The following is a 72,089-nucleotide window of genomic DNA, read 5'->3' on the forward strand; positions in this document are numbered from 1 at the left end:
TTAGTGGTTCAGGTGCTTGCCTGCAAAGCCTAAGGACCCAGGTTCGATTCTCCAGATTCCACATAAAACAGATGCACATGGTGGCACATGTGTCTGGAGTTCATTTGCAGTAGATAGAGGCCCTGATGTGTCCCTTCTCACACACTCTCTTTCCCTTTCTTTGTCTCAAATAAATCAATAAAAACAAATCTTTAAAAAAATAAATAAAGGGTAGCCAAATGTGGTGGCACATGCCTTTGATCCCAGTACTTGGGAGGTAGAGATGGAATGATCACGGTGAGTTCAAGACCACCCTGAGAATACAGAGTGAATTCCAGGCCAGACTGAGCTAGAGTGAGACCCTACCTTGAAAAAAACCAACTACATAAGTAAATAAATGGACCTGAATGCTGAAGGAATGCCCTGTTCTTTTAAGTATGCTTTATTCCCTGGATTAACAAATTGGCACCCCACCTGGTATTATGGTTATAAGAGATGCAGGAAAGAGGATCACTGAGTTTGCAACATGGTCTTTTGTTTTGGAAATGGCCATAGCAGTGTGGAGTAGGATTGCCTGCATGGAGACCCGATGGAGCCATGAAGAAGGACCAGAGGTTGCAGTGGAGACCCAGTGGAGATGCTGAGACCATGAAACAGCTGATAAGGAGAGCAGCTGGGACTGATGAAGTTTTCTAGGACTGTGAGTGGCCTAGCTGGAGGGGTGGAATTGGAACTAGAGAGACTTGTGGTTGGTTAGAATTATCACACTTGTTACTGGATAGAGTTGTTGGACTTGGAGCTAGAATTTGATGTGTGCTCTGTTTAAGTCTTATATTGGTTGAATATTTCTTTGTTGTGCCCAATGCCACCTTTTGCAGCCTGGATGTGTATTCTGTGCCATTATGGGTTTTTTTTTGGGGGGGGGGATTATTTTTGGTATTATGGCTCAGTTAAAAGACTTTGGACTATGGGGATGTTTGAACATCATTGGGATTGATAAAAACTATGGAGACTTTTTAAAGTTGGATGAATGCATTGCATTTTATATCATGTATGGTTATCAGTTTATGGGGGCCAGGGGCAGAAGGTGGTGGTTTGATTCAGGTGTCCCCCATCAACTTAGGTGTTTTGAATGATAGCTCCTCAGCTGATGGTGATTTGGGAATTAACGCCTCCTGGAGGGAGTGTATTGTTGGGGGCCGGCTTATGAGTATTATAGCCAGTTTCCCCTTGCCAGTGTTTGGCACACTCTCCTGTTGTTATTGTCTACCTTATGTTGGCCAGAGGGTGATGTCCACCCTCTGCTCATGCCATCATTTTTCCACCTTTAATCATGGAGCTTCCCCTCAATCCTGTAAGCCAAAGTAAACTTTTTTCCTACAAGCTGCTCTTGGTTGGGTGAATTTTGCCAACAATGTGAACCTGACTGCAACACATGGCCACTGAATATGGCCAGAAGAGCTTCCCCCAGTTTTCAACTTGTGGTGCACAGGGACACTGACCCAGTAACCAAATGACAAAAGCAGAGGGTCATGAAGGCCTTGAGGCTGTCTTGGGTTGTGAGTTGTGTGCCTACAGGGCAGGGATAGGCTATACCTTGCACTGGCCCAGGTTCTCATGCAGAAGACACTGATCACTAGGGAAGACATGTTACTTGACACACTATCCCTCTACAAACATGCTGTGGCCAGGTCTCCTTTAGTGGTCCCAAGCTTCCATGGAACACCTGCCTACCACCTTTACCATGTTTTTATTTTGTGGCTTCTGAGGAAAAATCTTTTCCCTCACCCCTCCCTCTGAGGTAGGGTCTCACTCTAGCCCAAGCTGACCTCGAACTCACTATGTAGTCTCAGGGTGGCCTCAAACTCACAGCAATCCTCCTACCTCTGCCTCCCAAGAGCTGGAATTAAAGGCGTGCACCACCATGCCTGGCCAACAAGAATCACTTTTTTTAAAAGAATTTTTATTTACTTACTTGCAAGAAAAGAGTGGGGTGTGGAATGGGCATACATGTGCCACTTTGTGCATCAGGCTTTACATGGGTACTGGGGAATTGAATGCAGGCCATCAGGCTTTGCAAGCAAGTACCTTTAACTGCTAAGACACCTCTCCAGCCCAAGAATCACTTTTTTGGGGGGTCAGGGTTCAAAGTAGTGTCTCACTCTAACTCAGGCTGACCTGAACTCATTCTGTAATCCCAAAGTGGCCTCGAACTCATAACAATCCTACTTCCCAAGTGCTGAGACTGAAGGCGTGTGCCTCCATGCCTGGTAAGAATCCCGATCACTTTTTTTTTTCAATTTTCACACATGCCCCAAGCAGTTGCGCCACAGTCCCCTTCCAGTTACCTTCTCTTGCTCACCCATCCCACTTCTGTCCTATTAGCTCCTCTTCTTTGATGCCCTTTTCCTTTTTTGCAGAGGGTGGAGGGCCCTCCTCCACTGTCCATGAGGCAACGCTGACGGTCCCAATGGTCATGTGCAGACAGAGACAGTATACCAGTTCTTTTGTGGGTACTGGGAAGAGAACTTCATGTTTGGGTGGCAAGTGCTTTACTGACTGTGCCATTTCCTCGGCCCCCAAACTTACTTATTTTCTTCTAACAAAGAAAAGGGAAAGCCACAGAGAAATCCTGTTAGAAGAAAACACACCAAGAAACAAGAGAGAAAGGTGTGAGGACAGGAAAGGCTGGGTCTGGATGCTGTCACAGGTGGGCACTGGGTCAGCATCTCAGCTAGATGTCCTCCTCTCCACCCCCAAATGCCCACCTCCTCATCCCAGATGCTCTCGCCGGCAGTCAAGAGAAGGAAGGGGTTGGGGTAACCCACTGAGCAGAATGAAGTGCTGGAGAACCTTACAGAATGACAGGCTCTGAGACCTTCTATCTGCCTTCTGGGGTCTCACTCACCACCAAGGAGGGACAAATGTTATATGGTGACCCCAACAAAAAGAACTCTACTGGAGGAATTCAGAGATGGCTTAGTGGTTAAGGCACATGCCTGGAAAGCCTAAGGACCCAGGTTCGATTCTCCAGGTCCCACGTAAACCAGGTAAACATGGTGATGCATGCGTCTGGAGTTCATTTGCAATGGCTGGAGGTCCTAGCATGCCCATCCTCTCCCTCTCTCCCTCCCTCCTCCTTTCTCTAATAAATAAATAAATCTAAAAATAATAATAACTGAACTGGGTCCTGCCACAGCCTCACAAGTACTTTATGCTAAACTGCCTTTCTTCTGAACCTCCTGCCACAAGTAATCAAAGTCTTTGACCCATTTGAAATTTATCAGCTGTAAAGAAAAATAACTATATTTTGGGGTTTAAAAGAATGTTTCTACCACATAGCAAAAGTTCAGGCCTGTAGGGAATCTACGTAAGAACTGCACGCAGAGGCCTTGTCTGACTCATGGCTCTGTCATTTTCCCCAGGTTCCATCCACATTCCAGTCAACAGAACAAGTGTGAGCACTACTCCTTGCCCGGAGCATTCTCTGGAGTCAAACTCTACCTCCTTCCCACTGGCCTTAGTTTTCTACCTACCAGACCCCAGCTGCAAGGGGAAGAGAATAGAGGGAGAGTAACCAGTGGATCTCTAGCACACCCAACAAAGGGCTTCCCATTCGAGGTAAAATCCTGAGGCCATGTGGGACATGGTGGCACACACCTTTAATCCCAGGACTCGGGAGGCAGAAGTAGGAGGATATCACTGTGAGTTCGAGGCCACCCTGAGATTATTTAGTGAATTCCAGGTCAACCTTGGCTAGTAAGATACTACCTTGAGGGGGGGGGGGGGGGAAACTGAGGCCAGGTGATGTCAGTATAGGAGGCCATATTGATTCATTTAATTGATTTGTAAGGGGTTGCTTTACAAAAAGAAAAAAGCGGCCAGGCATAGTGGTGCACGCCTTTAATCCCAGCACTCAGGAGGCAGAGGTGGGTGTATCTCCATGAGTTTGAGGCCACCCTGAGACTACATAGTCAATCCCAGGTCCACATGGACCAGACAGACCCTACCTCGAAAAACCAAACTAAAGAAGAAAGTGAGGTTTTCCATTATGTCATTCATGCTTTTACATTTTAGTGTTATCAAGTAGAAATGTGTGAGTTTCATATATGCTAAGCTTAAACATCTAGGTTTATAGTAAAAACAATGGGGTTTCACTATGGCATTTACATACATGGATGGCAATTCATTTTTATAATTTTCATAATTAAAGTAGTTAAATGCTGTCCGGAAGCATGATCCCATTTTTACAGAATGGAGGATGAGTGTGAAGGAGGTAAGAGGAAAGAGGTTAATATCATTTAGGGGAAGTGCTAGATTCAAGACAGTTTGACATTTTTCTATATTGTTAGTCAAGCCAGAGCCTTGGCACCAGAACTCAGGCTAAGGATGTAAGTGGGCAGTGGGGCCCTCTGGGACACAGGATGTCCTCAATTTTGCCAACTACCCACTCTGGGCTGAGGCCATGGTCTGAGGGGTGTACCAGTGCAAGGCCAGGTAGTGGGAACTAAGCCTTTCACACTTACATTGCACAAGGCCAAAGGTGTCCACCCCTCCTGTCCCTAGGGCTGAGTGAAGGCTAGTGGGGTCCGGAGTGACTGCTAGTTAACCTGGGACCTACTTCAGTGCTAATGCCAAGGAAGTCTTGGACAGATGAGGGTAAGGAACCTCATACCACACTGGGCACAGAATGGGATGCTGACAGAGAGCTGGAAAAGGGAGCTGAGGCAGGGAAGATGGGGAGAAGGTGGTGACAGGCATCAACAATGGGCATTGCCAAGACAACAGGCTCTAACTTGGGTCAGCTGCCCACACTCTTACAGTACCAGTAGCCATGCCCCTAAGGCAGTTCATGTCCATTGCCCACTTCTGTGCCAGCTCCTCTATAGGCTTCCCCAGGACATGCACAGGGGGTAAATCAGCTACAGCTCAAGCCAGAAACAAGCCAGGTACCTGTCACTTCTGCCCAGACCCTACAGACTCCCCTCAACAGCAAGAAGCCAGGTGGAAGCAGCAGGGAGTGAATGCCCACACCACATGAACCTGGCCCACCCCAGCCTTCCTCATGGAGGTGGAGAGGGATGGCCAGCACGCAGGCATCTGCCAAACATGGGACAAAAACTACCAAAGGAAGACTTTATTTTCAAGTTTCTATGGAGATATTACAAACAATGTAGACTTAAAGGAACATGTAAACTTTTTAGTAACTTTTTAGCTTTAAAATAAAAATATGATGAGGCAAAATAATAAATAATTCCATCCTAAGTCAATTTTTTTAAGATCAAGGTGTGATGTCTACCTGGCCACACCCCCTCATAGTTCCAATGCACCTCACCACCCTTGAAATTGTAGCTCACCCAGCCTCATAGTAATGCAGGAATTAGAGGGCCACACTGTCCAAATCTTCACTTTATTTTTAATATAAAAAAATGCAAATTTGGAAACCCACCCTTGCCTTTCCCCCCTAACATAATGCTTTACCTCTTAAAAATAAAAATAAAGTACTAATTCTATATACATCACATGTACCATACAAAAATGTATCCAAAGTTCTATTGCTACCAAAGTGTTCTAAATGAAAACAAGTTACAGAAAGCCTCTCATTGTAAACAGAAGATTACAAGTTACAAAATCAAAGTACACACAGGCCGGTCATGTATATAACCACACAACACATTCTGCTCCCACACCAAGTTGAATTTATGTGCCTGTATAAAAATGCTTATCAATATACCTTCGCAAACTTATTTTTCATTATAAAGCAAATGAGTACACTTTCTGCAATAAATAACCCGCTGGGAGGCACGCCTGTAGGAGTCAGTGGAGCAGGAGACTCAGGGCGGACAGGACGATGAGAAGGCCCCCACTAGGCTCGGCAGCAGTTGGCAGAGCGTTTTTGGTGATTTGCAAGTGATGCATACAGCATAAATTTATTCTCCTCTTTGCACAAAGTACCATTCAAAATAATGTCTTTTTCTTTCTTAAAATACACATTTGTCATTGTAAATGTACATCCCATCTTATTAAATAAGCAGTACTTTGTGCAAAGAGCATGATCTACAAAATTATTAAACATTCAAAGTCTTAAAAAAAAATAACTGTAAAGAAAGTGAGGCTGCGGCACCACCAGTGAGACACCCATACCATGCTGCTCAGAACTTGCCTGCCCCTCGCAAAGCGCCAAGACAAGATGGTTTCATTGAAAACTTGGAAGTGAAACCTCTCTCTCCCGGGGGAAAAAAGAATTAAAGAACTACACCTACGAAATCAGAATAAGTTAAGCTCTGAACAATATACAAACATGTACAACTTATCAACACTATAGACAGGGCTCCCAGCTGGCAGTGGTCTGGCCTGCCTTTTGCCAAGAGCCACCTCAGTCAATGTCACTGAGGTCACTGGCTGGCTCCCCGTGGACTCGGCTGAGGTGGTTCATAGCTCGGTCAAAAGCAATCCGCACAGCTTTTCGGATGCCAGAGTTCCTCCCTTCCATCATCTTTAGCTTGTCAATGGTCTCGTCAACACCAAGGGGAACCATCTTAGATTTGGGAAGCCACTGCCTTTTAGAGAGAAAACGGAAAGTAAGAGAATGCCAGTTCATGTTCCATGCAGCCCACTTACCATCAGTCCCTGTGCACACAGGAGGGAACCTAGGAGCACACAGACCAGGCCACCCATTTGGGCAGGAACACAGTGGCTAGAGCACACAAGACGCCTCCCCATCCTCTTCTTGGCTCGGGTAAGACCTGAGGCCCCATCTCAAGCCCCACCTCGTCACCTGTACGTGGCCATGCAGACAAGCCTGGGCGCACATGCAGGGTGAGCTCAGGGACACGCAGGTGCACGAGCAGGGCAAGGCTGGGAACACACACTTGCATAGACAGAATTACGGCCTAGAGCAGGACAAAGGGGCTCCCTAGAATAGGTGGGAAGACACTACAAATCAAGGCCCTCAGGTGAGCCAGGTCAGCATGAGCCGCTAAAGGGACTGATAACCAGCAGCTGCCAAACCAAGAGAGGTAGGCCAGGGAGGACAGCCAACCACAAGGGGAACTTGCTAGGGTCCCCAAGAGCAGTAGCTCCACAAAGCAATATATAAAGCACTTTCTGTCCCAAGTGCAACCAGTTATTCCAGCTTTTCTTGGTGACAGAGATGTCAAGGCAGTCACAGTAGGTCCCATTCTGAAGGGTCTTGGGGTCTGAGCCATGACATTTCAGGGGGTTCAGGGCTCTGGGTAGAGTCAGGATAGGATAAGTAAGAAGGGTGCACCCCAGGCAGAGAGGGAACCTGTGGCCTGGCAGAGCCAAGAACCCATACACAAGGGCCCCTGGAAGCAGAGATAAGGGCAGACAGCACAAGCCAGCCAGGACTCAGGTGGACAAGAGGCGGGTGCCAGATGGAAGCTGACTACTGTTCGACACTGTTGCCACAGTGTCATTGCAGTACCTTTCCTGGTCCCCACCCTGGATAGTGGCTGCTTAAGGATCCACAGAAAGAGTGCTGAGGCACTCTCAACCCCACCCAGGGCTAAGCCCACCACTGAGCCTGGAGGGATTCCAACCAGGTGGCTCACAGAGCCATAGGTGCCACACTTACCAGCTTCTCTTATTGTCAAAAAACAGAACAAGGAATAGCTTCTCCTCAGACTTGGTCTGCATGTGCTCGCCGATCTTCAGCACATCCAGGGGCGGGGCAGGGATGGTGACACCATTGTGGTGACCAGGCACTCTTGGCATCTTGGGATCAATAATCTACCAAAAGGGACAGGCTCTAAGCACTGAGCACTTTCCAACCCAAAGTCACATGCCCCTACACAACCACCACACTCGGCAGACAGGAGCAGGACTGTGAGGGCAGAGCACACACGGGGCCTCTTCAGGATGCAGACTCACCAGTGCCGGGTAGGAGGGATAGCCACTGCACTTGGCCCACACCACTTTCAGGGGCTCCAAGACGGAGGTGGCAGCATCAGTGGAAATCCACATGCTGTTCTGCCCCACTTCTGGGAAAGGAGGAACCCCAGCAATGAAATGTCATTGGAAAACCCAGAAAATACAACCCTAACCCACACCCTCCTTGGCTCCAAAGCCAACTGCACCAGAACCCCAACACCTGACCACACCTGGCACCCTCCCTCCAAAGATAGGGCCCTTAGTGTCCCTGATGAAAGCAAAAAAACTGACAAATTAAGAATTCCAGTCCTGGCTCCCTCTAACCCACTACCATCTGCTCTGTCCACCCCCTTCAGTACATACACATCTGGCAGCCTGGAACATACCCCCACAGCCCACCTCCTCCAGGTCCAGATGGGTTGTTGTAGACCAGAGGCCCTTCCTTCCTTCCTCGCAGCAATAATCTATCCTCCCAGCCCGACATTGAGAATCTCCTACTGCTCTTAGCACACCTCGTTGCAGCCCGGGTGACCACATCAGCTTTCTTGCAGTCTCTGGTCCTCCCCACTTTCAGGTCTCTGCTCTGACACCTGCACAGCAAAACCACCCCACACTAATAGCTGTGCCTACCAGAGCCCCAAACTTCAGGCAATAGCAAGTGCTTTCATTCCTGGGATGAGCCCACCCTGACAGGGATGGCTCACTACCCCACATGGCAACCTGAAGCCAGAAACAAGCACCCCTCCCTGTGACATGTTCAACTGTAAAAGGCAGGTAGCATAAACAAATTTCTGCCTGAACAGTGTCTGACTATCAGGAATTTCACAGAGCCAAGTCCCCTAACAAGACAAAGTCAATCCCTCTCTAAGGGATGCAAACAAGACCACAATCTTTCATCAAATGTGGGGTATGGCACAGGGCCACATGCTACCAGGACCAGATTTTGTTGTGGGAGCCCCACTCATTCCACTTAGTGTCTGCATTCAAAAATGCCCATAAGAAGCTATCCACCTGACTCACCAGCTGCAATCCTGGCTGCTTTGGCATAATTTCCATTTTCAATACAAGAAATCAGCTCGCTGCGGTCCTCTAGAGTGTGTCTTCGCACAAGGGCAGGCTTCCCTCGACCACACTTGGGCGTGCTAAAACTTCAGGAGGAGAAGCAGAGATCCATCAGAGACTCAGGCTATGAAGTGAAGAAGCCCTCTGTCTGTGGCTTCGCCCTACTCCAGGCCAAACCACCCTGGGGCAGTCCTACAGGTGGGATCCCCAGAGGCATGAGCCTGTCCCAGTTGAGTGCTCAAAGGCCAACCTGCCCCAGTTGCCAAAGTGGCCTAACACGGACCAACAGGCAGGGTTACATTGGCTACCATCTTCTTAAATGCAGAGTTTGAGAGTAGAAAGGACAAAATGACATTTAAACTATATACTTAGGCTCACTGTTTACAATGTTTTACCGCCTACTTCCAATTAAGTTCTACGAAGCAAATCAATACAGCCCATGAAGAACTCCATCCAAGGCAGTCATTCTCCAGGGCTCTTCAAATGAAAACCAAAGTCCCTGGCTCCAAGAAGCTAAGCCAAGGCCTACCTTGAGTCACAGAGTGGGCTGTTGCTGGAAGAGATGCTGGACTCAGATGCACAGCGCCGCCGGGGCGCAGCTTTTCTCCCTGGGCTGTTACCTGACTCCTGCTCACTTCTTGCACCCCCAAAGCCATTTGTAAGACCTGGAACACAAGGACAGGAAGACAGGTCAGATATGGCAGAACCGCAGCTCAAATCCAACTTATTCCTATGCCTGATGCTTGACAGTCTTCATTAAACTTGTTTTTCTCTTCAGCTACAAAGACTTCAGGGGACACAGAAGCACTTGTTGAGTGAAATAAAGACAAAAATCTTGGTAAATGCAAGTCAAGGCAGTTCTGCACTCACTAGTACAGAGTAGGCGTTCTCAACACAGTAAAAATTTTTCGACAGGTTCAACGAAGACAAAGCAAAGAGCATCTTGAACCCTGTGAGCAGACAACAAAGGCCAGCCTGGCTACATGACAGGGAATGATTGCTTCAGTACCACAGGGGTGGGGTGGTGCAGGCTACCACCACTGACAAAAATATTCACAACTGTGGAGCTTCAGGGAATAAAAAATGAAATTGAAAAAGTAAATAAGCATAGGACAAAAGATGTAGCTCAGGGATAGGACAGTTGCCTACTATGTGCAAGGCTCTGGGTTCCATCACCAGTATCAGAAAAAAACTGTTTCAAAAAACAGATGTTGGGCTGGAGAGATGGCTCAGTGGTTAAGCGCCTGCCTGTGAAGCCTAAGAACCCCAGTTCAAGGCTTGAATCCCCAGGACCCACGTTAACCAGATGCACAAGGGGGCTCACACACACATCTGGAGTTCATTTGCAGTGGCTGAAGGCACTGGCACATCGTTCTCTCTCTCTCACTCGCTCTCGCTCTCAAATATTAAAAAAAAAAAGGTGTTAACAAGAACTTGGAATGTAAAAACGAGGCCTCATATCTAGCAATCCTCAAATCCCTAACACAACACATGCAGCCACAGTGCCATGGACATAAAGTGGCTGGACAAACAAGCATGATCTCAATATCTCAACAACACTTCAGTTGAGGAAAATCTGAATCAGTGCAACCACCGTGCTCCTCCTGAGGAAGCCTGACTCTTTCCATCAGGAAGCAGGAAAAAGCGCATCCCTTCAAGAAGCCACACAGCCATCCCGAGTCAGGAGGTCATATTCTCAGGCTAGTGCTAGCGTGCCAGTGGGGGAGAAAGCATGTTTTTAAAACAATAGTCCATTTTCTCACATATCGCATCCTTGTTTTAATTATTTTTTATTTATCAAGGTAGGGTCTAGCTACAGCCCAGGCTGACCTGGAATTCACTATGTAGTCTCAGGGTGGCCTTGAATTCATGGTGATCCTGCTACCTCTGCCTCTCAAGTGCTGTGATTAAAGGCATATGCCACCACACCCAGCTTATTTATTTCTTATTTATCACTCCAGCCTAGGCTGACTGGGGAATTCACTATGTTGTCTCCTACCTCTGCCTCCCGAGTGCTGGGATTAAAGTTGTGCGCCACCACGCCCTGCAGAATCCGTAAATTTTTAATTTAAAAGTCCACAGTCCACTTTCAATGTAAAAGTATAAATTTGTAAACAAAATATTTTCTTAGTATTTGTGGTGAGTGGTCAGATCACAGGGCTTCCATTTGCTGATGTATTTTTCCACATTCCATCTATGAAAAGGACCCTCCTGCAGACAGGGGCCTCTGAGATGCAGTACTGCCTTGTCACCCTCCAGTGTTTGCGGACTGCCAAAGCAGAAGACACAAGATGGGAAAGAGGTCAGACCTCCACCCTTGACCTCATAGTGTCCTCAAAGGCCCAACAGTTCTCAGGAAGCAGTATTTCCTGTGGAGATGGTACCTCACACATATACACAAACCCCTATCCAGCCAAGCTCCATGCAGTCCCAGATAGCCCTCCCAACCTGGACAGACTAACCGATGAGTGCAGTTCTTCTCCAAGACCCAGGATCTGAAAGAGACCTGCAAGTCCCGAAACTCTTCCTGCTAAGCTGTGCAGGCCCTACAGCAGTAGGTCTGCCGATGCATGTGAGATTTTGGAACAGCAGGCCCCCATCACAAGGTCCAGTCCCAAGCTTCCAGACAGGACCCCAAACAACAGCTACTGGAGACGAGTGCTCCCAGCAAAGATGTAACAGTTCCACCCACACCATGGTGCCTTGTCAAGGCATAAGCAGCCCCTGGAAGAGGTACTAAGGAAAAGTCCACCATTCTGAGAAGGAAAAGAAAATTCAAATAGCTCCCTCTAGTTTTCTCCAGAGTTTAATGACAAGACACATTGCATCCAAGCTCACAAGTTTACATAGGATATTTCTCACACATTACATGAAAGCACACTAAACATCTTGGAAAGGAACTCGCACTGCCACTATGAGACCTGAGAGGGCAGACACTCCAAGAAAGACCGTGCAGAGCTGCTGGACAACCATCTTTCCAGGAGGGTGCCATGACCAAAACAGGACTGGGATGCTACAGGCCTAAGCTTGAAAAGGTCCTGTAGCCACTGCCTAGAAGCCACAGAGCTTTGATACGCAGCAAGGTTTGAGCCCCACCTGTCTTTACCTTCATTATGACCTGTGGACTCACTTTCTTGTGCTGAGCCTCCCAACAGCTGCAGGACTAGCAATAAAGTATCCTCCCAGTTGGCCAAGTTCCATACAGGACACCACCCCCCCCCCAATCTTTGGTAACCTGCCAGGACTTGAAAGGACACTGGATTTCGAAGGTTCTGGGATTCTAGGATAGCTTCTGCTCACAGTTCAAGACCCATAGGACAATGTAAACACCAAGCACTCAAAAAGCACCCAGGCCTTGTATGGTGTAAATGACAGGGGAAATCAAACAAATGGAAAAGCTAATGTGTGAAGAAAACTAAGTGAAACAATAAGGAGACAGCTCCTGGATAGAGCCAGTATCCTCAGGCACACAGTACAGAGCACCCTGCAGGCTGCAAAGGGCCCAAACACCTTGTTCTCACCCCAGGAGACAACAGCCCTAGATCTAGGCTAACTAAGCCTCCCAAATATTAATACCACAGCATTCCTGGAAGCCCTGATCTGTCCAGGCTCTTGCATGGCACACCTGGGAAGGCAGAGAGCCCCTGAGATGTTCAGGGCTCTACTCCCTAAATAGCTCTGGAAGCTCTAGGTGGTACACTTGTAAAACAAGCCTAAAAAGGGGACATGCTCATCTTGGCCTCAGCCTCCCAAACTGCATGGATAAAAAAAACTCTAGCCTACAACTGAATGATAACATCTGGGACTTGTAAGCTGGATGTGCCAGGCTCTCCACCTTCCACAAGCCCCACATGGGTTCCATATGTGCCTGACGGTGGGGACCCTGAGCAAATTCACCCTGCAAAGTGGAGGGACACAACCCCATCCCTGCTGCCACTGCCCTGAACTACCTCACTTGCTCCTCCAGCTTGTCTGAAACAGGACAGGTTAGGATCATGCTGTGCAAGAGTTCCAACATGCTCACACCTACCACACACCAATCAGCCTGTGCCCATGCCCCACTCCAGGATAGGGGATGAGAGCATCTCAGACACTGACAAGTGGGAAGTATCCATTTATTATCTGCTACTGACGTGTTTTTACTTTGCTATTGGCAAAAGAATCACACTTCAGGTGCTTCTTTCAACCTTTCAATAAAAGCACAGCAAACAAGCCCACCCAAACACCACCTGCTTCTCCTGAGGAAGTTCTGTGAAGACACTACCACAGATGGCAAGACTACTATAGACAGCCAGGCCAAAATGGCCATTTGAGGGTCCTTCAGGCAGGACTTGGTTCGGCAGGCATTCAGCATGACCACCATCAAGATACTAGTTAGCAGCTCAATGATCCAGGGGGAAAAAGGGAAGAAGGGAAATCAAACAGAAACCAAGAAACAAAAGATGTGAACAACTAAGTAGGAAGCTCTTCTTAGACCCCACTTCAGCTAGTGCTGTGTGCCCAGGCCCAGCTGCCCTAAGCAGAACCCATGGTCCTCACAGGCCAGTTCTGGGCATGCTCAGGATGAAGCTCAGACTGTCAGATCGCGTGTGTTGTCCATGCTACCGTAGGTTCTGCAATGCTCGGCACCAGGCTTTGCTTGCCTCCTTCATAACTATCCAGTGGGAAGGCCCAAGGTGACGACACATCCCACCAGCGCAAGGAAGGTGCCAAGCCCCTGCTTGAGTGCCAGAGCTCTTCCCATTGCTGGGCTCTGGCTCAAAGAGGAGTGAGCTGGCCAAGGGCCAAAGTCTCCTCCAAGGGCAGGTGTTTCTGAGTGTTGGACGAGTCCAGTGCGTTCCATAAGAACTAGGTTCAAGGCAGGAAGCAGTGCCCACTCTGCATTCCAAAGGCTGCTGAGCAGAACTCCAGTCCAAGTCGAAGTTAAGAGAAAAGTATTAGGATCCAAAGAGTGGGCTACACAAGCATGTTAGTAGTTAAGTGAAATTCTGGAAAACAGCCACAACAAAAAAAAATAATAAAAATAAAAATAATAATAATAATAATAATAATAGAAGCCATTTAGTCTGATTGAAAGGGCAGAAAGAGATCATTTTCTTCCCTGAACAGTCTGGGGCCAGGAAAATGCCTTCCTCACCTCACCAGTCATGTACATGAGAATCTCCACCAGGATTATCAAAATAAGAGGCAAATGGTTCTGGCCTGATGGTTCATTGTTGGAAATAAATGAGCTGTCATGGAGAAAGGACACAACAAGACAGAGCCAGTTCCAAAGGACATAACACCCGTAAGAGCAGTCACATATGCTCGGAGCCTCCTCCAGGCCTAACCCACTATCTGCCTGTCCCACGCGGCCCACAGACCCAAGCAAGGGAGGTCTGTGGATGAGTAGTCGCAGAACAAGTCCGTATTTAATCTAATTTGGAGTCTTGTAGTGCACTTGGAGAGCACCGGAGAACTCCCCTAAAAGTCCACAGCACCCAGATGAATCTGGAAAAGATCAGAAGGTTCTGAATACTCCAAGTCCTCAGACTGTGAAGAACTGCAACTCGGAGCAAGAGATCCGGGTGCGCAGAGAGCACCAGAAGGTTCAGGTGGAGGCACAGTCAGCACCAACAGCAGGACTGGCTCATTCAGCCCAATGCCTGGCCCACCATGGGCGGGGCAGATGCAGCGGCGGACACCTCCTGATGCTGAGGGTCAGATCTTAGCGCTACTAAGGCTCCCAGGCTGCTCAGGAATGGGCTTAGGAATTCACCATGCATCCACTGAAATCTACTGCCACTCTGGAATAAGAAAGCAAAAATCTCCATTTCAGTCAGAATCAAAGGCACTGAGGATCACATGTACAAGACTGCTTAGGACTCACTGTTACCAATGCACACCGCCAAAGTACCCACCCAGACGTGGAAATGAGAATATAGGGGAGACACATTATTCTTCACAAGGGACATCTGATGAACTTCATTAGTGGCCTATAGATGACAAATGGCCCAGCAGAGCCCACATGGTCAGCTGGGCTGCCTAAGAAGCTGCCATGTGTATATTCAAGGGTTTGGGGGGAGGGGGCAATAAGAGCCACTGACTCTGACATCAGCTACTTGGTGGGTTCTTTATGCACAATGCCTGGCAGGAGCAGTGGAGTCTGTGTTGCTAACAGATATGAACCCTGAAGAGATGGAACATCTGATATTGACATTCACGAACCATGACCCACAGCTCACCAACACTGGACTAAGCTCAAAGAACAAGGCACAGGACTGGAGAGATGGCTTAGCGGTTAAGTTGCTTGAGTGCAAAGCCAAAGGACCGAGGTTCAATTCCTCAGTACCCACATAAGCCAGATGTACAAGGTAGTTCATATGTCTGGAGTTTGTTTGCAGCAACTGGAGGCCCTGGCACACCCACTTTCTTTCTCTCTTCCTCCTCTCCCACCCCCCATTCTCAAATAGAAAGCAAGCAAGCAAGCAAGAAAGCAAGCACACACACACATAAGAGCCTCACAAGGAGGGAAACAATTTCAATTTCAATCTTCATCTACTTTCTACGGAATATTTAAACTGATTCACGGTAACCAAAAGTTTTCTCGGATTTTAAAATACATTATCAATATATCAAAATTAAAGGACATGGGAAGAAAAGTTCTATGAAATTAACAATATGTACACAATAAAAATGAAATGAGCCAGCCACATTGCCACAAGCCTATAAACCTACCTAGCCTGGTGTGGTGGCACACGTTGCTAATCCCAGCACTAGGAAGGCAAAGGTAGGAGAATTGCCAGCCTGGGACTACAGAGTGAATTCCTAGCCAGCCTGGGATAGAGCAAAATCCTACCTGGGGTAGGGGCTGGGGGGAGCTATAAAGGCTAAGGCTAAGAAGAGCAAATGCAAGCCTAGCCTGGGAAAGAAATGAAGCCTTGTCTCAAAATAAAAAATAAAACACAGGGCTGGGATGGGCTGGAAAGATGGTTTAGCGGTTAAGGCATTTGCCTGAAAAGCCAAAGGATCCCAGTTCAATTCTCCAGGACCCATGTAAGCCAGATGCACATAGGGCACATGCGTCTAGAATTCGTTCGCAGTGACTGAAGGCCCTGATGTGCCCAGTCTCTCTCCCTCTCCCTCCCTACCTCTCTCTCTCTCTCAAATAAATAATAAATAAAATACATACTTTTTAAAAAAGGTCTAGCCGGGCGTGGTGGCACACGTCTTTAATCCCAGCACTTGGGAGGCAGAGGTGGGAGGATCATCAAAAGTTCGAGGCTACCCTGAGACTACATAGTTAATTCCAGGTCAGCCTGGACCAGAGTGAGACCTTACCTCTCAAACCCCCCCCCCCAAAAAAAGGGTTGGGCAGTATAACTCTGCAATAAGAGCATTTGCCTAGTATGTATGTTTGCACACAGCCCAGGGGGTTCAATTTCCAGGACAAAAAAAGAAACACCAAAATAAATAATTTTGTTGACAAAAATTTAGATCTATTTATTGTTCACGACAGGAAATGCACTTCTCAGTGAAAAATCTATGTGTGGTGCTTCAGGCCAGGAGACTGACAGATGGACAAAGAAAGGGAAGAAAAGTTGCCAGCAGCCCACTGAGGATGCCAAGTCAGCCTTGCCCACCCCCAATCCATCTGACCACCTGGCCATCCTCCAGGACACGAAGTCCCTCATTAGCACTCTAAGCAGTAAAGTAAAAACCTAACACCAGCCATGAGTCCTCACTACTGACATGCAGGAGAGAAAGCCCCCACAACTTATCACAAACACATCTAGAAAGCACATGTTGGAGATCTGATCTAGAAACATAAAGGATGACGGCCATCTTTAATGTTGTTGTTTTACTTTTGTTGTTTAGCCCAAGCTGATCTGGACTCTGCAGCCTAGTCTAGCCTTGAATTCACAAGAATCCGCCTACCTCAGCCTCCCAAGTGCTAGGATTAGAGCTATGAGCTAGTAGGCCAAGTCTATGACAGCTATTATTAAAGAACGTAAGGGCTGGAGAAATGACTTCGAGGTTAACACGCTTTCCTGCAAAGCCAAAAGACCCAGGTTTGATTCCCCAGAACCCACATAAGCTAGATATACTAGGTGGCACATTCACCTGGAGTTCATGTGCAGCAGAAGGGCCTGGCACACCCATTCTCTATCTGGACCCCACAAATAAAAGATTTTAAAAATATTTATTACAGAACATAAGCTGGGAGCCAGGTGTGGTGTGTGGTAGCGCACGCCTTGAATCACAGCACTAGAGAGGCAGAGGTAGGAGGATCTTGATGAGTTCGAGGCCCCCCTGAGACTGCACAGTGAATTCCAGACCAACCTGAGCTAGAGTGAGACCCTCCCTGGGGGGGGGGGGGGGGGACTTGCGACCTTGAGGTTCATCTGAGAGTTAGGACAGGAAGCTGCAAGACAGCCAAGAAAGTTTTGTCAGGATGCCATGGATGTAGAAAATTAAGCCCATCTAAGTAAGGAAAAGCCTAGCAGTAAATCAGAAATACTTCTAAGCATCCTTGTAGCAGGTCACCATAATGCAATGCATACAAGCCACAAAGAAAATCAAAAAACATCAAAATGTTCTTTAAACTGACCCTGACAATACAAAGTGCTGCAAAGAGGAGCATGACAGAATCTGTTCAAAGGCCCCAGGAGCAAAGCTATGTTCAGGAAGAAGACTCATGTTCAAATCTGGGGTCTTGAACTGGTGGGAACCTATGGGCTGGGAAGTACCAAGCATAACCACTCACAGGTTTGCACAGGCACACACACCATATTCAAGGTGCTAAATCAAGCCACATCTAAAGTTTCTCTTGATGGAGAGATGGTTTAGGGGGTAAGACTTGACTACAAAGCCTAAGGACCCAGGTTCAATTCTCTAGTACCAACAAAAGCCAGATGCATAATATGGCACATGGTCTGGGGTTTGTTTGTAGAGGCCCTGGCATGTACATTCTCTCTCTCTCTCTGCCCCGCCTTAAATAAATAAATAATTTTATTTTTAAATTAAAAAGTGGGCTGGAAAGATAGCTTAGCGGTTAAAGCACTTGCCTGTAAAACCAAAGGACCTCAGTTCGATTACCCAGGACCCACGTAAGCCAGATGCACAAGGTGGCACATGCATCTGGAGTTCGTTTGCAGTGCCAGAAGCCCTGGCGTGCCCATATCCCCCCCCTTCCCTCTCTCAGATAAATAAATATAAATTAAAATATTAAAATTAAAATAAATTTTAAATATTAAAAAAGAAAGAGGGAATAGAGAAAGGAGATGAGGACAGGCAGAGGACCTCCCCGCATACTGCTGTTGCCCTACTGGCAAAAAGCTAAATGGACACCTGCCCACAAGGGTACCAACCGCAGACCTACTGCTCAGCTTTTGGAAGAAAGCCCGTACTATCTGTTGTCACTACTGGCAAAGAAGAGAATGCTATAAGGCAAAGGCTCAACAGCACAGCTTTATAGAGAGGCAGTCACCCCAACAATTACCTGTGTCCAGGCGCTTTCCCGGGGACTCCTCCTCCACCTCGGAGTCTCCACAAGTGCTCCGCGACCTTTTCCTCGGCTGCAGTAGAGTCTCCAACCTCGGAAGGACTACAGACAAAAAGGTTTTGGTCCCTAGCTGAGGAGAAGTTGGCTGGGTTTCAGTGTTCTTGGCAGACTTTGGGGGGCTTACACTTTTCGATTTGCAGAAGAGAACAGAAGTGCGTCTGTTTACATCGCTTGATGGCTCCGCCACTGCGGAGGCCGCCGCCGCCGCCGGCACATCGCCACTACTGGCGAGGGTGGGCTCTGGAGGGTGTCCGCTTACCAGTGCGCTCTGAGTGCAAGTGCTATGTGATTCATTATCAAATGTGACTCTTTTGAAAAGTTTACTCTGCTCGGGGTTGAGTTCTACTGGTTTGAGGGTTGGTGGTTCTGAATTAGTCTCCGAGTTTGAAGGAAGAGGTAATGCATCTGATGGTTCAAGTTTAGGGGGAGATTTATCTCCTGAAAAAATTATAAATAAAGTGATTTTTGAAAACTGAAGGTTATAAAATCTGTCATAAAACTTACTATAAATGTGAAGTCCACCAAAACACTAATTCAATTAAGGAAACAAAACATCACACACAACTGTCTGCTGAGCTGTGAGCAGCCCCAGAGGCCCGTCGGGTCACACTGTGTGCGTTTCCCTAACCAAAGTCTGGGGGCCTGCTGTCCTAGGCCCAGGTGCACAAGTTATCTTCTGGAAAAAAAAACTGTGAAAGAGAATTTCACACACAGCCGTATTTTATATTTATATATATATATATATATATACATATACATGTATATATGTATGTGTGTGTGTATGTGTGTGTGAAGATATACATTCACACACACACACACACACACACACACACACACACCTGTGCTCATGACAATTTTTGTAATCGGCATTCACTTACCTTGAGGAAGACAAGATAGAACACTAAGGGAGCCTTAAATGACTCCCACAGCACTCTACACCTCACCAAGGTGTGAGGAGAAAGAAACCAATGCTGCATCATCAGGCCAGAACTTTCTTAGTCAAAGCTCAAACAGAGGACAGGGTGTAGAGGACTCTCATGGGGACAGGTCAGTTTTCTGTTCCCTATAAATACATTATCTAAAGGGTGCTCCTAAATGCCATCTGAGAGCTTTTTCATATATACATATCTGATTCAAAAAAAAGCAGTTGTCTGAGACTGCATAGTGAATTCCAGGTTGGCCTGGGCCAGAGTGAGACCCTACCTTGAAAAAAAAAAAATCAGAAAAAGTTGTAAAACTTATTTCAACCTCTTTAAAGAGGTGTTTAAAAATTAGGTTCAGGAGGCGGGTGTGGTGGTGCACGCCTTTAATCTCAGCACTCGGGAGGCAGAGGTAGGAGGATCGCCATGAGTTCAAGGGAACCCTGAGATGACAGAGTTAATTCCAGGTTGGCCTGGACCAGAGTGAGACCCTACCTCAAAAAAAAAAAAAAAAAAATTTAGGTTCAGGCACCAGGTGTGGTGGTGTACGCCTTTAATCCCAGCACTTGGGAGGCAGAGGTAGGAGGATCGCTGTGAGTTCGAGGCCACCCTGAGACTACATAGTGATTCCAGGAGTGAATTCCAGGTCAGCCTGGACTGGAGTGAGACCCTACCTTGAAAAGCCAAAAAAAAAAAAAAGGTTCAGGGCTAGAGAGATGGCTTAGTGGTTAAAGCGCCTGCCTGCAAAGCTTAAGGACACAGGTTTAATTCCCCAGGACCCATGTTAGCCAGATGCACAAGGTGGTGCGTGCATGTGGAATTTGTTTGCAGTCACTGGAGTCCCTTAGAGTGCCCATTCTATCTATCTTCCTTTTTTTCTCTCTCTCAAGTAAATAAATAAATAAAATTTTTTAATTAGGCTCAGGGGCTGGAAAAATGGCTTAGCGCTTAAAGTGTTTGCCTGCAAAGCCAAAGGATCCCTGTTCATTTCTCCAGGTTCAATTCTCCAAGTCCCACATAAGCCAGATGCACAAGGGGGTGCATGCGCCTGGAGTTTGCAGTGGCTAGAGGCCCTGGCATGCCCATTCTCTCTCTTTTTCTCTCCCTCCCTCCCTCTATGTCTCTAATAAATAAATTAAATTAAAATCCTTTTTTAAAAAATTAGGTCCAGCCCTGGGGAAGTGCATCAGCCTGGCTTCACATGTAAAAAGCTCAAGAAGTCTCCAGCATGAAATTACACTCTGATAAATGTTTAGGGTTCCTTTGGTGCAAGACTGCTTCTGACATTCTGACTACAAGACATATTTTTTAAAAACATGATTATCGATTTAAATGATCCAAGGTAGTATATATTATCACTAGGCATGTTTTTTATTTCATTAAACCTGCAAATTTCCACAAAACACTTGCAACATGTCAGGTCAGTATTTTAAACCCAGAAGTCACTTTGAAAAGCTATACAACTCATAATGTTTACTTATGTCTCTGGACCTTTCACTCAACAACTCAGAGCAAAGGTTCAGAGTATGGTATCAAAAATGTTCTCATACGGCTGAAGAGATGGTTTAGCGGTTAAGGTGCTTGCCTGCAAAGCCTAACCATTAGGATTCAATTCTCCAGTAACAATCGAAAGCTGAATGCACAAAGTAACACATGCATCTGGAATTTGTTTGCAGTAGCTATGAGCCCTGGTGTGGTCATCTCTTTCTCTCCCTCCTTGCAAATAATTTTTTTTTTTTTTTTTTGGTTTGGTTTTTTGAGGTAGGGTCTCACTCTAGCCCAGGCTGACCTGGAATTCACTATGGAGTCTCAGGGTAGCCTCAAACTCACGGTGATCCTCCTATCTCTGCCTCCCGAGTGCTGGGATTAAAGACATGTGCCACCATGCCCAGCTAATAAAAATATTTTAAAAAATAAGAAATAAAGAGCCAGGTGTGGTGGTGCTTGCCTTTAATCCCAGCACTCGGGAGGCAGAGGTAGGAGGATCACTGTGAATTCGAGGCCACCCTGAGACTATATAGTGAGTCAGCCTGGGCTAAAGTGAGGCCCTAACTTGGGGGGGGGGGGTTCTTCTAAGTACTCAAATCAGCAAAGTAAGTCTGAGAGTAGACACTAAACCTGAAATGATTTTTCTCACTGTAAAAAACATTTGCAGTGATTTGGGGCTGCAGCATGTGGTCTGTGGGAGCCTGTTACAGATAACCTTACCATCAAGGGTAAGGCAAAGCCTCAACAAAAAGCCTGTTGTTTAAAGGTCAAGAGACCTACCACAGGGTCCAAGTTCTCTCTCTGTATCTGAAGATTAATGTCAATGAACTGGAAATGCCAATCCTGAATTGCACAGGCATGCTGGGGGGCCAAAGGTCACTAACAGCTTTGGAGGACAGCACTTGCAACCTCACAGGAACACTAAGAAGATAGAGTTAATACAGTGCTGTTCCACTTAGCATCCTTGGTATATATACACAGGATAGACAAGTCTCAGGGTGACTGACAGGTATCACAGGCCAGTGCTGCCAGGAGCACAAAGAAACTTCCAGCTCATGTCTGCTGTATACTTCAGCTTGCCACCTGCCTCCTCTTCCTCCCCTAGTCTCTAACCCATATACCAGGCTCTCATCCTGACTGTGACCCTCACAAGACTGTAATCTCTATCTATGGACCTCTTCAGGGCTAAGACCAATGGTCAGCCCCAGGCAGCAGGGGCTCAGGAGAGATGGTGCCAGGGGAGGCCCCTGATCCCAGCTTCAAGCACTGCACTAAGCTCCCACCCATCCTCTCCACAGATGAGATGCACTAGAGACCCACTGCCCACCTCCACTTAAAACTCTAAAGGGAGTCCCAGCCTGGGCAGCAAGGGGACATGCTCCTGCCCCTGCACACAAGACTTCCAACACTGTCCACCCCTCCCAATTCACATCTACCATAAAGCTGCCCACCCTCAAGGCACTGCACGACTCATGCTCACCCATGTCCCTCTACCCTCAGCCATATACCTTCCCCCACTATACTCTGTGGCTAACCCCGAGTGAAGAACACAGGTTCCCAACCACTACCACCACCTCATGGTTCACTGGACACACTCCTGGGATGCTTACAAAAAGGTTTGCACTGAAGACACGAGCCTATATATGTGACTCAGGTGAAAAGCCACTTCTGGCAGCCATGGAGTCCACATGGGCCACTGATCTCTGTAAGCCTCAGTATCCTTACCATGAGGTAAGAGCTAGCAGCACCTGGACCTGTTGGGTCCCACAGGGAATGAAACCCCACACCAGTCCCAACAGGTACCTCTAGCCCCCAAGTCTAACACCTCATCAGGTCTCTCTTACAGAAATCTTACTGGTAGTTAATACACAAGTGCAAAAATTCTTCAAAAGGCTCACAGGCTACACATCAACTACACATTACTTAACTGCACGTAAGAAATAACTTCTGAATAAATTCCACAGAACTGGAATGTGAGTCTCAGATGTGAGTTAATATCAACACAAATACCCCCTGATCATGACACCCAACACACACAACAAACAATTATCATGCTGTCTCACACACAGGATGTCTACTTAGGACCAGCTACTCCCTGAATATTAAAATACTCCCGCTGTACCTTGATACATTGATACATGGCCATTTTGCCAGCCACCAAACCAATTAAATGCTTCACCAAAGTCACAAGCAACTCTGGAAACCACAGCACAGGCTGTGGGGAATTCCAACTCATGGTTGGCAACTACACTGTCCCCACCAGCATGTGCGCACCCTACTCCCTTCCTCTGTGAGCCAGAAGGAGCAGTGCCCACAATGTGCATTCTATGCTGAGTTCTATAAACACACCTGTCCCCTATTACCACAATATGAGGAGCATACAGCAGGAAGGAGCACATGACTGCTTTGTGAACAGCGGTAACCCATGATTGTACCAATCCAACCCCAGGGCCTTCAGCAAGAGAGAGGTGTACACCTCATGACTAGGACAAGGTGCCAGCCCCATTCACCAGCATGCACTGTGGACTCTGAGCTTCCCAAAGACCCCATCAGTCAACCTGAGTATAAAAACAGCTCGGGCTGGAGAGGTGCCTTAGCAGTTAAGGCTCTTGCCTGTGAAGCCTAAAGATCCAGATTTGATTCTCCAGGTCCCACCCTCTGGGTGGTGCATGTATCTGGAGTTCATTTGCAGTGGCTAGCGACCCTAGGCACCCATTCTCTCTCCCTCTCCCCCTGCCCCACCATCTCTAACAAATAAGTAAAAATAAATCTTAAAAAAATCTAACAGGTCAAGTTTATCCCACAGATTTATGACCAAATTCCACATGTCCCTCAGTCTATCACAATACAGTTATCATGACAACCAACCTGTCCTTTGCACCAGCATACCAAGTCACAGCTACCACCCCAGCCAGCCAGGATGCATTTCCTTCCTCAGATGCTGTCTCCTGAGCCTGGCTCCCAGCGGCTACCCTGCTCATGTTTCTTTAAATGCAAACCTGTATTGTTTAAGTTTAAGTAAGACTGTATCTTATATTAAGTAATTAACATGTAGAAATGCTGTGGTCATCTTCAAGAAAATGACAGACAGTTTATCTTTTGGAAGAACATGCTGTGTTAATTGTCTGACTTCAGGACATGTAGGCAATTTCACAGGCATGTTTCTGATGTCTACACCAACATTTTACATCCTCAGTATCTGGCTCCGCATGGGAAATCCTATCTCTCTAAGGGGGCCCTACCCTCTACCCTGATGGCTCTGCTTTAGACTGAAGTACTGACCTATTTGTTTCTTCATCTCCGTTTCCTCTCAGCATGAGGAAAACAGCCCTTTCCTGAATTTTGTCATTTTAAACAGGCCTAGCAGTAGCTCCAGGGATCTGTCTCCTGTGTGCTCTCCTTACAATGACCCCACAGTGCAAAAAGCCACAGATGTGATCTTTCAATGGCACCAGCTGGCTCCTGCTCAAAGTCAGGGGACTTGAGGAGCCACACACATAGTAGAGGATACCCTTTTCAGCACTGGTGAAGGCAAAACTAAAAGGTAGTGCGCAACTATACAGGAGAGGCTGAGTCTTCTTCAAGATCAAGATATTCCAACGTAGTGAGCTGCTCTGCTAATTAAACCTCCTCCCCAACTGACTGTTCAGGACAGTGTGACTGGACCCACATATCCTCGCTAGTGGACCAGGTCTAGCAGTAGAAAGGAGCCTGCTAAGGGCTATCATAGGAATCAGGAGATGGTGACCTCTGAGACTCAACAGGCCACAAAAGGGCAACAATGTGAAAAGCCCTGTGAGCAAAGGCTCCTGGAAGAAAAGCACAGCAGAAGAGCACCACATGCTGGTGAGCAAGCTTCCAGAGAGCAGAGAGAAGTGTGTCACACACTGAAGAGACTTTACTGTGTGAACCAATTACACCTTCTGTCACCCAGCAGTAAGACAACAGGTGTGTGAGCAATTTGCAGCTGGACGTACTGGAGCTAAGTTTTATGGCCAGAACTGAGAGGCACCAGCCCTGGTTTCCACTGCTTGCTTACCACAAAAGAGTAAAAGTAGTCACAAGAGGGAAAAGGAGGGTTAGAAGTTTGTCACAACTGTCAATCTGTGGACTGGATGAAGCACGACCTGAGTACACACTGACACCATGTCTTAAAAGGAGCAGAGCACAGCTGCACCTATTGACACAGCCAAATAGATCAAAAAGCAAATTACTACAGTTGTGCCTTTGTGTGTTTTAATGTTTTCCTTTTCTTATTTGAAGAGGCCAGGAAAAACACACAGGGGGATCAGAAGTCAAATTGCTAACAGTGGGAGGAGCAGGTCTTCCTTTACTTTCCACTTCATGGAAATGCAATGTGGTGACTGTAAGGCAAAGCATGGGGGGAGCTGCAAATTTCCTCACAATCAAGGATAATCCCAAGTTTCACCTCCAACCTCCTGTAGTTCAAGGCTTCCCCTAGGCAGACAGGTCTCTTCTCCTGCATTTCCCTCCTACCCATCCTAACGTCCCTGCTATCCAGCTCTTTCCTGAGACCAATGCTGTGAGGACAAGTGGATACCCACTGATGATGGTCACTCACAGGAAGGGCTACAGGGTACTGAGGAGACCAGAGTTGGCAGCAAGCACTTTAGTCTCCTTCACATGATGTGGGGAACACTTCAGCAGGAGTGATATTTTTAAAGCCTTTTCATAGAAGTTGTCTGATCATTTAGTGCATAATTAAACGGTTACAAAACACAACAAAAATATTTCTTATTTTTACCATACAAGTCAACTTTTATTCAACACAGTGCCAGATCTAAACTATTCTTTTAAAAGTTTTTCAGGCTCAAATTAAGGGGGAGGGGGTGAATCTCATTGCATGCATGTAGCACAGGCAGCATAAACTGTAAAGGCCTTTACAAAGGAAATAGGAACGTAAAGGGAATATCCAGTGGCAAAAGCTTGATGAATGTCAGGACTTACAAACTGTGGTGATTACAGAGTATCATTTAAGACTGATGAGAGACACCCATAGGTGAAGCTCTCCCACCCCACCATGCTTACCTTCCTCTCCCGTGTCCGGCCCCAGTGGAGCAGCATCTTCTTCAAAGCCTCCTGTACCAGGCCCTGCAGGTGGGGATGGACTGTGCTGCTGGCTCAGCTTGTTTCGGAGGAGTGCAATCTCTTTTTTGAGCAGCTTTGCCCGTTTACTTCGTGAGCCGCTGGACTTCATGGAGCAGGTGAGGTCCAGCTTATCCAGTAGCTCTCTCAGCTGCTCCTCCAGGTTCATGTGGGCCCTGTTGGCCGGGTCCAGCAACCTGTCCACTGAACCAAAGACATGTATCATGAGCCATCACACCCTTGGGCACCTCTAAGACAATGCACTGTCCCAACTGTCCTTTACTCTGCCAGTGACCAAAGCCCCAAAGTGGCCAATTAAAGCAATGCACAGTTCCTAAACCTGAGAGGGCTGCTGCTACAAGACAGAGAACACTCCTGAAGGAGACGCGATGGTCACAGGAGAGGTATGACCTCTCCTGATACTGGACCCAACCCGGTTCTCCTGTGCAGACAGCCTATTCAAGTGAGTGGAAAGACTACCAGAGACACACATGCTCCACCAACACTAGATGGACTGCCTACTAAAGAGATAGTGTACTAACATGTTAGCACAGGTTTGTTTGCACATCACAAATGCAGTAATAGCTGAAGCCATTCCACATAAATCACTACATGCTTTATTAAACACTATTTCAATTTTACCAAAACTTACAAAGCACAAGTTAGCTTAAACGAGTGAAACAACCAAGAAAATAAGATATTCTTTAGTCATCTGAAAACAAAACCAGAGGGGAGCAAGAGTAACAGGAAGGATGAAATAAAGCAGATCCGTCCAGACTCTGTGACACAGTGCCCTCCAGAAACTAAAATCCTGCAAAAGCACCTTGTTTATAGAGGAACCACCAGCACTGGGAACTCAGTGTAAACACCTACAACCTGTCACAGCCCAAGACTCATATTCACACCACTTCAAACAAAATCTTACAAATATTCCTGTTCCTCACTGACCAGGTAAACGAAAACCTTATCATGTGAAGCCCCCAAACAGCAAGATTTATTTCTTTTAGTTGGTTAAGTGGGCAGACAGATGATGGATTTTGGAGTCAGGGGTCTCACTATGTAGCCCAAACTGACATCAAATGTGTAGTCCTCCTGCCTCAGCCTCCTGAATGCTGTAATTACAGGCATAAGCCACCATGCCTGGCTTGTCTGCTTCTTTGTAAACAGAGGGCTAAGTGCATCCTCCATTAGAGAGCGCTGAAGATGGTGGTGAGATTTGATTCCCCAATACCCATGTGAGCCAGATGCACAAGGTGACATATGAGTCTGGTGTTTGTTTGCCGTGGCTAGACGCCCTGGCGCACATTCTATCTGCTGCTTTCTCGAGCTGTCATATAAATAAATATTTTCCTTAAAAAGTTCCACCTGGGTCGGTGCACACCTTTAATCCCAGCTTGGGAGGCAGAGGCAGGAGGACTGCCGTGAATTCAAAGCCACCCTGAGACTACATAGTGAAATCCAGGTTAGCCTGGGTTAGAGGGAGACTCTACCTCAAGAAATTAAAAAAAAAAATAAAAATAAAAAGTTCCACCTATCCCACATGCCCTGTAGATATCCAACTGTGAAAGAAACAGCCACCCTCAGCCAGACACAGGAGGCCAGCAGCCAGGCCTGCAAGCACTCTGCCTCTCCACCAAGCTACAACTATAGCCCCATGCTATAGCAGAGGGAAACATGACACAATGAAATGCTGCCACGAAAGAGAGGGAGAAATCCAGGTCAATGCCAATGGTGGTCAGTGAGGAACAGGAGAAAGGGTAGGCTGAACCAGAACACAGGTTCTTCTTGGGTTTTAGCAAGAAGTTTGAATACAGGAAAACCATGCTTCATGGTGGCCCACCAACCCACATGAAAAAATGCTTACTTGGCTTCTCAAGCAAAGGGCAAGGAGATTTCCATGAATTGCTTGGAGAAAGAGGCTGATGAGTAACAGCACCATCTGTATGTGTCTAGTGTGTCCAGAGAAGTAGAGGCTCACAGTATTTGTCCTGGGGAGCTAGGGCCTTGCCACACCCAGGCCCTCTCTGAACATGTACAAGCCATCAAGAGGTAGGCCAGCAACAAATCTAACAGCTCCTGCTTCTAGTTGAAATACAACTACTGACAGCTACCTTCTCACTGCAAGATCTGGTAGCCAGGCCAGGTGCCTATAGATAAATACCCAACTGCACTATATTCTTGGCCTCTACCATCTATCCCTGGACTCCACTAGCTGTCTCTGTCTCTGTCTCTGCCTCTGGAGTGGGTATTTGCAATGTGGCTGGGACCCAGTAAAATGCGCAGAGTATGCAACACACAATAGGTGGCAGAGGATAAAAGTGAACAGAAGTACCCTTGGTAAAGTCTACACTGATAACATGTTAGAATCCTAATACTTTGCACAATCTGCTGGAAAGAACATCCTCCAATCTTCCTGGATGTGGCGTCTGGTTCTTACCATCTTCCCAGGAGAAAGGCCTCCGAGGGGCCGCGACAGGCCGCTCAGGCAGGTGCATTCCCGAGGCCTCTTCTAGACCGATGCTGTCCACCTCACGCCGGGCCTGCCTCAGAACAACACCTCCCTGATCTCGCAGCCTCACTGCGGCTCTATAAAACACGGTGTCCTTGGCATTGTACTTCATGCAGTTATCTACAATGAGATTAAAATCCTCCTCAAACGCATGGAGGTTTTTATACCCTTGAGCTTCTAGCCGTTTCCTCATTGTGGCAAAGTCCATGGGATGTTTAATATGATCCAGATAATCTGGTACCTAATTTTAGGGGAAAAAATAATCATTTATAAACCAAAACAGAATTGCCAACTTATTCTATGTTGTCTATAAAACCAATCACACCTGAGACACACAACCTCTCCCAGACTGTTTGCATGTAGCTAACAGGTTAACACTAAGCAATACTGATATAAGCCTAATTCTTGCAGAGACCTTCCCAATCCAAGTTCTCTGAGCTAAAAATACATCTATCAGTGGGGCAACCAGCAGGGCCAACACTGCCAACAACTCAGTTCTGAATAGATGCTCATATGGCCACTTTCAATAAATCATAGTGTTTTATAATTAAAATACATAATTGCATAATAATTAAGGATACAGCTGGGTGTAGTGGCGCACATGTTTAAGGCAGAGGTAGAAGGATCATTTTGAGTTCAAAGCCATCCTGAGATTACACAGTGAATTCCAGGTCAGCCTGGGCTACGGTAAAACCCGACCTCAAAAAAAAAAAAAAAAAGTTGGGACTGGAGAAATGGCTTAGCAGTAAGGTGCTTGTCTATGAAGCCAAAGGACCCAGGTTCAATCCCCAAGACCCATATAAGTCAGATGCACAAAGTGGTGCACGCATCTGGAGTTCATTTGCAGTGGCTGGAGGCCCCTGGCACACCCATTCTTTCTCTCTCTCTCAAATAAACGAATAAAATTTTATAAATAATAATAATACAAGTAACCTGCTCTCCTGAGCTACCTGTTTACTAATAAAATAGCAGTGCAGATCCACAGTTACACATGAGCCAGAAAAATGAACCACGGTGACACGCACCTCCTTTAGACTCACGGGCTGGGCGAAGATCTTCGCAGGGTCCTTCTCCTGCAGCTGTTCCAGGACCGATCGAAGAAGCACGGTCAGTGGGGTCAGTCGCAGCTCCATAGCCATCTGCTCCACTTTCACCTGGCAACAACAGCACATGTTGTCTCTACAAGACTGTGGGCATGCCTCTCTTTGGGGAACATGGCACCTCACATAGTGCCCAACCACATAAGCAACACTCCAACCACCACCAGAGCAAACCACATGTAGGCCACCACCCTTACCCTGCTATGCCCTCTTTGCACAAGGACCATACACTTCTCCAAGGCAGAAGTCAGCACTGCCCCCCAAGGCCCCCTTAATTGGAACTGCCAACCAATCTGGCAATAAGGAAGAGCTACCATGAGCTACAGGGTGGGGACATGGTGGGAGGTGGGAACAAGCAACACAGGACCAACAGATGTACAAGGGGTGCTGTTGCAGAGCATTTCCACCCACATCCCACAAAGCCAACAGGAGGTGCTAGTGTCCCCAGGATACTCTAGGACAGCCCTGGGGCAGAGCCCCCAGCCTCACCTGCTCACGCTTGAGTTTCTCCCGCTTGCGCAATAGCTCAATCAGCAGGCGTGCACGTTCCAGGTCATGGCGCAGCCGCTGCCAGTACTTTAGCTTCTCTTTGGCAGCTTTCATCTCTTCATCATTTTCTCTCTGAAAAAATACAATGAAACTTCCCACTAGTCAAATCTATAACCTTTTCCTGCCAAGGGCTTCAGGTGCCTACACAAAGGAGACTCCAGAGATCCCCCAGACTTGCCCAAGATCTGGGACCCACCCTTCCTAGATAATCCCTATGAATGTGCTATGGTGAAAGGACAGGAGATGCGAATATAAGCCGAGGGTACCATGGGGCCCTGGCTGGATGTCCAGGAGCTGGGAATGGGAATGGTGGGAACACAGGGAAGCAAAATATACACAGGGCTGAACCACCCTGACCTGCAATGGAGTGTGACACAGGTTCACATTCTGGTAGGTAAGATTCTTAGCAGGTAAGATGTGAGGAATACTTTTAGCCTCTTATAGACTGGAGTGGACACTACCGTCCCCAATCATCAACTGTTTTCTCAGGGGACAGAAGTGTGCACCAGACAGTACATATCCTGACCACACGTGCAGCCTACATCAGCCATCAACCCTTTTCCACCCCAGCTATCAAAATTAAACTGTAGCACTGGAAGGCCAGGACCAATGGTGGCAGGAAATCAGGGGCCTCTGCCTGGCCATCCTTTGAGCTGCTCAGAGCTTCAAGCAGGGTAAGGTGCCACAGCTCTCCCAAATGGCCCCAGGGCCTTTGCATAGCCTCTCAAGAACAGAGGGCAGCCTAACCACCTCACAGAGGTGTCAGACTGGAGCTGCTGCCAAAAGTAAAACACACATCCCTCCAGCCACCATCAAAGAACATAACAGAACAACCAGAAAGGACCATCCAAGACACTGGGTCCTCATGCAGCCCCACAGCAGTTAACAACCAAGGCCAACACCTATCCTCTGCCATATGGCGGAGAGGCAGGGCAGGGATCCTATTCCCAACATGTAGAACCACAAGGGACACAGCTAATGTCTGGGGCCACCTGCCCTGACCCTATCATGGAGGAAGAGGTCATGGCCCACTTCAAATGTCTGTCCTTCTATACTGCTGCAGGACAGTTCCCCCTGCCAACCATGAGCCATGAAACCCCTCCTCCCTCGGATGTCTCTGGCCCTCGCCTGCCCACCCAGAGGCCACAGAACTGAGATTCCACAATCCAAAACCAGCCAGCACACTGGTTAAGAATATAGAATCTGAGGGCAAAGAGTTAGTGACTAAGCTAAATAGACTGCCACTCTTCCCAGCATGAAAATAATGTGCAAACACAGAACTGGAACACTGGGGGCACAAGCTGTCTCCACCTGCGCAACATCAGCACCTAGGCAGCGCAGACTGCAAGTATATTTTAGTGTTACTGAAAATTCTCAAGCATTTAATCACGGTTAATAATGATGTCATCCACATGAACAAAGCCAGTAAGTACATTAAAAGGTGAATTTGGGGCCCAAGAGCATCTGAAAAACATCCTGCTTATAGTTCTCAGAAGAGCAACCAAAGGACACTTGACCTGGTAACCCCTGTGAAGTAAAAGAAATCTGATTACCAGCAGGCTTATGCTTATACATGTAGAGGCAAGCAAAATGTACTTTGTAGTGGCTTGCTTATAACCCGTTTTTTTGTTTGTTTGTTTGTTTTAGAATGTACATGCATGACATGTTTATATGTGTGCTTGAGTGTTGAGGTGATCGCAGGCACACACATGCCATGGTGCATGTGAAGGTCACAGGGCAACCTCAGGTATAGGTCCTCACCGCCCACCTTATTTGGGCAGCCTTATTCACCACTGTGTTCACTAACATAGCTGGTCCTCAAGCTTGTGGGAGACTCTCCTGTGTCCACCTCCTTTCCTGCAGTACATGTGCTGAGATTAAGCAGCTGCTATAGCATCCAGGTTTACATGTTCAGGGAATCCAAACTCAGGTCCTCACACTTACACAAGTTCTCTATACAATAAGCCATCTTACTAGCACATTAATTTTAAAAAGATTAACATGGTAGTCAAGCATAGTGGCCCACACTCCTAGATACCACAGGTTCATGAAGATGATAAAAGCAGAAGGGCCCTGTATAAAGACAGCCTCATCTGAAAATCCCAATTCTCCTTGCGCTGCTCTGAAGCAGTATACCTTCTGACACAGAAGTCAGTTCCTGAAGCCTCCACAGTAGGACTGACATGAGGTGATTTCTGAGAAGGGAAAACTCACTGCCAGGAAGATAAGCAAGCACCCCAGCTTATCATGAGGGAAGACGACCAGAACCCACCTCACAAGGAGCAGCTCAGCAATCAGGCAAGGCCTCTTCACATGCTGGGGGACAGTCAGTGCAGCTGTGATGCAAAGGCCATCTCTGCAGCAAGGGCTCTCATCTGACACAACTATAACCCCAAGGACAACCAGACCCAGGTCTCAGGCTTTCACAGTACCACAAGCAAGAGGCAGGAGGGGCAGAGGACCCCAGGAAGTTACGGGAAAACAAGGATCAGAAAACAGGATGGAGGCTGGCCTTAATGCACACAACAGACAAACTACTGGACTAAAGCAACCACCCTGCTCCTTCTTCTAACAACAACACTGCCTCAACAAGTGGTCTAAGGCCTCTTAGTCCCTGCTTTTCCACCAGAGCAGGGCCTATTGGTGGGGGGGGGGAGGCCTCAGCACACTGCCAGGGAGAAATCTTCCTGACCCTGATGCTAGCTGGCCCAGGTGCAGCACACTAGTGACCTCAGTGACCTCCCATCTCAGATCAGCTCATCCCATTCCATCTACCATTTCCCCCAGGAAGGTCAGCCACAGCAGAGGACCTTGACTGTCCTCTCCCAAGGTTAGACAACCAAAACAAATCAAAATTTAAGCCAGGCATGGTGGCACATGCCTTTAAACCCAGCACTTGGGATAGGCAAAGGTACAAGGATCCCTTTGAGTTCAGGGTCAGACCAAGACTACATAGTGAATTCCAGGTCAGCCTGAGCTAGAATGAAACCCTAACTCAGGAGAAAAAAAAAAAAAAAAATAGAATCTGGGCTAGAGAGAAGCCTTAGCCATTAAGATGCTTGCCTGAGAAGCCTAAGGAACCATGTCCAACTCTCCAGGTCTCACATAAGTCAGACACCCAGTGACAAAAGCGCACAAGAGGGCACATGCATCTGGAGGGAAACCTATTCTCTCTCTCAAATAAAAAAATGTAATATATTTTTAAAAAATTAGCATCTATTTCTAGTTTCAGGGCTGGGGAGATGGCTCAATAGCTAAAGTGCTTGCTTGCAAAGTCTTTCAGCCCCAAGTTCAATTCACCAGTACCCACATAAAGCCAGAAGCATAAGATGGAACATGCACTTGATGGAGTTTGGCTGCAATGGCAAGAGGCCCTGATGCACACCTACTGTCTGTCTTTCCGTCTCTCCTCCCTCTTTCTCCTTCCCCTTTCCCTCTCTCCCCCACCGCCCCACCGCTTTACCTACCTTTAATACAAGGCCTTTAAATAAATCACTACTTGTGTAATGCTTTGAAGGCTCAGCACACAGACCCATCAGATTCAGACTCTCATCAGGCCTTCTTCCTGCTATCCCTATCCTAAATATCCAGGTGGCCACATGGTAGCAGCTTCCCTGGGCAATCCCTTCTATACCCAGGACTGGCAGAGTGATAGACACAGAGCAAGCATTCCAGTGTGTGCAAAGCGAGAGAAGGAAAAGCAATTCAATATGACATCACACCAAGCCACTAGGATACATGAGTCACCTTCAGAATGCACAGCTTAGCAGCTAAGGGACTAAGGATCAGCACCATGTCCAGCCTGAACCAGGTGCCACCTCCTAGAGAACTGGTCTGATCAGTGTGTTAGAGACCAGAGACACTGAAAGGCACACAAGGATGAGTACACATACCTGCTGCGTGTTTCTCTGGGACTGCAGGCTGGACTGGAGCCGCCGCAGCAGGGGAGCACCATTCCTAGACAGCCTTTTGAGTAACCAGTAGCTGTGGGCTCGCTCCACAAACTGCTTCTTCCGCTGAATGGCCACCTGATTCGCAATCCTATTTAATCTAAAATATGGAAAAACTCAGAGTTTAGCTTTGAAGAAGCACATTAAAATGTTTGCATCAATGAAGCCAGAAATGACAATGTTACTTTCAATAACACTTCAGTTCTCCCTGAGCCATGACACACGTAACTTCTATCATCCCTGGTGGCACAAAATAGTCCACAACCTGCAGCTGCCCGAAGAGTTTATCCACCAAAAGATTAAACATCTAAAAAGAAACAAAGCTGGAGCTGTTAACTCTGTATGCTGTCTGTCCTATCTCCACAGAAACTAGATGCTGGTGGCTAAACCCCAAGATCACAGATGGTACCATAGACCCTAGTCTCATTCAAATCTTTGAAGAGATATAACAAGCACACAGGGTGGGGGAGGGAGCAGACTAACCAGGGCTCTTCTCCAAAAATGACCACAGAACCTCCAGGTCTTCTGAGAAATCACCTCTTTCTAATCAACTATAAATGCAAGTAGCAAAGTTGAGCATGGGGATGCACACTTTTAATCCTGGCACTCGGGAGGCAGAGGTAGGAGGATTGCAGTGAGTTCGAGGCCACCCTGAGACTACATAGTGAATTCCAAGTCAGCCTGGGTTAAGCAAGACCCTACCTCAAAAAAAGACAAAAACAAAAAGATCCAAGTAGCAAACATCTGAGCAGGAGGGCAACAAAAACCCCTTACAGACTTTCAAAGCCTGGCCAGAGAACTTTCCTGCCCCTTATCATTTTTGATGCTAAAATAAAAACTCACCCATGTACATCACAAGGACACAGAAAAACAGCAAATTCTTTCACAAACCAAACCACCAACAGAACAAGACAACATATTTCCTCAACTGTATACCACATACCAGAATTTCAAGACAGACATGAAAGAATTTTGTGTTTTTTAAAGAACGCAACTCATAAGTGTGGCACTTTTATGCTGAAGCACACAATTCCAAATTCTACAGATGGAAGAAAGAACAGGCTTCAAGAGAAGGCAAGTGCTGGCACCTAAGCTCAGGCCATAGTTCTCCATGAAACTCTCATGAACTCTGTTTGGTAACAGTTTGTTTTTATCAAGTTTGACAGAGGCATAACCTATATGTATTAGTAAAGGTTAGAAGACGGCTGGAAAGATGGCTCACCAGTTAAGGCACTTGCCTGCAAAGCCTAACAACTATAGTTCAATTCCCCAGTACCCATGTAAAGACATACAGGGTGGAAATTTGCTATATTTATAAATAAAGGTGCTGAAGATATGGATCAGTGGTTAAAGGTGCTCAGTTGCAAAGTCTGATGGCCCAAGTTCAAATCCCTAGTACCCACATAAAGAGCCAGACGAACAAAGTGGTACATGCATCTGGAATTCATTTGCAGCAGGGCCAGAGGCCCTGGCATGACCATACTTGCTCTCTCCCTCCCTATTTCCCTCCACCTCCTGCACTCCCTACACACTCACTCACTGCTTGCAAATAAAGAAGAAAATTATATATATATGTATATATGTATGTATATATGTATGTATGTGTGTGTGTGTGTGTGTGTGTGTGTGTGTGTGTATATATATATATATATATATATATTTTTTTTTTTTTTAACAAAGGCTAGAGAGATTGCTCAGCAGTTAAGGTGCTTACTGGTAAAACCTAACAACACAAGTCTAACTCCCCAGTACTCATGTAAAGCCAGATGGACAAAGCGGCACACACCTTTAATCCCAGCATTCAGGAGGCCGAAGTAGGAGGATGGCCACAAGTTCAAGGCAACCCTGAGACTACATAGTGAATTCCAGGTCAGCCTGAGCTAGAGTGAGACCCTACCTCAAAAAAAACAAAAAAGCCTGATGGCCCAGGTTCAATTCCCCAGCTCCTATGTAAAGGCAGATGCACAAAGAGGTGCATATATCTGGAGTCCATTTTGCAGAGGCAGGATGCCCTGATGTGTCCATTCTCTTCCTCCCTCTCTGCTTGCAAGTAAATACAAGTATTTTTTTTTAATATTTTTTTAAATATTTAAACCACCGAGCATGGTGGCTCACACTTTTAATCCCAGCACTTGGGAGGCTGAGGTAGGAGGATTGCTGTTGCGTTCAAGGCCACCCTGAAAGTACATAGTGAGATCCAGGTCACCCAGGGCTAGAGTGAGACCCTACCTTGAAAAGAAAAAAAAGAAGAACTGAATTAGATGTGGTAGTGCACACCTTTAATCCCAGCACTAAGGAGGTGGCTGAGGTAGGAGGATCTCCGTGAGTTCAAAGTTAGCCTGAGCTAGAGTGAGACTCTGCTTCAAAATAATAACAAAGGGGCTGGACAGATGACTCAGGTTAAGGCACTTGCTCATAAAGCCTATGGACCCAGGTTCAATTCCCCAGTACCCACACAAAGCCAGATGCACAAGGTGACACATGCATCAAGTTCATTTGTAGCAGCTAGGGGCACTGGTGTGCCCATTCTCTGTCTCTTCTCTCTCTCTTCTTACAAATAAATAAAAAGAAATATACTTTTAAAATATAAAAAATAAGTAAATAATCTTTTTTTAAAAAATAACAGGGCTGGAGAGATGGCTTAGTGGCTGGAGGTCCTAGCATGCCCATTCTCTATCTGTCTCTTTCTCTCTTACTCTCTCTCGCAAGAAAATATTTTTTTTTTATTTTAAAGAAAAAAATAGTAGCCTAGAAATAAGCCTAGTACATTTTTAAATACAAGATTCCAGATTTTCACTATGATGTTAAAGTAGCCCTATGTGAGAGGCGAGGTAAGCCACATACACCTGTTGGGAGATGTTAAGTGCTACTACACACTGCACACAGAAGAGTGGAAGGGACATGGCCAGGACAACAGCAAGGAAAGTAGCTTACCCAACCTCAGGCCCAAGCCCACAAGAGGCAGCTGTAGGGCCTGCAGCAACAATGGGCCCTGCACACCAAGTGGACCCATCAGAATGGCTCATAGCAAGAACTACAAGGGCATGAGAGAGAAATAAAACCAAATTCTCTCATACCATCTTGCACAATCAATCCCAGGACCCCAAAGGAGTCCTGGAGAAACTGGAGAGCTTTCTGATCTCAGGGGAGTGGCATCCTTTTTAAGCCAGACCCAAAAAGCACACACTATAAGGAAAAGGACTGACATGTGACTAAACTTGCTTTATCCAATACCATAAATCTACAGCTATGGGATGAACAATCTTCACACACTGGCAAGGACATGAACAGAATTATGTGACTGGGACTTGCTTCTAACTAATGCAAAGGGAGACATAAGTGACGGAAGACTGGACAGTTACAAGAGCTTTTGAAGTTAAGCTGCAGAACAGGCAGTTCATTTCTACTTTAAAGCTTCCCAAATTAAGACAGATGCAAATGAACAGCTATATTACCACAGACAGAAAGAATATAGGGGAGAATGGAGAGATGGCTTAGCTTAGCTGCTAAAGGTACTTGCTTGCAAAGCCTGACAGCCCAGGTTCAAGTCCCCAGTGCCCAGGTAAGCCATGCACAAAGTGACACATGTGTCTGGAGTTCATTTGCAGTGGCAGAAAGCCAGATGCACAAGGGGACGCATGCATCTGGAGTTCGTTAGCAGTGGCTAGAGGCCCTGGCACACCCATTCTCTCTCTCTAACTGCCTCTTTCTCCCCTGCCCTCCCTCCCTCCATCCCTCCCTCCCTCTCTCTCTCTAATTAATAAATAAAAATATTGTTTTAAAGGGAGATGGGAAATGAGAGGAAGAGGCAGAGACAGAGGGTCCTTCCAACCTGTTAGGATCCTACCCCACATTTTGACACAACCTCATTGTGCCTAGAAACGAACACTAAACAAGATCAAAACCAAAACCATTCTTGGGGCTGGAGGGATGGCTTAGCAGTTAAGGCATTTGCCTGCAAAGCCAAAGGACCCAGGTTTGATTCCCCAGGACCCACGTTAGCCAGATATACAAGAGGGCACATGTGTCTGGAGTTCATTTGCAGTGGCTGGAGGCCCTGGCATGCCCATTTTCTCTCTCTCTCCCTCTTTCTCTGTCAAATAAATAAATAAATAAGAATAAAAATATTTTTAAAAAAGCATTCTTGAGCTGGGAGTGGTGGTGCACACCTTTAATCCCAGCACTCGGGAGGCAGAGGCAGGAGGACTGCCCTGAATTCAAGGCCACCCTGAGACTATGAGACTATATTTCTAATTCCAGGTCAGCCTGGACCAGAGTGAGACCCTACCTCAGGTGGGGGGAAAAAAAGCACTCTTGGGATGAAGGAATGGGTTAGCAGTTAAGGCGTTTGCCTGCAAAACCAAAGGACCCAGGTTCAATTCCCCAGGACCCACATTAGCCAGATGTACAAGGGGGTGCACGAATCTGGAATTCGTCTGCAGTGTCTGGAGGCTCTGGCATGTCCATTCTCTCCCTCCCTCTCTCTTTCTCTCTCTCTGCCAAATAAATAAATATATTTTTAAACACCGAAAAAAAAATCTTTAAAAAAAAGCACTGTTGAAGAAACCATAACAAAGAAAAGTTGTGGAAACATTCAAATCTAAGAAGGAGTCAGGCGTGGTGGTGTACGCCTTGAATCCCAGCACTCAGGAGTCAGAGGTAGGAGGATCACCGTGCGTTCAAGGCCACCCTGAGACTACATAGTGAATTCCAGATCAGCCTGAGCTACAGTAAGACCCTACCTCAGGGGAAAAAAAAATCAAATCTAAGAAGGTTGTAGAGAGTCTGGAGACTTAAACTAAGGTTCTGAGCAGAGAAGATTACTTAAGGTACAAGTTGGGATCTGTGCCCTGCAAGGCAAAGCACACGCCTGACCACATAAAGGACTGTGTGAAGACCCTCTCTCATGAGTCAAAGTGTACAGAGCACACAGAGTACAATACCAGCAACCAGTAACTAACTCGCAAACTGCCTGGGTCTTCTTTGTTCTCCCCGATTTTGAAACTTTTGTAAATTTAAGGTCGTGTATCCAAAATTTTAAAATAAACATCTTTAGTGCCTGTGGAGGCTTCCTTGCTGCCCTCCAGGGTCCCAGGGAAAGGCACCTTGGGCAGCTCTAGCACCAGGTTCATCCCCCTGTCAACTCCAGGTAAACTCAAACCATGCAGGTCACTCAGATAGGAGCAATGGTGAAACTACAATAATAATCTGTCCCTAGTAGTAGAAAAAAATTCAGATAGATGTCCAACCCTACCTTTGCCAAAGCTCAGTAACTACAGTGAAAATGAAGTCAGTCAGTCAGCCAGGCTGGGTGTGGTGACAACACCTTTAAGCCCAATACTAGGGAGGCAGCCGCATCAGGATAGCTGTGAGTGCAAAGCCAGCCTGGGCTACAAGTGAAATTCTGCCTCAAAAAAAGGGGGAGGGGACACTAGAGAGATGGCTCAGCAGTTAAAGATGTTTGGAAAGCCTGCTGGCCTGGGTTCAATTCCCCAGTGCCCACATAAAGTCAGATACACAAAAGTGGTACACATATCTAGAGGTTGTGTGCAGTGCCAAGAGGTGCTGGTGCAACCATTCTGTCCATCTGCAAATATATAAAAACATTTAGAATACACACACACACAGAGAGAGAGAGACAGAGAGAGAAGCTGGATGTGGTGGCTTAAAGATCCTAGCACTAGCTAGTTGTGGCAGCGCACACCTTTAATCTCAGCACTTGGGAGGCAGAGGCAGGGAGGATCGCCATGAGTTCAAGGGCACTCTGAGGCTACATAGTGAATTCCAGGTCAGCCTGGGCTAGAGATGTTACCTCAAAAAAAAAAAAAAAAAAAAAAAAAAATTCCCAGCCCTTCAGAGGCAGAGGTAGGAGGATCACTGTAAGTTTGAGGCCAGCCTGAGACTACAGAGTGAAAAGTGGGTGAAAGCCACACAGAGGGATGCACCCCTCTGTCAAGTGCCTGCTATATGTGACTGAGGAAAGAGACCAGGCCCACTAGGTGAGGCAATCCAGATGACAGGAGCAGAATCAGCATGCATAACTGATTCCAGCTCAATAAACACATGACTTTAGCTGGACATGGTGGTGTACCGCTTTAGTCCCAGCACTACGAAGGCTGAGTCAAGAGGTTATGAGCTTGAGGCCACAGCCTAGGCTACAGAGTGAGTCCCAGGTCAGCCAAGAATAGAGTGAGACCCTACCTCGAAAAAAAAAAAAAGACACACATACTTTTACAGGAATGAACTAATCTATCTGAGGCACACTACTATGTAAGGGTGACTTCCTGCTTTCTACCCCATGGCTTGTAACTTTTCTTTTCAGTTTGTAGTTAGAGCTTCTTCCCAAGTAGCACTTCTGTTGACCCATTTGCTTGCCTTCCAGGAGCCCATCCACAGTAGCATGCTCTAAGGACCCAGGGCAAAGTGCCCACCCAGGGGGGATGAAGCCAGCATCTCAATTTCCCCATCCACAGCAGATGGAACCTTCTGTAAAATATAGATCCTTATACATGTGGTGGGGACACATACTGATGACATGCACTGCAGATCAAAAGTTCATCTACTATATCTACCCTAGCTGAGAAACCTAACTCCCCATGGAGTACTTTCCCTCACTCTAACTGCAGCTCACTGGGAGCTGTGGCTTGCTTCTGCTAACCAGCCTCTCTAGAGAGTATCATAATACATATTAGCCCAGAAAGGACGCAAAATTCAAAAAATACTTTCTACTGAATGCACAGCATGATTAAAAGCATTGTTTTTCAAAAATCATAAATCAGCTGGGCATGATGGCTCACTATTATAATCCCAGAACTCGGGAGGTTGAAGTAGGATAGCCACAAGTTCAAGGTCAGCCTAGACTACAGAGTGAATTCCAGGTCGGTCTGGGCTAGCATGAAATCCTGCCTCAAACACAAAGGAAAAATCATAAATCAAACCACTGTAAATCAGAGACTGTTTATACAACTAACTTCCAGAAACATGGAGGGAAAAAATATGTACAAAACCCAAGTTACAGGCTGGAAAGATGGTTTAGCAGCTAAGGTACTTGCCTGCAAAGTCAAAGGACCCAGGTTCAATTCCCCAGGACTCATGTAAGCCCAATACCCAAGGTGGCACATACATCTGGAGTTCGTCTGCAGAGGCTAGACGCCCTGACACAGCCATATTCATTCATTCCCTCCCTTCCTCTCCTTCCCGCCCCCTCTCTCTCTCCCTCCCTCTCCCCCTCCTCCCCCTAACAAATATAAAAACTTTTTTAAAACACCCAAGTTAGAGCCGGGCATGGTGGCGCACACACTTAATTATAGCACTCAGGAGGCAAAGGTAGAAGGACCACCATGAGTTTGAGGCCACCCTGAGACTGGTAAATCCCAGGTCAGCCTGAACTAGAGTGAGACCCCATCTCAAAAAACAAAAACACACCCAAGTTATATTTATTGCTATACTCAAAAGCAAAAATTGGGCTGGAGAGATGGTTAGTGGTTAAGGTGCTTGCCTGTGAAGCCTAAGGACTCAAGTTTGAGTCCCCAGTACCCACATACGCCAGATGCACAAGGTGGCACATGCATCTGGAGTTCGAACATTTGCAGGGGCTAGAGGCACTGGCACATCCATTCTCTGGCTCCGGCCCTGGCCCTGCCCCTCCCTCCCTCCCCCTCTCCCCCCCCCCCTTCTCTCTCTCTCTCAGATAAATATTTTCTTTTTAAATAAAAAAGCAAAAATTAGCACACACCTTTAATCCTAGCACTCGAGAGGCAGAGATAGGAGGATCGCCATGAGTTCAAGGCCACTCTGAGACTACATAGTGAATTCCAGGTCAGACCAGGCTAGAGCAAGACCCTACTTTGAAAAACCAAAAAAAGCAAAAATTGGCCGGCCATCCTGGTACACACCTTTAATTCTAGCACTCAAGTGGCCAAGGGTGGAGGATCTCTGTGAGTTTGAGGCCAGTCTGAGACTATATAGTAAATTCCAGGTCAGCCTGGACTAAAGCAAGACCCTACCTGGGGGGGGGGGAGGCAAAAATTACTTGGTCCAGGAGCTACAGAGATGGCTCAGGAATTAAAGGTGCTTAGCTAGCAAAGACTGCTGGCCCAGGATTCAACTCCCCAACCATCCATGTAAAGGGGATGGGCATTCATTTGCAGCCACAACTGATCCTGGCTTGACAATATACAAATATACACACAAATAAAAAATTTTAAATTTGGGCTGGAGAGATGGCTTAGTGGTTAAGCACTTTTGCCTGTGAAGCAGAAGGACCCCGGTTCGAGGCTCAATTCTCCAGGACCCACATTAGCCAGATGCACAAGGGGACGCACGCATCCAGATTTCATTTGCAGTAGCTGGAAGCCCTGGCGCACCCATTCTCTCCCTATCTGCCTCTTTCTCTCTCTGTCACTCTCAAATAAATAAATAAAAATGAACAAAAAAAATTTTTAAATTAAAAAAAAAAAAGATTTACTTGAGCCAATGAAGTTGCTACCAACTGCTCATACTCCATTTTGGTCCTTATCCCATAGCCAGAGAGGCACCCACCTGCAGCAACTGGTGTGCACTGAGCCCCACACCAAACATGAGGAGAGCCAAGCAATTCCACAGTTGGGACCAATGCATTGTTACTAGGGAGCTCCATAGGAAATTCTTTAGTGCATAGGCAAAGTCAGAATTATTTGTATCTCATTTCCAGAGCCAATGTCTTATGCTAATAAAAAGTAATCTTGGCCTAGAGAGATAGCTCAGCGGTTAAGGCACTTGCCTGTGAAGCCTAAGAACTCATGTTTGATTCTCCAGGTACCACATAAGCCAAACACACAGAGACACAGCACTCAAGGTCACACATATGCACAAGGAAGCACATGCTTCCGGAGTTCGATTGCAGTGGCTGGAGACCTTGGCACACCAATTCTTCCTCCCTCCCTCCCTCCCTCCCTCTCTCTCTCTCTCTCTCTCTCTCTCTCTCTCTCTCTCTCTCTCTCACACACACACACACACACACACACACACACACACACACACACACGCGGAAGCCTGTTGGACTTGCCTCAAAAAATAAATAGTCAGGTGCGGTGGAACACACCTTTAATCCCAGCTCTTGTGACATGGACACAGTGAACTAACTCCAAGTCAGCCTGGGCTACAGCAAGACACTACCTCAAAAAACTAAAAAATAAATAACTAAATAAATTTTTTAAAAGTAATCTTGGGCTGGAGAGGTGGCTTAACAGTTAAGGCACTTGCATGTGAAGACTCAAAACACAAGTTTTGATTCTCCAGGACCCACATAAGCCAGATGCATATGGAGGCGCATGCATCTAGAGTTTGTTTGCAGTGGCTAGAGGCCCTGGTGCACCCATTCTCACTCACTCTCTCTCCCTCTGTCTCTCATAAATAAGTAAATAAATAAATAGAAATTTAAACCTAGTGTGATAGTGCATGCCTTTAAAAAAAAAAAAAAAGGGAATCTTACTAGGCCATGATGGTGCATGCCTTTAATCCCTGAGGTAAAAGGATCACTGTAAGGTCAAGGCTAGGCTGAGACTAACTCTAGGTTAGCCTAGGCTAGAGCAAGACCTATCTTGGAGGGGAACAAAAAGTAATCTTTCTAGTGTAGAAAGGCTAAATAATAATCTTTTAGGACTGGAGAGATGGCTTAGTGGTTAAGGCATTTGCATGCAGAGCCAAAGGGTCCCAGTTTGATTCTCCAGGACCCATGTTAGCCAGATGCATAAGGTGGCACATGCATCTGGAGTTCATTTGTAGTGGCTAAAGGCCATGGTGCACCTATTCTCTCTTTCTCAAATACATAAAATATATTTTAAAAAATAGAAAAAAAAAACAAGTCTTTAAAAAATGAAATAAGGAAGGGAAGAGAAAGGAAGGGAGGAGGGTACTTAATAGGTTGATATTGTATATAAGTAAGTACAATGATTGTGATGGGGAGGTAATATGATGGAGAATGGAATTTCAAAGGAGAAAGTGGGGGGGGAAGGGAGGGAATTAACATGGGATTTTTTTTTAATTTTTTTTTGTTCATTTTTTATTTATTTATTTGAGAACGACAGACACAGAGAGAAAGACAGAAGGAGGGAGAGAATGGGTGCACCAGGGCTTCCAGCCTCTGCAAACGAACTCCAGATGTGTGCGCCCCCTTGTGCATCTGGCTAACGTGGGACCTGGGGAACCGAGCCTCGAACCGGGGTCCTTAGGCTTCACAGGCAAACGCTTAACCGCTAAGCCATCTCTCCAGCCCAACAAACAAACAAACGGGATTTTTTTTTATAATCATGGAAAATGCTAATAAAAATTTTTTAAAAAATGAAATAAGGCCTAGAGAGATGGCTTAGCAACGAAGTTGTGTGTCTACAAAGCCAAAGGACCTTGGTGCAATTCCCCAGGACCCACATTAAGCCAGATGGACAAGATGATGGTGCATCTGGAGTTCATCTGCAGTCGCCAGAGGCCCTGGCGTGCCCATTCTCTGTCTTTATCTGCCTCTTTCTCTCCCTCAGATAATAAATAAAAATAAATATTTTTAAATAAAATAAGAGAGCTTTTTAGGGATTGGAGATATGGTTTACCAGTTAAGGTAAGCCCAAGGACCCAGGTTCGATTCCCCAGTACCCACATAAGCAAATGCACATGGTGACACATACACCTGAAATTCGTCTGCAGTGGCTAGTGGTCCTGGAGCACCTATTCTCTCTATCTCTCTCTCTCTCAATAATGAATAAAATAAAAATTTTTTAAAGAGACCTTTTTCTAGATGTTCTCAACAACTGTTTGGACAGGCCGTGTCTCTCCTATTCATGTAAGGTCAGGCATGCCACTGAGTTGGCCTGGAATGTCATGACATGACATGATAAGCACTCTAGCTTGGTCCTTGCCGGATGCTGCGGGAACCCAAAGCATCCCTACCAAGAGCTAAACACACACATCATGGTAGCACATATGGCCTAAGAACAGAGCTGTCAGAATAGCTGCAAACTTTAACCTATACTACAGAGCCATAGTAACAAAAACAGCATGGTACTGGCACAAAAACAGACATGTAGATCAGTGGAACAGAAAAGAGGACCCAGATGTAAGCCCAAGTAGCTATAGCCACCTGATATTCAATAAAATGCCCAAAATACCCATTGGAGAAAAGACAGCCTCTTCAGCAAATGGTGTTGGGAAAACTGGATATTTATCTGCAGAAGTATGAAAATAGATTCTTCTCTCTCGCCATGCACAAGAATTAAGTCCAAATGGATTAAAGACCTTAACATCAGACCTGAAACTCTGAAACTGCTAGAGGAAAAAGTACGGAAAACCCTTCAACATATTGGTCTTGGCAAAGACTTTCTGAATACAACCCCAATTGCTCAGGCAATAAAACCACAGATTAATCACTGGGACCTCATGAAATTACAAAGATTTTGCACTGCAAAGGACACAGTGAAAAAAGCAAAGAGGCAACCTACAGAATGGGAAAAAATCTTCGCCAGCTATATATCTGATAGAGGAGTAATATCTAAGATATACTAAGAACTCAAAAATTAAATAATAAGGAATCAAACAAGCCAATCAAAAAATGGGCTATGGAGCTAAATAGAGCATTCTCAAAGGAAGAAATACAAATGGCATATAAGCATCTAAAAAAATGTTCTACATCACTAGTCATCAGGGAAATGCAGATTAAAACTACATTGAGAGTCCATCTCACTCCTGTCAGATTGGCCACCATCATGAAAACAAAGGATCATAAATGTTGGCAGGGATGTGGAAAAAGAGGAACCCTTCTACACTGCTGGTGGGAATGCAATCTGGTCCAGCCATTGTGGAAATCAGCGTGGAAGTTCCTAAAACAGCTAAAGATTGATCTACCATATGACCCAGCTATAGCACTCCTAGGCATATATCCGAAGGACTCATCTCATTTCCTTAGAAGCATGTGCTCAACCATGTTTATTGCTGCTCAATTTATAATAGCTGGGAAATGGAACCAGCCTAGATGTCCCTCAACTGATGAGTGGATAATGAAGATGTGGCACATTTATACAATGGAGTTCTACTCAGCAGTAAAGAAAAATGAAGTTAGTTGTGATGGAGAGGTAATATGATGGAGAATGGAATTTCAAAGGGGAAAGTGGTGGGGGGGGGAATTAACATGGGATTTTTTTTATATAATCATGGAAAATGCCAATAAAAATTTAAAAAGAAAAGAAAAATGAAGTTAGGAAATTTGCAGAAAAATGGATGGACCTGGAAAGAATTATACTAAGTGAGGTAACCCAGGCCCAGAAAGCCAAGCGCCACATGTTCTCTCTCATATGTGGATCCTAGCTACAGATGATTGGGCTTCTGCATGAGAAGGAAAATACTTAGTAGCAGAGGACAGCAAGTTAAAAAGGAGACATAAAGGGAAGAGAAAGGAAGGAGGAGGGTACTTAATAGGTTGATATTGTATATATGTAAGTACAATGATTGAGATGGGGAGGTGATATGATAGAGAATGGAATTTCAAAGGGGAAAGTGGGGTGGGGAGGCGGAAGGGAATTACCATGGGATATTTTTTATAATCATAGAAAATGCTAATAAAAAGTTAAAAAAAAAAAAAACAGAAGAATAGCTGCAAACTCAAAATTCAAGCAGCTGCCAGAAAGCCCCAGCCTCCAAATGCACTTCCCCCACACACACTGGGGACAGGGCCTTCCCGTTACACTCTGCGAGACAGGTCCAATCCCACACAACCAACCAAATGAAGGCAGTGCGAGCTGTCCCAGGGACTGCAAAAATACTTGTTCAGGTGTTTTTTGGTCATTTACTTTTATTTTTAGCTTTTGGTTTTGTTTGTTTTTTGACACAGAGTCTCACTCTGTAGCTAAAGCTGGTTTCGAATCCATGTGGACCCTCCCGCTTCAGCCTCCTGGTACTGGGATTACAGGCACTAAGCCACCAACCCCAGCCAGGTATGCATTTTTATCTCTATTCAAAGCTGAAAACGTTGCTCCTAAGTCAGACAGAGAAAAACCAGACCCAAGCATGATGGTTCACACGAGCAATTACAGCATCCAGGAGGCACTGAAGTACAAGAACTGCCCTGGGTTTGAAGCCAATCTGGGCTATACAATAAATTCTACGTTCATCTGAGATACACTGTGAAATCCAGTCTCAAAATCAAACCACGCTGGGCGTAGTAGTACACACCTTTCATCCCAGCACACAGAAGGCTGAGGTAGGAGGATCACCGGGAGTTCAAGGCCAGCCTGGACTACTGAGTAAATTCCAGATCAGCTTAGGCTAGAATGAGTCCCTGCTTCAAAAAAAAAACCAACAGAATAAAAAGAAACAGAAAGGCTGGGCATGCTGGCACGCACCTTAAATCCCAACACTTAGGAGGCAAAGGTAGGAGGACTGCTGTGAATTTGAGGCCACCCTGAGCAAAACCCTACCTTGAAAAGCAAACAAACAAATTGAAAGGGAGATGACTCAATGGTTAAAAGTGCTTGCTTGCAAAGTCTGCCAGCCCAAGGTTCAATCCCCAATACCCACATAAAGCCAGACTCACAAAGTAACACAAGTGTCAGGAGTTCATTTGTAGTAGCAAGAGGTCCTGGCATACCTCTATACTTTCCTCCCCCTCCCTCTCTCTCTCTCTCCATCCACCAAATAAATAAATAATTAAAAGAAAACATAAAAGGACATAGTCAGCACTTGTTCAAATTTGAGGCCAGTCTGGCACACACAGTTAAGTTATAGGTCAGTCTGGGCTACAATATAAGACCCTGGTCTCCAAAAACAAAAAAAAAGGCCAGGTGTGGTGGTGCACGCCTTTAATCCCAGCACTTGGAAGGCAAAAGTAGGAGGATTGCCAATGAGTTTAAGGCCATCCTAAGACTACATAGTGAATTCCAGGTCAGCCTGGGCTAGAGTGGGACCCTACCTCAAAAAATCCAAAAAAAAAAAAGTGAAACCATACCTTGTAAAGCAAAACAAAACAAAAAACATGGCTGGACAGTATATGTATGTGTGTATGTGTGTGTATGTGTGTGTGTAGTCTGGGCTAGAGTGAAACCCTAGAAATTACTGACCATAATAGGTAAAGCTCTGTGAAAACACAAAACAATATTCATGAAAATAACTTTCAAGCTTCTGCTAATGCAACAGTAGTGCTAGCCCTCTCAAGGTGAAATAAGTACTCCCAGCTCCACTGGCAAGCTCACTGTGACTGGATGGTACAGTTTACACCCAACTCCATTTAGTAATTACAACACGCTAGTAAGGTCAGAGACATAGGAAAATCCCACAAAGGCTGATATGCAATGCATTAAAAAGTTTCCATCCTTCAGTAATATCTTGAAAACCTATTGCCCATTCATTTGTAGATTAAGTGCAGCTTTGTCATATGTGCACTATTTCTGAATGACAAGGCAGTCTCTGTAACAAGATACCATGGAAGCTGCTCTCAGAGACAGCTGTCCACTTCACCTATACCCCATCATCTTGGAGCTTTACATACCTGACCAACTTGAAGATATATACTTCCTAACTTCCCAACAACAGCTCCCATTCCAGTCTCCACTTCAGGGACTGCTTTACTGTTTTACTTTTCCAAACAATTATTTTTTCAGTATTACAAGTTTCCAAAATCTGCTGGTAAAAATGTGTTAAAAGAAGAAACAAAAACTATGAGAAGCCGGGTGCAGTGGCTCACGCCTTTAATCCCAGCACTTGGGAGGCAGAGGTAGGAGGATCACCGTGAGTTTGAGCCTACCCTGAGACTCCATAGTGAATTCCAGGTCAGCCTGGGCTAGAGTGAGACCCTACCTCGAAAAACCAAAAGAGAAAAAAAAAAAAACAAAAACTGTGAGACCAGCCGGGCGTGGTGGTGCACACCTTTAATCCCAGCACTTGGGAGGCAGAGACAGGAGGACTGCTGTGCCCCTAAGGCCACCCTGAGATTACACAGTGAATTCCAGGTCAGCCTATGCTAGAGTGAGAACTTACCTAAAAAAATTTTTTTAAGCTATGAGACCAGAGACCCAGGGTTAAAGTGAATACTTTAGTGTGGCTGTGGTTACCACAACTATGTCCAGCTTACTGCAGACCAACTAGTCACAAAAAACACCCCAAGTCAATGAAGTCATTACATTTATGCCTCCTGAAAGAGCAGCAGCAAATGAACAGAGCCAAAACTAAGGGGACTGTCAAGAGGTGCAGTGTGTGTGTGGCAGGACTCCCTGCAGGCCATAAACTCATGTCCCCCATCAATTCCTTCACTCCAGGCACATCCACCAGCCAATGTTCATATGCACTTACCTCTGAGGGGGAATATACGGAGCACACACAGTTGGCAGGACCGCACAGGGCTCTGACAGTGTTTTCTTAGCTTTTTTTGCTTTCTTTCTGACCTTGGACGTAGACCTGACTGTTTTGACTGAGCTCTCTTTTCGACAGACACCATTTTTCATCTCAACATCCCCATAAATGTTCAAAGGCCTCCGGGTACAGCCTGGAGGTGTGTGAACGTCACAGTAAGCAGTCTTTCTGACAGAGAATGTGGTACTGCCGCCAGTTAGCTCCTTCACTGGCTCCATCTTCATGTACAGGCCAGCCTTCTGGGCACATGTCACATGGAATGCTGTGTAGCAATTTGCTTTGTGGCACTGAATGCAGGCACCCACACCCTTCTGCTTACAGAGGTAGCATGTCAGTTTCCACCGGGCAGGGGGAATGTTCCTCACACCATCGATGGGCTCAATAAACACCGTGTTGGCAAAGCCAACCTCTGGGATCCACAGGGCACATACTACATGGCCCCAGCGGTCATCGTCCGTCTTTTTGAAGGCACCACCCTTATTTGGACACAGTACGCAGTCAGCGGGTCGGGCCCGGGACTGCAGGCAGTGGCGGCAAAGCCACTGGCCCTCGGGGATGTAGGGCACCCCGTAGCATTCCTGGTGCACAGCCAGGTTGCACAAGTCACAAAAGAGGATCACATTGCTGTTCTGACACTCCCCATCCATGCAAATGCAGCAAACAGCATCCTCATCGATCAAGGACTGCTGCTCACCCTGCTTCTGGTTCTCACAGTAGGACTCCTTTTCAAAGCGGTCCATTAAGAACTCAAACATGTTCTGTGACACAGCAGAAACACAGTCGACCTTCCGCTTCTCATTTATGATCTCCAGCCAGGCGTAATCTTCTTCATCCATGTCATATTCCACTTCATTGTCCAGCTCCTCAGCTGATTTCTCAATGAATTTGTAGTACACAGGGGGCCGCCTGGGTGCAGAAGGAGGGCTATACTCCACAATCCGCACCTTGGGCTCAGGAAGAGCACTGGCAGAAGCTGGAGTGCCATGGGTGCTGGGGAGGGCTTCATTTTTCTTTCTGACTCTGTTGTTTTTATGACGCTTAGTTCTTAAGCAAACGGGAGGTCTTTCACTATTTTCTTTATTACTGTTGCATTCACTCATTTCCTGAGCTGTAAGGTCATCTTCTAATATGATCTCCAAGGGATCAAAAATACTGATCCGATGCAAGCGCCCTTCAATCTCTATCTCCACCATCCTTTGAGCTTGAGCGTACGTCAATGTTTCTCGCGTAGGGGAGTGTTTAATACTGCACGGGGAAGAAGGATGCCTCGCTGCAGAGCCTCGATGACATCTTCCTTTCCTCCTCATTTGGCAATGACTATCTAAAACAAAGTTAAAAGAAAAGTTAATTCGGGCTGGAGACATGGTTTAGCAGTTAAGTTGCTTGCCTGGGAAGCCTAAGGACCGAGGTGTGATTCCCCAGTATCCATGTAAGCCAGATGTACATGGTGGTGCATGCATACAGAATTCATTTGCAGTGGCTGGATGCCCTGGCACACCCACTCTCATTGAATGGCACACCCACTCTCATTGAATGAAAGAAAGGGGGGGGGGAGAAAGACAGACAGACAGGAGAGAGAGAGAGAGAGGGGGAAGGAAGGAAGGAAGGAAGGAAGGAAGGAAGGAAGGAAGGAAGGAAGGAAGGAAGGAAGGAAGGAAAGGAGGGAGGGAGGAAAGGAGGGAGGGAGGGAGGGAAGAAGGAAGGAAGGTTGGTTGGTTGGTTGGTTAATTCCATATAGAATGAAAAAAAAGACTTGAGAAAACCACTGAAACATGCTTGGGCAGAGCCAATTAATCAGCTCAACACCCCAACATGAAGCTCACAGCTAGCAGATTTCTAAGGCTTCCAAACTACTAGTTCCAAGACGAGTGACCACACTTCAACAAACCTTCAATGACAGCCTCTGCCAGGCCCAAGGGGTGCCTAAGCACCGGAACAGAGAGCACTGGAAGCAGGTAGGAGAGGTAGCCTTCAAGGGTCCTGGTCAACCGTCAGGGCACAGGTTCATACCATGTGCCAGTCACCTTTTTAGACCACACCAATAGGTTACCGGGAAGATGGGACAGCATCATGCCCTCCAAAGCCGGATCCTGGCCTTTCCCTACAAGTACAGAACAACCACAGCACGGAATGGAGAATGTGACCTGTGACCACAAAGCTAAGTGTTTACCTGGTCCCCAGTTTCCCCTCCCCTCCCAGCTACTGCTGCCAAGGAAAATTCCCATGTGAGCCTAGGTGTACCTTAGTTTTCTTTCCTGCTGTAGACTAGATGTTTCTGTGACTCAACAGCATAAGGCAGTCCATCCTCTCCAAACATATTCTACACACATATACATAGGCAGAGAACATCTTCACCCCAAGTGGCCCAACCCAACTTGCACTGATCATCAGCAGTGATCAGTATGGAGACCTACATGGACCACAGCAGCTTGCCCCTTCCAGACAGGCCAGGGCAGGGCCAAGTGCTAGGCTACATCCTCCTCTTCAAGTAAATCCAGCTATCTACAACTTGCTATAGGGCATCTCTGCTCTCTACCTATCACTTTAAGACTTATCCTTTAAGATGCTCAGCTCTTAGCCCACAAGGCTGGATATCCCGAGACCCCACGCTGACTGGCCGAGCCCCCACAGCGAGGGTCCATAAGCTTCACTGCAGAGACTCAGGAGAATTTCCTCTTCTCAGAGGTGGTCAAACCAGTCAGCAAACAGCCTCCACCTCCATCCAACTGTGGTGGGCTGCATCTACTTCCAGTATTCACTGCTATGATTTTGTGTCTAGGCACTTCATGTGTGTACATGTCCACTCCGGACCACCACTGTCAAGCAGTGCAAGAACATTGGGCAACAAGGACTACTGAGCGCCTCCCTCTAGCCCACTTCACTGCGTAACAGGACGGGGTATAATTTCTAAAGGAATAATCTTTAAGAGGGCCAAGCCCATGTTATGGCCAATAACAGGGCTCCTCAGAAGCCACATTTCAAGCCTCACTGGTCTTCAGGAAAAGTAAAGGACAGGCATACAGGAAACGTGCAAGCCTAAAAATGGATTTTTAAAGACAAAACCTTTCAGTTTGTCTGAAAACCTACATTTTATGTTAAAATTAAGACAGAAACACTGACTGTGGGCTCAGTCAGATCCCAATACTCCTGCATCTAAGAGGCCTCCAGTTACCCACTCAAACCTCGATGCCATGGAGCTGTCAGCAAAGCCACCCTAACAGGCCTTGGCGTCTCACAGAAGTCTCTGTCATCCTTTCTGGAATGGGCTGGGTACGGCTCCAGTCTGCAGGATAACCCTTGTACACCCATAGACAGTGTCGCATGTCATTACTAAAGCAAGGTAGAAGCAACAGTTGGTCACTCCAAGATTAAAGATAAATGTTTAATTGTCTCCTCTATAGCAAAGCAGCACATGAGCAGCCTTTCAAAACCCACTCTCTCCCAGTGAGCACTGGAGCGCTTTAAACTAGTGAACCTTATACTTACAGATCACAGCAGCTCTGTGATCTGAAAAATGTCACCCAACAGTGGAAGAAGGCATCACTGCCCAGCAGTAACCAACAACCTCATCTGCTTCACCACTTCCTATATCCACTGCAGCTGCTCTTGCTCTTCGCCCTTTACCAATTTACCACTGTGCAGGAACAAAGATTTCCATGGGAAGGGATCAGCAGAGGCAGCAAGCATGCTTCTGAAAGAACTTAAGCTTTGTTGGCCAAAAAAAAAAAAAAAAGAGAGAGAGAGAGAAAAGGAAAAAAAGATAGGAAGGGGAGAAAAGATCCACACTCAGAACCATTTCCTGCCTGGCTTTGGAAAAGCCACTGAAACTCTCCCAGCCTCCATGGCTCTGTGGCTCACACAGCACACGGTGAAGTAGGGTCTGAGACTCAGGGTGCTGCGACCATCGAAAGAGTGAACACACAGTCTCCAGACAGCGCTGGGCATAGCAGGTATCACGACAGGTAAGCAAATGTTACCCAAATTCTGCAGCTATGCATGTTACCAGGTGACAGGCACTCAAAAACAGACCAAGCAGGGTGAAAGAAACGTCCATTAAGGGGGCGGTTTCCTGGGTGTGTTTAAGTGTGTCAGAGACATCCAGGAGAGTTGTGTTTGCGGTGAAATTATGACCTTCTCCCAAGGGGCCCGGGTGAATCCCGCGCACTCCGTTCATCCCGACGCTTCCTGCAAGCGTCCAAGGAGCCAAGCCGGTGCGGGTTCGCTCAGGAGCCCCCGGCCGCGCCGGCCTTAGGAAATCTTCAGAGCACGTCCCTCTTCGAGGGAGGTTCCTGTCTTGGCAAAGCAGATCGGGCCGATCTGTTACATAAGGGACCGCCCCGTACCGCACGGCCAGCACTCCGGCCGGGACCCCGGGCCTCCCGCCACCTCGGCCGGGCTGCCGCTGCCAGGCCCGACGTCCTCACGCCGAGCCACGGGCTCAATTCCGGCTTCCCCGCCTACAGCTCCTTTCCCTCGGCCGCGCCTCCCAACGCGCCGGCGGCCTCGGCCTGCGTCTCCCCGACTCGGCCACAGCCTGTCCGTCCGCGTCCCCGGTCCCGATCCCGGTCCCGGACCCGCCGCGGCCCGCTTCTCCGTCTGCGCTCACCTCCACTCCCAGCCCTGCCACCCGACTCGGCCTCCCCGCGTCGGGCCAGGCCTTCCCCGCCGCCCGGCCGCCCCGCTCCCCCGGGCCCCGCGCCCACACGGCCTCTCGGCCTCCCCGCCCGCGGACAATGCGGAGCCGCCGCCGCCGCCGCCGCCGCCAAACATGGCGCCGGCACCTCCGCCCCGGGCCGGCGAGCGGGCGGCGGCGGCGGGCGGGGAGCGCCGGGCCGACACTCACCTTCGGGGCGCCCCGGCCGCGGGAGCCCGGCGGGCGGGCAGGCGCGGGGGCCGGCGCGGCCCGGGCGGCGTTAATGGCGCCGCGGCTCCTCCGCCAACGGCCGCGCAGCCGGGTCCCCGCCGGGCTCCGGGGCGCGCTCGGCCGGCGGCTCCGGGCCCCGCAGGGCACCGCGGCTCGGGCGAGGTCGGCGGGCTCGGGGCCCGGCCGGGCGGAGGACGCGGACGCGGGGCTGCTCGGACGCCTGCCGAGGCGCCGCTCGCTCCCCAGCGAAGCAAACAATGCGGCGAGCGCTCCGCCCGGCGCGCTGCGTGCAGGACGCGCCCCGCCCGCCGCCGCCGCCGCCATGACGCGCTGCGGGGGAGGGGAAGTTGGGAGGAGGGGACAGGAGAGACGCGAAGATGGGGAGAGGAAAAGGAAGGGGCGAGTCCAGAGGGAGAGGAGAGGAAAGAAGGGGAAGGGGAGGGGAGAGGGAGGAGGAGAAGAGGGAGGGGAGGGCAGAGGAGGGGGAGGGGAAAAAGAGGGTAGGGAAGGAAGGGGGAAGGGGAGTGGAAAAGGAGGCGAGGGGTGTTGGGAAGGGGAGAGGGAGGGAAGAGGGGAAGGGAAGTGAAGAGGAGAGGGAGGAAGGGGAGAGGAGGAGGGGGGAAGGGAAGAAAAGAGGGGGGGAGGGTGAAGGGAGTGGGAAAGAGAGGTTCTGAGAAAGAGTCTGGAGAGGGGTGACCCTGCCTGGGTGAGGAAGGAGGGCAGCTCCAAAGGGAGCCAGAGTGGGGATTCTGGGTGGGGAGGAGCAAGAGGGACCGCTGTTCTGAGAAACCAGGGTGACCAGGAGCTTCCCTGAGAGGGGTGTCAGTTAAGACCTGGGTGCCTAGGAGAGGTTGCTGAGGGAAGCAGTGGTCCTATGCAGAGCAGGAGGGGAGATCCTTGGGACACAGGTGGGGGTTCCCATAGTGTCCCCAGGGGCAGAGTAAAGGCCAGAGCAGGGATCTAGAGGGATGGTCACCAGACCAGGTGTGGTGCCTCAGTGTGTGTGGGAGGAGACTAGGAGTGGGAAGCCCCAAGACGACACTAGAGAGAGTGTGGGGAAGCTAGCTAGCCAGGGAGGGTAGGAGTCACTGGTTGGGTGGAGCTGGATGTGGAGAGGAAATGGGGGTTACTGAAAGAAAACACTCCTGGCAAGTGTGGAGGCCTCAGGTGTGGGGCAGGCAGTCTGGGACACATGCCCTAGCTCAGACCTTCCTCTTTGAAGCATTATACAGCTATTACGAACATAGTTAATTAGGCCCGGATCCCGAGAGTTTGAAGATTTCAATATCAGACCCTGCAGGTAGTACCTGAAAGGCCTGAGTCTTACTCTCTGGAGAGAGCTGGCTGCCCCACTTTGGCCTATAGAGTTATGGTTTTTTGTTTGTTTTTTGAGATAGTCTCACTCTAGCCCAGGCTGACTTGGAATTCACTATGTAGCTCAGGGTGGCCTCAAACTCACCAAGATCCACCTATCTCTGCCTCCACATATGGCATTATTTATTTTTATTTTTTTGGTTTTCCAAGGTAGGGTCTCACTCTAGCTCAGGCTGACCTGGAATTCACTATGTAATCTCAGGGTGGCCTCAAACTCTCTGCCGTCCTCTAACCTCTGCCTCCCAGTGCTGTGATTAAAGGTGTACACTACCACACCCATCGTTTTATTTATTGATTGATTTTTAAGCAGGGTCTCACTGTAGCCCAGGCTGCCCTGGACTCACTCTGTAGTTCAACTCATGGTGATCCTGCTTCCTCAGCCTTCAGAGTGCTATGATTAAAGACGTGCACTACCATGCCTGTCTTTTTTTTTTTTTTTAATATCCACGTTGGCCTGAAGCCTAAATTCTACAATTTAATGGTCTTCTGAGTTTTTATATTCTAACATTAAAACATAAATATTCAGATGGGCTGGAGATATGGCATAGTGGTTAAGGTGCTTGCCTGCAATGCCAAAGGACCAGGTTCAACTCCCCAGTACCCATGTAAACCAGATGCACAAGGTGATGCATGCGTCTGGAATTTGTCTCCAGAGGCTGGAGGCCTTGGCATGCCCATTCTTTCTCAGTCTCTCTCTGCCTCTTTCAAATAAATAAAAATTTTTATTTTGTTTTAAACCCTAAGTATTTAGAGACAAGGGTGAAGCCTATAGCTCTCTTTGGCTTCCTTTGAGAATTATGATTGGTAATACAGTGTTAAAGAACCCTAGCGGTGTGCCTGTGGCATTAGAACAGACCCCTCAGGCCAAGTGTGGTGGCACATTCCTTTAACCCCAGTATTTGGGAGGCTGAGGTAGGAGGATCTTGAATTCGAGAGCACCCTGATACCACCTAGTGAATTCCAGGTCAGCCTGGGCTAGAGTGAGACCCTACCTCAAAAAATCAAAAAGAACCATTATAGTAGGAGGAAAAGATGATGATGACATCAAAATAAAAGAAAAACTAATTGAGAGGGGGAAGGGATATGGACAGTGGAGTTGTAAAGGGAAAAGTGAGAGGGATAGAGAATTATCATGGTTTATTGTTTATGAAAGTTGTCAAAAATAAAAAGTACAATTTTAAAAAGAAAAACTTTTTTGTTGTTATTTCGAGGTAATGTTTCACTAGTCCAGGCTGACCGGGAATATGTAGTCTCAGGATGGCCTTCAACTCAGCGATCCTCCTACCTCTGCCTCAATTACTGGGATTAAAGGCCTGAGCCACCACACCTGGCTGTAAAGAAAAACTTTATTGGGAGTGGGCAACCTTGTTCACTCAAGCATTCCAGGTTAGGGCTGAAGCCACACAAGCTGTTTTCTGGCCAGCACTTGTGACCCCACTGCACTTATGTGGGCTAGGAAATAGCAGTTGGGTAAATGTCACAACCAAGATCACTCTGTGGTCAGTCCTGACCAAGGTCCTACCTTTAGCTAACACACCATCTGGTCCTGGAGTCCTGAGCACATCAGCAGCAAACCCAGGAGATGAAATGTCACTTCTTCTCTACAAACGTCTACTTACTTATCTGTGTCTAGGCATGCCAGAACAGCTCTCACCCTGCTCTCCATGTGGGGGGAAATCAAATGCAAATCAACAAATGAAGGTCTTCTACAACATAGAGAAAAATAAGACATCTTGTAAAAGAGATGAAAGACATGAGACCCTTCACAGAACAGAAGGAACTGAGCCAGTGACTTCTCAAAGAATGAAAGTGATACTCATGGGGGTAAAAAAAAAAAAAAAAAAATTCCATATGTAGACAATGTTGGAGAGACATTCTGGAATTTCAAAGATGAGACCAGCTGGAGTGCCTTCAGGACCTAAGGAGATGACTCTATGACTAACCACTAAAGATGACTTTAACCACTGTTAAAGTCACTTGCTTGCAAAGCCTGCCCACCTGGGGTTCAATTTACCAACAGCCACATAAAAGCAGAGAGGTATTCAATTGCAGCAGCAAGAGACCCTGACATATCCATACATATACACCTGCATACACAAATTTAAAAAAAGACAAGAAAAGCAAATGGCATGAGATGGCAGGAATAAGTTCAAATAATCAGAGAACTGTGAATGGGAGGTTGTTTTTGAAATAGAGTCTCTAGCCCAAGCATTCCTGGAACTCCCTATAAAGCAGAGGATGACTTTGAAATCCTGATCCTCTTGCTCCTACCTCCTGAGTGCTGGGATTGTAGGCATGTGAGAGCAAACCCAGCTTTAAAAAAAAAAAACATACTTTTTAGAGCTGGGTGTGGTGGTGCATGCCTTTAAGCCCAGTACATGGGAGGCAGAAGTAGGAGGATTGCCTTGAGTTCAAGGCCACCCTGAGACCATAGGCTATAGTGAGACCCTACCTTGAAATATATGTACATAAATATATAAATAAATAAATATATATATATATATATATATATATATACATATATTTTTTTTTTTAAGTTGCAATGAGAGAAAGAGAATATGAATGGGCATGCCAGGACCTCTTGCACCTGCAAACGACTCCAGATGCATGTGCCACTTTGTGCTTCAACTTTACTGTACTGGAGACTCAAACCTGGGTTGTCATGCCTGGCAAGCAAGTGCCTTAACAGCTAAGCCATCTCTACAGCCCTTTAAGGATATTTACTTTACTTATTTGCAAGCAGAGAGAGACAGAAGAGAGACAAACAAACAGAATAGGCATACAAGGGCCTTCCGCCACTGCAGATGGACTCCAGATGCATGGACCATTTTTAGTGCATCTGGCTTTTACATGGGTCTTGTGGAATCAAACTTGGTTGTTAGGCTTTGTAGGCAAGCAGCTTAACCATTGAACAATCTCTTTGGCAACCATCCCCACACACACACACACATACCAGCTTTTATTTATTCATTTTTTATTGTTGCTGTTTGTTTTTGCTTCGTTTTTATCTTCTCCCCAGGAAGAGTCTCACTGCAACCCAGGCTGGCCTGGGACTCATACTGTAGTCACAGACTGGCCTCAGACTCATGGTGTTCCTCCTACCTGAGCCTCCCAAGTGCTAGAACTGAAGGTGTGTGCCACCATACCCAGCTTGTTTTGTTTGTTTTGTTTTTTTTCTGAGACAAGGTCTCACTCTAGCCTAGACTGACCTGGAATTCACTCTATAGTTCCAGGCTGGCCTTGAACTCAAAACAATCCTCCTATCTCTGCCTTCCAAGTGCTGGGACTATTGTTTTGTTTTTTAGAAGCAGGGTTTTACTCTCTAGACCAAGCTAGCCTAGGAACTCACTGCTGTCCTTGAACTCATGATACTCCTGCCTCAGTCTCCAGTGTGTGGATTACAATCCTGTACAACTATGCTCAGTTCTTTTTTGCTATCTCTTAACCTTTAATCTATACTACCCATTCTACTCTAATACATAGTTAATTCCATCCCTACCCCTACCCCCTTCTTTTAAAAAATTATTTATTCATTTATTTATTTGACAGAAATAGAGGGAAAGACAGAGAAAAGGGCATGCCAGAGCCTCCAGACACGTGCAAACAAACTCCAGACACATGTGCCCCCTAGTGCATCTGGCTAACGTGGGTTGGGGAATCAAACCTGGGTCCTCAGACTTTGCAGGCAAATGTCTTAACCACTAAGCCATCCCTCCAGGCCCCCCTTTAATATATATTTTTAAATTTTATTTATTTATTTGCAAGCAGAGAGAGAGAGAGAGAGAGAGGATGAGCATGCCAGGGCCTCTAGCCACTGCAAACAAACTCCAGATGCATGTGCCCTTTGTGCATGTGGCTTACGTGGGTCCTGGGGAATCGAACCTGGGTTCTTTGGTAAATGTCTTAACTGCTAAGCCATCTCTCCAACCCTTTTTTTTTTTTTTAATTTTTTTTGAGGTAGGGTTTTACTCCAACTCAGGCTGGCCTAGAATTCACTATGCACTCTCAGGGTGGCCTCAAACTCATGGTGATCCTCCTACCTCTGCCTCCCAAGTGCTGGAATTAAAGGCGTGAGCCACTACGCCCAGCTCCTTTTCTTCTTTTGAAGGCATGGTTTCATCTATCCCTGGCTGACCTGGTACTCACTCTGTAGCCTAGGCTGTCTTCAAACTCAACAGTAATCTACTTCAGCTTCCAAAGTGCTGGGATTATAAACCTGAGCTACCACAATCAGCTGAAACATGCTTTAAATAGTGTTTCTTACCTCAGAATTGGGGGAAATAGTTGTTAGGATGTTCACTCTTAATTTCTTTTTTTTTTTTCTCTTTTTCTTTTTATGTTCTTATTGAAAATTTTAATACATGCACATACTGCAATATTTATTTATTTATTTATTTATTTATTTATTTATTTATTTATTTATTTTGGTTTTTTGAGGTAGGGTCTCACTCTGGTCCTGGCTGACCTGGAATTAACCCTGTAGTCTCAGGGTGGCCTCGAACTCTCAGTGATCCTCCTATCTCTGTCTCCCAAGTGCTGGGATTAAAGGCATATGTGACTATGCCCCCACCCTGGCTTTTCTGTGTTTTGTGTGTTTATTTCGTTTTGTTCTTTTGGGGGTAGGGTTTCACTCTAGCCCAGGTTGATCTGGAATTCACTATACAGTCTCAGAGTGGCCTCAGACTCATGGCGAGTTTCCTACCTCTGCCTCCTGAGTGCTGGGATGAAAGGTATGAGTCACCATGCCCAGCTTGTTTTGTTTTTGTTTCTGGCTTTTTTTTTCATGTTGGGGTGCCACTCTAGCCCAGGATGACCTGGAACTCACTCTGTAGTCCCAGGCTGGCCTCAAACTGACAGTGATCTTCCTACCTCTGCCTCTGGGATAATTAAAGGTGAATGCCACCATGCCCAGCTAGTCCTCTGTTTTGCTGTCTCACTAGTGCTGAGGGCATATATTGAAGAGATTCAAAACTCAACAAATGGGGCTGCAGAGGTGGTTTCATGGTTAAGTGCTTGCCTATGAAGCCTAAGGACCCCAGTTCAAGGCTCGATTCCCCAGGACCCATGTAAGCCAGATGCACAAGTGGGCGCATGCATCTGGAGTTTGTTTGCAGTGGCTGGAGGCCCTGATGCACCCATCTCTCTCTCTCTGCCTCTTTCTCTCTATGTCTGTCACTCTCAAATTAATTAATTAATTAATTAATTAATTAATTAAAACTCAACAAAGCTGAAAATAAAAGCCTTTAATCCCAGTACTGGGGAGGCAGAGGTAGAAGGATCACCTTGAATTTGAGGCCAATTTGGGACTACAGAGTAAGGTCAGCCTCAGCCAAAGTGAGCTCAACACTAAAGGAGACATCTCGGTCATGTCCTCTAAGGTGCAGGGAACACTGAGGAAGAGAAGGGGAGAGAATATAAGAACCAAGGAATGGAAAGCAGTACTTTTCTTGGTCTCTTTGTCTATTTGTTTATCAATTTGTTCATTCATTCATTTGTGTTTGGAGACAGGGTCTAGCTGTGTGGCTCAGGCTGGCTTGTAACTCACTATATAACCTAGGGTGACCTCAAATTCACAGCATTCCTCCAGCCCCAGCCTCCTAAGTGTTTGTATCATAGAAGTATGTCATTGTGCCTTGATTATGACATTTTAAGTTTAGTTATCTGCACATGTCTGTGGGGGAAGGGAGGTATCATAGCCCCTTGCTGCTGCAAATGAATGCCAGACCCAGTTCCAGTTTACATATGGCTTGTATGGGTGGCTTGGCAATTGAACCCAGGCCAGCAAGCTTTGCAAATAAGTGTCATTGACCATGAGCCATAGCACTCATGACTTTTATTCTGAATGAAAATTAGTAATTTGCATAGTTGTGATAGAATTTGGTCTTCCTGACTAACTGAGGTAGCACACACCTTTAATCCCAGCATTTGGGAGGTTGAGGCAGAAAGATTACAATGAATTCAAGGTCAGCCTGGACTACTGCAAGACTCTGCCTAAAAAATAGGAAAAGGGTTGAGAGATGGTTTATCAGTCTTTTCACAAGGAAATCAGATTGTACAAGCAAGGCTTTATGTGAGAATCCTAGTTAAGCTAGCATGACACACCCACCATGAATGAGCAGGGGCTGGAGCACATGAGGTGAACCAGTCTCCACGCCATGCTCAGACCCACACGTCTGTCCAGACATGGTCTCAGCCCACCAGGTAGAAGAAAGATACAGCCAGGAAATCAAGAACCATGGCAGACACAGGCTCCAAAGAAGATGGGAGCTTACTACACACACAAGAACTACAGGCAAACTTAAGGAAGACTTGTTTGGCTCAGTTTCCTAACACAAAATAGAGCAGCCAATGAGAAGACACCGTAGGTATAATTGAGGCTCAGTCCTACATTCCTCATGATGACATCTCCAGACAGAGCTGATTTTCCAGCCCTGGTCTTGTGTAACCTTACTTGTGCCACCTAACAAGGAGGCATGACCTGTTAATTACCATTTCTCATATGTGTACATCAATCAGGTCAGCATACAAGAAAACTAGTTTTCCTGGGATGACAAAACCCCTGGGAGATGCTTATCATCACAAGAGAAAACTAGTAAGAAAATCTTTCCAGAATTTAGGACCAGGCCAAAGAGATGTACCTGTCATTTCAGCAGTAGGCTGAGTGTGGCCAGTAGGCCTTCCAAGAGGTCTGATTCCTGAGATATGCTCCTTGCTATGTGCTACTGATTGAAGTATTTTACAAGTCAGTAAATGTAGGCTTTAATTTGTAGAAAGCAGGTGACTGTGTAGGTAGGGATGGGAGCTCACGTCTATAATCCCAGAACTCAGGAGGCTGAGGCAGGAAGATTGCCATGACTTTGAGGCCAGCCTGGGCTACAGAGTGAGTTCCATGTCAGCCTGAACAAACAAAACAAGACAAAAACAACAGTTCTTGTCTGATTGTCATACAGATGAATTTTGGTCAGTAGTAAATAACAAAAATTATTCCTGTGTGTGGGAAAAGGTAATAGTAAGAAAGAGCTCCATGGCCTTGGAGAGCATCAGCCAAGTTTTGTTTTTAATCTAGATTAGCAAATTTACTCAAGCAAACCTTTTGTCAGTCCTTATAAATACCTCTGTACAGTCAGCTTTGCCACTGTGCTGGCTTTTCTCATTAATGATTAAATAAATCTTTGACACATCCTCACTTTAGAGTTCTATGAGTCATGTTTTTACATTTTTGAAAATTATGCTTCCATAGCTCCTGTATCTGGTTACTTCCTCAACACACTTTTCAGGATGCCTAATGGATCAATCTCTCCTAACCCCTCTGAGGCTTGGCTCCAGCCCTCATCCCCAGACTTCTCTGTTGTTTCCCTCTGTATGAGAAGAAGTGTGTCCCGGGAAAGACATTCTGACGTCTTCAGCCATCGTTCTGAACCATGGCCTGATGGCCTGGATGTATAATCGAGATCACTGGGCCAGGCCCTACTCCAATGCCTAGTGACACTGGCACAGTGGGACAAAGACTGGAAGATGCTACCAGAGACAAGGATGCTGAGAATTAAGAACCACCATACCACCATGAGCTAAAAAGAAAAAAAAAAAAAAAAAAAACAGGAAGGGCTAGGGAGAGAGTTTAGTAGCTAAGGCACTTGCCTGCAGAGCCTATTGGCCTGGGTTGGATTCCCGAGTACCCATGCAAAGCCAGATGCACAAAGTAACACATGCATCTGGAGTTCATTTGCAATAGCCAGAAGCTCTGGTGTGCTCTCTCTCTCTCTCTCCCCCCCCTTTTTCTGTCCTTGCAAATAAATAAAATTAAAATATTTAAGCCAGACACGGTGGCACACGACTTTAACCCCAGCACTCAGCAGACAGAGGTAGGAGGATTGCCACGAGTTCAAGGCCATCCTGAGACTACATAGTAAATTCCAGGTCAGCCTGGACTAAAGTGAGACACTACTTCCAAAAAACTAAAAAAGGGGAGGGGGCGCAAGGGCTTGAATAGACCTCTCCAAAGGAGATCTATCAGTGAACACATGAAAAGACACTCTACATCATCAGCCAACAGGGAACTGCAAATGAAATCCACAATGAGGTATCACTGCACTCTAACCAGGACAACTGGAGCCCAAAGCCAGAGTACAGAGTGTTTTGGGAGGTGCAGACACTGGGATCCTCATAGACGGCTGGTGGGAATGCAGCTGCTTTGGAAAACAGTGGGCATTTCCTCAACAAGTTATCATGAGTTACCACGTTACCACACTGTCACTCGTAGGTGTATGCCCAAAAAGAAATGAGAATGCATGTCTTGTATGGAACACACATATTATTCACAATATTCAAAAAGGGAGGGCTGGATTAGTGATTAAGGCATTTGCCTGCAAAACCAAAGGACCCAGGTTCCATTCCCCAGGACCCACGTTAGCCAGATGCACAAGGTGGCACATGCATCTTGAGTTCATTTGCAGTGGCTGGAGGCCCTGGTACACCCATATTCTCTCTCTTTCTCCCCCCGCTTCTTTCTCTCTGTCAAATACATAAATAAAAATATTTTTTTTAAATGTCTGATGAACAGATAAGTAAACTGTGGTACATTCATGGCTAGAATATTTTTGAGAATAAAAATGTAATGACACATGCTCAACATGGATGTAACTATAAAACATAACTCTTGGTGAGAAACACCAAACACAAAAGGACATACACTATATGACTACACTTAGAGACATGTCCAGAATAGGCAAATCTGCAAAGACAGAAAACAGGTTTGGTTGCCTGCAATTCCAGGAGGAAGAAATGGAGAATGTGCCAATATGCATGAAACTGATCTAAATTGACTAAAGTTTACCACACAATCCCAGCATTTAAAGCTGACAGGGACTACCTGGTAAGACCCTGTCTCAAAAATAAATGAATAGAGCTGGGCGTGGGAGCACTTGGGAGGCCGAGGTAGGAGGATCACTGTGAGTTCAAGGCCACCCTAAGACTACCCTAAGACTACATAGTGAATTCTAGGTCAGCCTGGACTAGAGTGAAACCCTACCTCGAAAGACCAAAAATTAAAAAATAAAAATAAGTAAATGAATAAAGCTGAGTATGGTGGCTCATGCCTGTAATTCCAGCATTTGAGAGATGAGGTTAGGAAAATTGCCATGAGTTCAAGTCCAGCCTGGACCACATAGTGAGTCAGTCTAGGCCACAGTGAGATCCTGTCTCAAAAATAAACAAACAAGGGCTGGAGAGATGGCTTAGCGGTTAAGCGCTTGCCTGTGAAGCCTAAGGACCCCGGTTCAAGGCTTGGTTCCCCAGGTCCCACGTTAGCCAGATGCACAAGGGGGCGCACGCATCTGGAGTTCGTTTGCAGAGGCTGGAAGCCTTGGCGCGCCCATTCTCTCTCTCTCTCCCTCTCTCTTTCTCTCTGTGTCTGCTGCTCTCAAATAAATAAATAAATAAAATTTTTAAAAAAATAAACAAACAAAACCAGGCGTGGTGGCACATGCCTTTAATCCCAGCACTCAGGAGGCAGAGGTAGGGGGATCACCATGAGTTCGAGGCCACCCTGAGACTCCATAGTGAATTCCAGGTCAACCTGGACTAGAGTGAGACCTTACCTCAAAAACCCAAAAAATAAAAAAATAAAAATAAACAAACAGACAAACAAAGCCAGAGACTTTTAGTCAGGAACAGATAGTGTGGACAAATCTTTCTGCTCCTTCAGCTAAATACAACTTTTTTTTTTTTTTTTTTTTGGTTTTTCCAAGACAGGAAATCTCAGGTTACCCCAGGCTGACCTGGAACTCACTCTGTAGCACCAGGTTGGCCTTGAACTCACAGCCATAATCCTACTTCAGCCTCCCAAGTGCTGTGACTAAAGGTATGTGCCACCAAATCCTACTAAATACAATTAAAAAAAAAATTCATAGGTTCATGTGTGTGCCACATGCATCACTTTTTTTTTGAGGTAGAGTCTCAAGATAGCCCAGGCTGACCTGGAATTCACTATGTAGTCTCAGGGTGGCCTTGAATTCACAGCAATCCTCCTACCTCTGTCTCCTGAGTGCTGGGATCAAAGGCGTGCATCACCACGTCCGGATCCACAGGCATCATTTGCATCCAGCCTTACATGAGTGTTAGGGATTCAACCCAGTTGACAGACTATGCAATCAAGCGCCTTTAGCCACTTGACAAACTATCTCCCAGCCCTAAAAAAAAATGTTGCTATTTAATTTAACTAATTTATTTGAGAGAGAGACAGACAGACAGAGGCAGAGAGAGAAAGAGAGAAAATTGGTGTGCCAGGGCCTCCAGTCACTGCAAACAAACTCCAGACGCATGTGCCATCATACACATCTGGCTTATGTGGGTACTTGGGAATCGAACCTGGGTCCTTAGGCTTTGTGGGCAAGTGCCTTAACTGCTAAGCCATCTCTCTAGCCCCATAACATTTTCTTTTTACCCCCTAAATACAACTTTTGTTTGTTTGGTTTTCAAGGTAAGTTTTTGCTCTAGCCCAGGCTGTAAGTACAACTTTTAAATGACAGAGGAGACAAGTATAGAACTCTGAACAGTAGGAGGATGGAAGCAGGTTGAACAGGGGCTGAGGACTGGGAAACACACAGTCTGAAGGCTCTCACTCCTACCCAGCAAGGATAGGAGACCAGGCCCAGCAACTCTGACCCTCCAGAGAGTGGCAGGGGCCTCTAGATAGGTGCACACCTCACAGTTGGCCTCTTCCCCTCTCAACCAGCTGCTCTGGGTGCATATAAAGCACCACTCCACAGGCAACACCTACAGAATTAAGTAATGCCCCCATATCACCATATTAATGAAATATATTAATATTTTTAAATTTAATTTCTTTATATATTTGAGAGAAAGAAAGAGAATGATCACCAGGGCCAGCTAGCCACTGCAAACTAACTCCAGACACATGTGCCATCATATGTTCTGGCTTATATGGGTACTTGGGAATCAACTCTGGGTCCTTTGCAGGCAAGTGCCTTAACTGCTAAAGCCACCTCTCTAGCCCTATTAATTAATTTCTTTCTTTTATCTAGACAGGGACTTGCTCTAATTCAGGCATACCTGGAACTCACTCTTCAGTCCCAATTTTTAATATTTATTTATTTACTTTTGAATAAAACAAATTAGAATAGGAAGGCAAAAGCTCAGAAAACTAGGTCACCATGGAAACCCAACCCCTGCCCCACTGAGGAGTGAAGGCCCTGTACACAAAACCACCTAGGTGAATGTAAGGAAGGGCTAAGTTTAACTTGGATATGCTAACATAATATCCAAACTGTCCAGATCATGTCACATTACCTACATTAAGAACTTACAACTTAAATGAGAAGAAACAATCAATTTTCTTTTCCATTAAAAAGAAAGAAACAGGGCTGGAGAGATGGCTTAGCGGTTAAGCACTTGCCTGTGAAGCCTAAGGACCCCAGTTCGAGGCTCAATTCTCCGGGACCCAAGTTAGCCAGATGCACAAGGGGGCATATGAGTCTGGATTTCGTTTGCAGTGGCTGGAAGCCCTGGCGTGTCCATTCTCTCTATCTATCTACCTCTTTCTCTGTTACTCTCAAATAAATAAAAATGAACAAAAAAAATTAAAAAAAAAGAAAAGAAAAAACAGCAAGGCGTGGTGGCACATGCCTTTAATCCTAGTATTCAGGAGGTAGAGGTAGGAGGATCACTGTGAGTTCAAGGCCACCCTAAGACTACATAGTGAGTTCCAGGTCAGCCTATCAGCCCAGGCTAGAGTGAAACTCTACCTCAAGAAACCAAAAAGAAAAAAACAGGGCACAAGAGATGGCTTGGCTTTTAAGGTGTGTATCTGTGAAGCCTAAGGACACACATTTGATTCCCCAGTGCCCACGTAAGCCAGATGCACAAGGCGGCACTTGCATCTAGAGTTAGTTTGCAGTGGCTGGAGGCCCTGGTGAGTCCATTTTGTCTGCCTCTCTCTCTCTCTCTACCTTTCAAATAAATCAATAAAAAATTTGTAAAACAGATAAAAGAAAAAATAATCTGGAGAGATGATTCAATGGTTAAAGGCACTTGCTTACAAAGCCTAAAGGCCTGGGTTTGATTCCCCAGAATACGTAAAGCCAGATTTTACACGCTTTTGTGATGGAGTGCTGTTTTGTTAATAATTTTGACTTGGATTCTTTCCATTTGCATTTGTTTATGTAATTTCAGGAGGAATACTGAACATCTGAGTCCTGGATGATACTAATAAACTAATAATTGCAGAGGTTTTAAATACTAGTTAAATGGCTTTCACTTAAGAATTTAAGATTTTGTTACACTTTTTAATTGTTTCTAACAATACCCTCTAGGAAACTTAAAATAAGTATAAGGGCTGGCAAAGATTTTACCTTTAAAAATTCCTTACGCTTAAAAATAGGTTAAGAGACCAATAACACGTTTTGGTCAAACATTCCAAGTGTACTCAGGCGATGCCGCACATACAATGTTGAATTGAAAACAAGTTCATTTAAAGTAAGGCACATGTTAGTGAAAAGTGCGCCTGGGGGTTAAGTCAAAGGTCTTGCATCATTTTGCTGAACCAAATAAAGACCTCAATAGGCTGCAGTTTTCTTGACTTAAATTGAAGTTTCTACTGTAGCTGTGTAACCACTATTAACATCTGTTGTAGTAAGTGATCCATTTAAAAATGAACTGCCTCAAGGAAACTTTTTTGTAACCTTAGTGGGTGTGTCACAGCAGTTACCCTTTTATTAAAGATGTTAAGGATGGGAACAGTTTTGGGTTGCCTAACTGGCTTCAGATCTTGACAGCAAGAAATGGAACAAAAAACCCTCTTAAATCTGAGAACTAATGAGTTCTGTTCAGTATCCAAACAGTACCGTTGGAACATTGTATATTTTGAGTCTGAAATTCTGAGTTAATGAAAGTGGGAAGTACCTGGTTAATTCAGTGTAAAGTCGTTGGGAGATTTTGGTTTTTACAAGGTAAGGTCTCTCTAGCCCAATCTGGTTTGGGACTCCCTCTGTATATCCCAGGCTGGTCTTGAACTCAGAACAGTCCTACCTCTGGGATTAAAGGCATGTGCTACCTCACCCAGCTCCTGGCTGAGATTTTTAAAAAATTGCAGAGAATGTGCATACCAGGTCTTCTAGCCACTGCAAACCAACTCCAGATGTGTGGGCCACCTTGTTCGTTTGGCTTACATGGGACACTGGGGAGTTGAGTCTGGGTCTTTAGGCTTTTTAAGACAAGTGCCTTAGCAACTAAGCCATTTCGAGCCAGAAATTTTTTACTTGAGAGAGGCACAAAGAGAAAGGATATGCCAGGGCCTCCAGCCACTGTAAACAAACTCCAGACACATGCACCTTGTGTATCTGGTTTATGTGGGTCTTGGGGAATCAAACCTAGGTCCTTTGGCTTTGCAGGCAAGTGCCTTAACCACTAAGCCATCTCTCCAGAGTGAGGATGTTTTTGATATGATCTCCATTTAAATTAGTAGACTTTGAGGAAAGCAGATTGCCTCCCCCAGCATGTGCAGGGCTCAGTGGATCCACTGAAGATCTGAACAGAACAAAAGGCCATATTCCCAGAGCAGAAGGGAATCTCTGGCCAGCTGCCTTTGGCCTTCATGTTTAGCATAAGCTTCACTGGGTTCTGTAGCAAAAGCATTTGAACGAAAACTCCATTCAACTCTTTCCTGAGCTTCTAGCCTCTTGGCCTCTCTCATCCAATTCTGGATTCACCAAGTCTCCATAATTGCACAGGGCAATTCCTTGAAACAAATCTCTCTAGCTGGGGATGTAACTAAGTGGTGGAATATGCGCTTAGCATGAACAAGGCCCTGGGCCCGGTCCTCAGCATAAAAAATATTTTCTGAGGGCTGTAGAGATGGTGTAGTGGTTAAGGCTTTTGCAAAGCCTAAGGACCCAGGTTTGATTCCACAGTACCCATGTAAAGCCAAATGCACAATGTGGAACATACATCTGGAGTTTGTTTGCAGTAGGTAGAGGTCCTGGTGTGCCCATTCTCTCTCTCTCTCATAAATAAATATTTTTTAAAAATCTTGGAAACTGGAGAGATGGTTTAGCAGGTAAGGCACTTGGCTGCAAAGCCAAAGGACTCAGGTTTGATTTCCCAGGACCCACATAAGCCAGATGCACAAGGGGCATATGCATCTGGAGTTTGTTTGCAGTGGCTACAGGTCCTGGCATGCCCATTATCTCTCTGTCTGTCTCTTTTCTCTCTATCTCTGTTTCTGATTGCAAATAAATAAATAAAAATTTAAAAATCTGGGCTGGAGAGATGGCTTAGCAGTTAAGTGCTTGCCTGTGAAGCCTAAGGACCCCGGTTTGAGGCTTGATTCCCCAGGACCCACATTAGCCAGATGTACAAGGGGGTGCACACATCTGGAATTTATCTGCAGTGGCTGGAAGCCCTGGCGCATCCATTCTCTGTCTCTCTCTCCCTGCCTCTTTCTCTGTCTGTCACTCTCAAATAAATAAATAAAAATAAAACAAAAAAAAATTTAAAAATCTTTCTTGGACTGGAGAGATGGCTTAGTGGTTAAAACGTTTCCCTGCAAAGCCAAATGACCCAGGTTTGATTACCTAAGGACCCTCGTAAGCCAGATGTACAAGGTGGCACATACATCTGAAATTTATTTGCAGCATCTGAAGGTCCTGGTGTACCCATTCTCTCTTTCTCTACCTCTCTCTCTCTAATAAATATATAACATAAAAATATATTTAATAAGTAGTGGCACACACTTTAATCCCAGCACTTGGGAGTCAGAAGTAGGAGGATCACCATAAGTTTTTTTTTTAATTTTTTGTTGTTTATTTTTACTTATTTGAGAGCAACAGAGAGAGAGAGAGAGAGAGAGAGAAAGAGGCAGATAGAGAGAAAGAATGGGCGTACCAGGGCCTCCAGCTACTGCAAACCGAACTCCAGAAGCATGCGCCCCCTTGTGCATCTGGCTAACATGGGTCTTGGAGAATCCAGCCTCGAACCGGGGTCCTCAGGCTTCACAGGCAAGCACTTAACCACTAAGCCATCTCTCCAGCCCTCACCATAAGTTTGAGGCTACCCTGAGACTACATAGTGAATTCCAGGTCAGCCCACAAAGCCAAAGGACTCAGGTTCGATTCCCCAGGACCCACATATGTCAGATGCACAAGAGAACACATGCATCTGGAGTTCACTGGCAACAGCTAAAGGCCCTGGTGTGCCCATTATCTCTCTCTCTCTTCCACTTTCTCTGTCAAATAAATAAAAATATTTTAAAAATTATGAATTTGCTGAGCGTGGTGATGCACGCCTTTAATCCTAGCATTCAGGAGGCAGAGATAGGAGGATTGCCATGAGTTTGAGGCCACCCTGAGAATACATCATCTTTTTTATTTTTTGGTTTTTCAAGGCAGGGTTTCACTGTAGCCCAGGCTGACCTGGATTTCACCATGGAATCTCAAGGTGGCCACTGAGACTACCAAGTGAATTCCATGCCTTTAATCCTAGTACTAGGCAGGCAGAGGTAGGAGGATCACAGTGAGTTCGAGGCCACCCTGAGGCTAAAAAAACAACTTTATATATATATATATACATTCCATGTCAGGCATGGTGGAGCACACTTTTAATCCCAGCACTCGGGAGGCAGGAATAGGAGGATCACAGTGAATTTAAGGCTACCCTGACACTACATAATGAATTCCAGGTCAGCCTGAACTGGAGTGAAACCCTATCTCAAAAACTACAGCAGCAACAACAACAACAACAACAACAACAAAAGAGTTCCAGGACAGTCCAAGTTAGTGATATCCTACCTTGAAGAGAGAGAAAAAAAAAAGAGGTCTAGAGAAATGGTTTTATCAGTTGTGGTGGTTTGATTCAGGTGTTCACCATAAACTTACATGTTCTGAATGCTAGGTGCCCAGCTGCTGGCAATTTGAAAATTAAAGCCTCCTGGAGGCAGTGTATTGTTGGGAACAGGCTTCTTAGTATGATGGCCAGTTTCCCCTTGCCAGTGTTTGGCACACTCTCCTGTTGCTATTGTCCATCTGATGTTGGCCAGAAGGTAATGTCCACCCTCTGCTCATGCCGTCATTTTCCCCTGCCATCATGGAACTTTCCATCAAGTCTGTAAGCCAAAATAAATCCTTTTTTTTTCCACATAAGCTGCTCTTGGTTGGGTGATTTCTGCCACCAATGTGAATCTCACTATAACAGTAGAGTTGGTACCAAGGAGTGGTGTTATTTGCTGCTAGACCTGACTGTGCGGTTTTGGTCTTTTGGAACCAATTTTCAAGAGGAATGTGGAAGTATTTGAAACCTTGGCCTAAGAGATCTTACAGTGATGTATGTACTATTCTGGTCAGAGTTGAAAGACCTGAATGCAGAAGGAAGTATGG

At 46.3% G+C, this 72,089-nt stretch overlaps 1 protein-coding gene across 4 annotated transcripts; it reads right to left on the minus strand.

Moving 5' to 3' along the window:
* Positions 1–5,101: 5,101 nt before the first annotated feature.
* Brd1 (bromodomain containing 1) lies at positions 5,102–54,340 on the minus strand. 4 transcript variants are annotated; one of them, XM_045152104.1, is made up of 13 exons: positions 54,310–54,340; positions 49,407–50,787; positions 34,044–34,200; positions 30,091–30,222; positions 29,527–29,655; positions 28,430–28,742; positions 25,936–26,196; positions 18,416–18,916; positions 9,464–9,599; positions 8,893–9,020; positions 7,873–7,982; positions 7,577–7,731; positions 5,102–6,539 (listed from the first exon to the last, which is right to left on the minus strand). In XM_045152104.1, exons 2-13 carry the CDS (start codon positions 50,771–50,773, stop codon positions 6,356–6,358), a joined length of 3,573 nt encoding a protein of 1,190 aa, XP_045008039.1. In that variant the 5' UTR covers positions 50,774–50,787; positions 54,310–54,340; the 3' UTR covers positions 5,102–6,355. The 4 variants fall into 4 exon arrangements, with proteins under 4 accessions (XP_045008039.1, XP_045008040.1, XP_045008041.1 ...); XM_045152105.1 differs by lacking the exon at positions 54,310–54,340 and having other exon boundaries at positions 28,430–28,578; positions 28,669–28,742; XM_045152106.1 differs by lacking the exon at positions 54,310–54,340 and having other exon boundaries at positions 18,416–18,520.
* Positions 54,341–72,089: the final 17,749 nt, after the last annotated feature.

Source organism: Jaculus jaculus, chromosome 6, assembly GCF_020740685.1.
Source record: "Jaculus jaculus isolate mJacJac1 chromosome 6, mJacJac1.mat.Y.cur, whole genome shotgun sequence".
NCBI lineage: Eukaryota > Metazoa > Chordata > Mammalia > Rodentia > Dipodidae > Jaculus > Jaculus jaculus.

Bases quoted from the DNA above. Each gene is read 5' to 3' on its own strand.
- Brd1 (XM_045152104.1), bottom strand. From the start codon at position 50,773: ATGAGGAGGAAAGGAAGATGTCATCGAGGCTCTGCAGCGAGGCATCCT. The intron at 28,743-29,526 runs GTGCGTGTCACC...CCCTAAAATTAG, and splicing joins AGCCCGTGAGTCTAAAGGAG to GTACCAGATTATCTGGATCA. The intron at 7,732-7,872 runs GTGAGTCTGCAT...CCCTTTTGGTAG, and splicing joins ATCCCTCCTACCCGGCACTG to ATTATTGATCCCAAGATGCC.